Below are 72089 nucleotides of genomic sequence, written 5' to 3'. Positions count from 1 at the left end.
ATTGAATGGGATGGCTGAACTTCTGGCCAGGACAGTCAAATTGCTGATCACAAATTGTTCGGAATCCAGGCAAGATATCCAAGTTGTGTTATTACATCTTCACGCAACACCATTAGACTCCAGATTGCTATCACCTGCTGAGATTCTGTTTGGTTGACTGGTGAGAACTGCACTACCAAGTTATCATCTCACCAAGTCGTCCTTAATCACAGACTGGTTACATCAAAAACAAGATAAGATGAAAGACGCACATGACATGCACGTGGGTCCAGAATTACCATCACTATATGTTAGCCAGAGGTGAAGGTCCTACACCTGCAAGAACAGACCTGGATCTCAGCAGAGGTGTTCAAGAGGTGTAAAGAATCACATTAATATGAGGTGGCAACACCAAATGGTGTGGTACTGAGAAGGAATCGAGTTCACCTCAGGGGACCCTCTGCTAGCCAAGAGCAAGGCATCGCCTATGTGTACCCACATACGCTTTGTAGATGAAGAGACAACAAGCAACACACCGACAACTGAGGACAATCCTCCCAAACACAATCTTCAGGAAGAGAGGACGAACAGTTCGAGAACATAAGCACATGTCATGGTTACAAGGTCTGGTCGAGTCAGCCGATGACCGGTATGGTTCCAAAAGTAGACAGCACTTGAAGAGGAGTTTTCCAAATGTTCTTGTTACAGTTGAATGTTTTATGTAAATAGTGTTATAGTTGTCAAATTTCTTATATTTCAGATACATATTAATGTTATTCTATGTGGGGTTGTCATTTAGGGGAAGGGGATGTTGTGATAGTATATTTGTTTGTGTGTTAAATATAATCATTTTGTGCTAATATGTATGTCATCACAGGAAGTGTTGCAATATCACTTGATTCAGTTCTCTTGCACAGGCAGTTAGCATGTGTAAAGTGAACCAACAACTCCATTATAGCTCTGTGTTCAACCTTTATGCCTGCCCTTCAGCTTTGTTTGTATTAATCTAGAAAGAGATAATACAACAGGATTCACTTGAGTCAAAAGCCTTAATTGTGCATCAGGGTTTCAGAGTTATCAATCAGCATCTCTATACTACATTTAAACAGCAGGAGCAACTAGATAGTTATCAGGAATGATCATCTCCCTCTCCAATAATCCAAATCCATTAAAGCAAATTGTAACATTATGACTAGCATTGATCAGCTAATTCAGCATAAATCAGCAATCAAACCTGAATTTTCCCTGCACTGTATTGTTCACTGCAGCCAAGAGCTCAATTGGGGAAGCCAGTTATTTCAATATTATGATAAGATACAATGACACATTGAGTTATGTGGCCTGAAGTTGATATGATATCGAAACATATGAAAGAGCCTGTAGTAACATCAGATTATTTAAAATAATATTATTCGGGGAAATGTGTTTTCCTTTGTGTAAATTGATCCAACAAACTACACTTCAAGTTGTTGTGATGTATCTGTAATTTACACCTGTGGTATCAGGTACCCAGCGTTTGCCCTGATATGCAGCCAATGTTTTTTGTTTACTATCATCAGGTTCTTGTTATCCATGTAGGCGGGCCTGTACTATACTGGCCCCTAGCGTGATAAAGTCGAGGAAACAAATAATATTTATGTGTTAGGTAAAACTCCACAGGGAATAAAGTAATAGACATATGCAACACCATTGTGATTTAGTTCAGTAACTTTCCTAACTTGATATTTCAATTCTATTATTCGCTGTATTATTTTAAGCATCTTTCAGTTTAATTGGACCACATGTTAGATTATTGTATTCACGGTGCTTTTCGGAAGAGCACTTGTGATTCTGACTTCTATCAGGTAACACCAGGACACCTCGATGTCACCCTTATTGGTCCAATTATAAAAAAGCCCCAAGACATTTGGGGATGAATTACTGGCAGACAGGATACTATACTAGTGTGCGCTTATGGTGAAATTCAGTTCAGTACTGTACCTATGTCTGTAATTAATGACTAATCATCTGTTGCTTGATATGTAAAATACAGCTCCATTATTAGCTATAATAAAATCAAGAAATGTTGGAAATACTCAGCAGGTCTGGCAGCATCTGTAGAGAGAGAAGCAGAATTAATATTTCAGGTCAGTGACTCTTCTTCAGAACTAGCAGATATTAGAAATGTGAAAGGTTTTAAGCAAGTAAAGCGAGGGTGGGGCAAGAGATAACAAAGGAAAAGGTATAGATAGGACAAGGTCACAGAGAATAACTGACCAGAAGGTCATGGAGCAAAGGCAAACAATATGTTAATGGTGTGTTGTTATTATTAACTACCTGGTTTGAAGTAATTAGACCCTTTCAATGTTAGACAAATACAAGGCAGTGTTATATGCTAATGTTGCCTCACTGAAACCATTGACTGTGCAATAATCCTGGGCAGAGTAGATAATTCTGAAATGCATCAGGAGTATTCTATTTGGTGTTAATCAATATACTTCTACAGAAGCGGGAAGCTGTGGTGCCTTGTACCAGAATGTTGTCTTTCTTTTAACCTGTGGGTCTAAATTCATTCAGTTGAGACAGAGTCTGTTTTTTCAAGGCTTTTAGGAGTCCTAAAGGACAGTAGTCGAGGCAGTGCAGGATCTTTTACTAACACAGGCCTCCAGGTTCAGTAATTTCTTATTTCAAACTCAGTTTGCTGTTAGTTTAGCAGAGAAGAGTGGGGTATGTCAAAAGCAGTAAGAGAACTGAATACTTAAAGGTGAAGAAAACTCTTCAGGGAAGTTTATGTACAAAGTATTCCCTCAATGCCTAAACAAAAATACATTCTTTAACTATATATCTTCATTTAAAATATATTAATAACTATCATAAATTGATGCATAGAGTACAAAAGCAAAGAAGTTATGCTAAACCTTTATAAAAAAACTAGTTAGGCCCTATAGCTGGAGTATTATAACCAGTTCTGAGCACCACACTTTAGGAAGATTCTCAAGGCCTTGCAGAGACTGCAGAAGTGATTTGCTAGACTGGTACCAGGAAGGAAGGACTTAAGATGTGTAGAGAGACTGAAGAAGCTGGAATTGTTTTCCTTAGCGCAGAGAAGGTTAAGGGGAGTTTTAATAGGGGTGTTCAAAATCATGAAGCAGAGGGCACCGATTTATGGCGATTGGCAAAAGAGGAAAACTTTCTTATGCATCGAGTCATTAGGACCTGGAATGCACAGATTCAATTGGGGCTTTCAAGAGGCAATTGGATAAGCAACTGAAGAGAAAAAAAATTACAGGGCTATGGGGAAAGGGTGGGGGAGTGGCACTAGATGAGTTGCTTTTCCAGACAGCCGGCACAGATACGACAGATCGAATGGCCTCCTTTAGTTCTGTAGCTGTTCTATGCTTCTATGAAGGGCTTTGATAGGATAGACCGGGAGAAATTGTTTCCACTGGCAGGTGGGGTGATTACCAGAGGACACAGATTTAAGATAATTGATAATTGAGAAAAAAAAACAGGGAGAAGACAAGGAGAGTTCTTTTCATGCATCAAGTTATGATGTAGAGTGCACTGCTGAAAGGTTGGTGGAAGCAGATTCAATAGTAACTTTTAAAAAGGATATTGGATATATTTTTCCTTGAAAACGAAAAATTGTAAGCCTGTAGTGATAGAGCAGGGTGTTGGTCTAATTGGATAGCTCTTTGAGAGAGCAGCATGGGTGCAATGGGTCAAATGGCCTCATTCCATGTTATAAGGTTCTATAATTAAAATAAAATTTTGAATTTGTAATCCCAATGGAAACTCACGTCTTCAGGCTCTCTCACCTCCAAGTTGTTCCAATGAAATCGTTGAGAGAACAGTTCCACTCTCTTCAACAGGAGCTGGTGCATGGTTGCCTCACTGACCTCATTGGGTATGCTGCATAATTTGCGGGTAGCATCTCTTCCCAGGGTTGGGCAGCTCTAGGTTCATTCCAAATCTTAGATATTGGGAGAGTATTTCAGACAATTAACTGCTCAGATTTATTTGTAATTAGCTTGTGCTGTTTGCCAATTCTGAAGACTGGTTCTTGGGAATGAGGTGGGCCAAGTGGATCAAGTATCAGTAGCAGAGCATTTAGGGGACAGTGATCATTGTATCATGATGTTTAGGCTGACTATAGAAAAGGGCAAAGAATAATCCAGAGTAAGAATAATTAACTTGGGGAAAGCCAACTTCAATGGGGTAAGAATGGAGCTAGGCCGAATAAATTGGAGTCAAAAGTTGCCAGGAAACCTGGTAGCTGAACAATGGGCTATCTTCAAAGAAGAGATAGTTCCGACACAGATGAGGTATGTTCCCTTGAAGGGGAACAAATCCAGAGCTCCCCGGATGACAAAAGAGATAGAGACTAAGATAAAGAAGAAAAAGTGTCATTTAACACCCTCGCAGCACTAATGCTTTGTCTTTCACCACATCAGTAACACACCCTTTGCCTATGGTGAAAGACAAAGTGTTAGTGCATAGAGGATGTTAAATGACAGAATAATGCTCCATGACCTTCTGGTCAGTTATTTTCTGTGACCCTCTGTCCTATCAACACCTTCCCTTTTGTTATCTTTTGCTTCAGCCCTGCATTATTTGTTTAAAACCTATTATATTTCTAACCTTTGCCAGTTCTGATGAAAGGTTACTGACCTGAAACGTTAACTCTGCTTCTCTCTCCATAGATGCTGCCAGACCAGCTCAGTATTTCCAGCACATTTAATTTTTATTTTACATTATATAAAATAAAGGGTACAATTTTAAAGGGAATGCAAGAGCAGAGGGACCTAGGTGTATATATGCATAAGTCATTGAAGGTGGCAGGACAGGTTGAGAGAGCGGTTAATAAAGTGTACAGTATCCTGGGCTTTATTAATAGGGGTATAGGGTACAAGAGCAAGGAAGTTATGTTGAACTTGTATAAGACGTTAGTTCAGCCTCAGCTGGAATATCGCATCTAGTTCTGTGCGCCGCATTTTAGGAAAGACATGAGGGCATTTTAGAGAGTACAGAAAAGATTCACAAGAATGGTTCCAGGGATGAAGAATTTCAGTTATGAAGATAGATTGGAGAAGTTAGGACTGTTTTCCTTGGAGAAGAGAAGGCTGAGAGGTGATTTGACAGAGATATTCAAAATCATGAGGGGTCTGGACAGAGTAGGTAGAGAGAAACTGTTCCCCTTTTGAAACGAGCAAGAATGAGAGGGCACAGATTTAAAGTATTTGTTAAGAGAAGCAAAAGTGACATGAGGAAAAACATTTTCACACAGTGAGTGGTTAAGGTCTGGCATGCACTGCCTGAGAGTGTGGTGGCGACAGGTTCAACTGAAGCATTCAAAAGGGAATTAGGCTGTTATATGAAAAGGAAGAATGTGCAGGGCTACGGGGAGAAGGTGGGGGAATGGAACCTAGTGAATTGCTCTTTTGGAGAGCCAGTGTGGACACGATGGGCCAAATGGCCTCTTTCTGCACTGTAACAATTTTGTGATTCTGTGACTGCAGAAGACTGAGAATGTATCTTCTTAGAGTTTGGGTCAAGATATAGAGATTTTTGGCAAGTGTGTCTTCTAGAAACTCTGGGCATGCTTACTAAATTTTCTTGGTCGAAAAGCCAAAAGCAAAAACCTGACATGAAACTATATTCAGCACTAATTATCACCAAGGTAGGAAGTTATACAGAGATCTCAAGAGATGGTGCGTGTCGGAGGGAGAAATGTCAGACTGGTGCAGTTAGTCATTCTCTTCTGATGCTGGAGTTGGAGAACTTGGCCACACTAAGCTGAGGCAGTTCTGATTTGCACTTGAACTTGGCCATTCCTAATTTAGGAGTGCTTCATTTTAATACCAGGTGCAAGACCCCATAGTTACCATCTCTCACTTCTATAAACAAGAATATATAATGGATAAGTCAGACAGTAAATATTCTGTAGTTTTGTACACTGTTAAAACTGCCAACAAAGCTGAAAGATTTTCATTGCTGATCAGAGTGCATTTTGCAGGAGGTAAATCTGAAGCTTTCTGACCTTTTAATTAATATATCTGACTAACCTGTTCTGATAATAAAGATATCAAATATATTGAATCTATGCCCAATTAGTACTCTTTTATAACTAATTCTCATTATCCATCTCTACTAAAAGTCCAGTACATTGCTCACACAAGGATGAAAGCTACCCAATAAAATTACAGTTGTATCATTTTATTCCATTCACAGGTCACAATATTATACGGCAACTTCTAACTCCAAATTTACTTTTCTTGAGGAACTTTCAAGGAATTCTGGGAAATATAGTTCTCTCTCTCTCTCTCTCTCTCTCTCTCTCTCTCCTCCAGCTTCAAAATAAAATGGCAGCAGAAAAATCCAGTAAGGTCATTAGAAATGACTAAAGCTTCAGAATTCTGCATACCACTGAAGTATTGCATTGAAAGTACATTCCACTATTGTGGGAAAACAAATTCAAAATAACTGCAGAAAATGTTTATAGTTATTCAGAGATTTTTGCAGATTTTCTTTGAATTATTGTTAAAAATGATCTGGTATAGAATGAAAGAAGACAAAGAATTTGCATTTATATAGCATCTCAGCACACCCTCAGGACTTGCCAAGTGCTTCACAGACAACTAATTATTTTGAAGCATCGGAAGGAGTGGAAAGTGTATACATTATGAAAAACAAGGTGTTGCAATTGTGTAGAACAAGCTGGACAGACCAGAGTGTCTTTTCCTGTCCTTCGTTGTTTGTATGCTCATAATCAATTGCTGACATTACCAACAAAGCTCACATCCCATTAATGATTTTTTTTTTTAAAAAGCAGCAGCCAATTTGTACACCACAAACCATAAATGAAATGATTAACCAGTTATTCCATTTCAAGTGGTGGTTGTTACGAGAATAGAACATTGACCAGGGCACAAGGAGAACTTCCAATGGAGCATGCATTTCAACCGGCATTGGTTTAATTTCTTATCAGACTGTTTATCTGACATCCAGTACTGGATAAGCAGAAATTTGCTCCAATTAAATACTGGGAAGACTGAAGCCATTGCTTTTGGTCCCTGCTCCAAACTCCATTCTCTAGCTACCAAATCCATTCATCCCCCTGACAGCAGTCTGAGATTAAGGCAGTCTGTTCGCAACCTTGGTGTTACATTTGACCCTAAGGTGAGCTTATGACCTCACATTCGTGCCATCCATGACACCACCTATTTCCACCTCTGCAACCAGGCCTGACTTCGCCCCATCTCAGCTCAACTACTGCTGAAACCCTCTTTCATGCCTTCATTATATCTAGGCTTGACTATTACAATGTACTTCAGGCTGGTCTCCCACATTCTACCGTCTGCAAACTTGCGGTCATCCAAAACTCTGCTGCCCTTGTCTTAATTTGCACTAAGGCTCATTCCCCATCACCCATCTGCTTGCTGACATACATTGGCTCCCGGTCAAGCAACGTCTTGATTTTAAATTTCTCATCCTTGTTTTCAAATCCCTCCATAGCCTTGCCCCTCTCTAACTCTCTAATCTCCTCCAGTCCCACAGCCCTCCAAGATGTCTGCACTCCTCTAATTCTGGCTTCTTGTGCATTTCTGATTTTATTTGCGTCACCATTGGTGGCTGCACCCTCAGTTGCCTTGGCCCCAAACTTTGGAATACCCTCTCTACACCTCTCCGCCTCTCTACCTCAATTTCCTTCTTTAAGACATTTCTTAAAACCTACCTCTTTAACCAAGCTTTTGGTCACCTGTCTTAATATCTCCTTTTGTGGCTCTGCGTCATACTTTGTTTTATAGTGCTCCTGTAAAGTGCCTTGGGACGATTTATTATGTTAAAGGTGCTATATAAATATAAGTTGTTGTTGTTTTGGATTAAAGACGGGAATGTGGGACTAAGCATGACTGCTCGTTCAAAGAGCCAGCACAGACATGACGGGTTGAGTGGCCTCTTGCACTGCTGTACGTTTCCATGATATAGTGTTTAAACAACTTGTGTCTCTGAACCAAGTTAATTTTAAGGCTTTGTGTAGAACGTTGGAAACCATAGTACTATGATGCAGTTAACACGATAGAGCTAACACAGTTTCCTTTTTACAGCGAATAATATTTGACTACTGCCTGGTCTCATTGATTTTCCATTCACAATGTTGAACTTCTTCAAAAAACTGAGATGATTGAATTTCTTTTCATGCTTTCAGCCTCACAGACATTACCTCCCTGAATTAATTAACACATTTCAGCTTATAAAGAGTAAATCATCAGCCAAAATGCCTGGATGTCAGTGTTGTCTTCAGATAAGGAAAGAGTCCATTATGAATTATTTCTACTTCTGTTTTATTGCAACCATCTGCTCATTGATTTAGCTGCCCACTCTTTTATGTCAAATCTGCACAAAACTCAGTAGATAATACATTTAAAATCTCCAAAATTTAAATATATGTACAATTTATGACAGGAAATGTCTTATTGAGCCAAATTAATAGATATAAATAGCAGCAAATCAGTCTTGGGATGTTATAAAGTTATTAAGCTGGACTGAAATTGGCGTGGCAATTACTGAAATTGAGAATTATCCCTTTCCAGACTTATTTTGCTCTATTTAGACCTTGAATAAACACATTTTAGAAAGAATCAACAACTGCCACTGCATGCAAACTGCATGAAATTGGAGTCACCTAATCTTAAATCCACAACTTAAACTACCAGACTCAGCTGTGAACTATAGAAAAATCTGGATTCTATTATCTGCATTTCAGAGTAGAAATGCAAGGAAATGGAAAGACAAATCCCAATTTCAAACTGAAATGCCACTAAACCGGTACAGCAAGACCTGAAGACAAAAGCTATGCCTCTCTAAGCAGTTTGTTAATTAAACTTCGTCAGTGGTAAATCAAACAATGATTTTAATTGTTAGTTGGCCAAATGTATCAAAGGATCGGTGAGGAAGGATATGGGTAAAACCATCCAAGCAGCTTAGCCCGAGAGAGACTGGAATGAAGATAAACTGAAGTCATGCAGCTTTTCTCTGTTGGTGGTAGTCTTGATACTAACTATAATCATGTTATTAGAAACAATTATGATTGTCTGAGATTATAATTCCCAGTGAGTATTTTGTACACTAATAGATTTCACCATCTATCCAAGCTCTTATGGTATGAGAAAGGTTTTGGAAATGCAGGAGAGGCTTGTTTCCTCACTTTTTCTTGGACAATTGTCAAGTGATCACTTGAAATCCCATGCAAATAAATGGAATAGCATTAGAGAAAGCAATTACAGATGGACATTTCTGTGCCCCACAGCTTGGGCTGGATTTTAGGAGCTCGGCAGTGAGCTTGAAAGATGGTGGCCCACATGAACAGGCCGCATGCCAAAGAGCCCCCGCAATCTCCCACGCAGTGCCTCGTTTATATAGACGGGGCACCTCCTCCCAACCAAGTCACGTGGAGGGGGCGGGCTGTTCGTCGCTGGCAATGCCGTCAGCCGCCTGTGCGCAGGCGCCATTTTTAAAAGGCAGCCAGCCCTGCCGGCATATTTAAATTATTAAAGATACACCCCTTGAAAATGTATCAAATAAATTTCTACTGCCCCTTTCCCACCTCCCAAGCATAATGACATAGACTATTTTCCCTTTCCCCCCACCTCTGCCAAAACATTGACCTTTAAAATCTGACCTTCCTCCCACCAGATTGCACAAACACTCATTACATTTGTTTGACCCCATCCTACCCCACCCCCCCCACACTGAAAATCCTAACTCCTCCCCCCTCCCCCACCAGCGTCACACCGGCTTTCCCCAGATGGGGAATTGAAGGCATGGGAGTGCCGGCCAGTGTATTGAGGATTGCAGTGGGCCCAGAAGATTAAAGGTAAGTTTATTTAAATATATTCATCCCAGTCATTTAAATATTGTAATTCAGTTCCCGTCGCACAGTGGCGGGGATGGGGTGGAGGTGGGGGGGGGTGGGTGCCAGGCCCCTCCGGCACGACCTCTGTGGCGGGCCTCTGCCGGGACAATCTTCTGTGCACCCACCCTGGTAAAATCCACCCCATTAGCTTCTCTCTTATGCAATTAAATATCCAAATTCCTGTTGCGAGTGAGTTTTCCTCCTGTATCAGTTCCTTAAAGGTACTGTAAAATCTATTTTACACACGGGCCTGATTATATACTGCATTCTTATTCTACCTAATCTAATGTGGTGTCCCTAAGCAATTAGAATGCACCCTAAAGGAACTAGTTTTAGCAGCAGATACATGGGAGTACATACATTTACACAACGAGAGGATGTTCTAGGAATATCTGCGTATTTATAAAGTATGGTATGATTTTATAACCATGGATAATTTCAATAGAAGTGTCTTTCTAATGTGGAATTTTTGCTTCAAAAGAATATTGTTGGTGGAATACACTTGTAAGATCCTTGTAAATAGAGTTTACCTTGAAAAGTTTGAAACGTGCATGAAATTAACCTGCTTCATTTTAACTACAGTTTTGCAAAGTGTCCACCAGGATGGATGAGTTAAAATTCCTCCTTTATTATCTACCTGTATCTCAGAATAAGAATCTCAGAATACAAAAATTCTCATTTGACAGTTGTGTGAAACAATTTTAATCAAACTAGTCTTCCTTATGGTGTACATTTAACAAATTACGTGTCATCAAAAAAATGGCTGAATAGCCATTTTTTGTCCTCTATTTGTGCAGTTATCATTAAAAGTAAAGTATTGTTAGGATTCTGAAAGATTGGAACATGCTCTCTGATTCAAATAACAGAAGAAGTTGCTGGAATTGTATTCTAGTGGTTCATTGCATCTGTATCCCGAGGTTGCATCCCTGTTGTCTATTTTCCACGTAACACTGTTCCAAAGGAAAGACATTGATTAATTTCTCTCCCAACTAAACAACATGGCAACATACAAAAATTATCTAGGATTAAAGGAGCAATTCCATTTCTCTCCTTTAACATTTAAGAAACATTCAGTAGGGGAAAATGAAGATTCCTAAAAGCCATTAAACTTAAATGTGGTTTTCCTGTAATTTATCAAGTGGATCTAAATTGTGCATGTTTGGAGTAATCTCATTTTGGGTGTTTTTTTATGTGACAGAAGGCAGGGTGCAAGAGGCCAAGAGTGTCATACCTCTTTATACCTTAATGATGTACTTCCCTATGTTACTGGATCAAAAATCTTCAGACCACTTATTTATTTATATATAACTTTTAGCTACCTCTAGCCGCACATACAAATTCAACCATACAACTACAGAGACATTGGGGTGAATTTTACAGAACACCCGACATCGCGGGTTGTTGCAGGGGGAGGGCAGAAAATGCCTCCAGGAGATGCCCACCATGGGCCTCGATGCCAGGAAGGCCCGGCCTGATATTGCAGGCAGCAGGAGGAAAATTTGCATATATTAATTTATGAAAATTAATTAATTAATTACTTGCCTGCTCCCACCGTCTGTCCCGGAGTGATATTGGTGTCAGTGGCTGGCACTCCTGCGCCTTCAGAACCCTGCCCAGGGATCCGAGGTGGAACACTGGTGGGGAGGCGGGAGCAGGAAAGTTTTCAGTGTGGGGGCTGGGGGGAGTGGGATCAAACTTATCTAATTGGTGTAGGGAATGGTGGGAAAGGGTGAAAGTAAAAGTTTATGAACTTTTGTTGGGGAGTTCAGGTGGGCAGGGAAAGTGCTTTTGTGGGGGGAGAGAGCGAGCGATGCATTGCATGGTTATTGGGGAGGGTGGGAGAGGGGCAAATTAAATGTTGATAAAATCTTTCCTTACCTCATTCTTTATATATTTAGATTAAATGGAAGGGCTTGAAGCCCTTTAAAAATGGCATCAGCGCCTGCATAAATGCTGCTGATGCCATTGCTGGGGACCAACCGCCCGCCCCCTCCACATCATTGGCTGGGGAGGTCTGCCCCAGCCATTTAAATGAGCCGCCGCATTTAATATTGCGGCGGCTCCTCAACATGCGGTCTGGCAGGCAGATCAATATTGTTTACGTCTGCCGCTGATTTCGGCAGCGGACATGTAAAATGCAGCCCATTGATGCTGCAGAGACCAGAAGGATTGCTCAGAGCTTGTCCTTTAAATGTGAATTAACTTTCTGAGTAAGTTCAGAGAAAATTTTCAATGGGAATTGTCGCTCAATGGAAATATGGCACGGAGATAGAGATACAACACTGTAAAGATGATTCACTAAGCTGTGCTCATCTCAAGTAATGCAACTGCTGGGAATGCAACATCACAAATTAAACCCTTTTAAAATTTTTCTTCTGAGAAAGGCAGGCTTCCCTGAAACCTAGAATAACAGGTTGCATTTCCTAGGAAATCCAGGGAAACAGGGGCCATGGAAGGTCCTATATTAACTTCTGATCTCTGAAGAACAGTTCAAAGGAATTGTCATCTGGTGTTGGTAAAGGACTGGGGCCTAGAGTAGGCCGGCATGAACAGGGTGCAGGCAGTAATCCCTACACCTCCAATGAAAAGACTGTAGGCACAGGCAATATAGGATGGCATGCCTCATTTAAATGAGACCACTGAGCTGCAGTCACCAGGTGGTTGTCCCCAGTCAGCTCACGGGCAAAGAGACTATGAATTCTGTGCCACTGCATCGCTGGTAACTTCCTCAGTCAAGTTATTAAAGTGATTGGGGCTGGGGCAACCGGAGGTGATAATCAGGACATTGAAACAGGAGGTGGAGGCAACGAACAGGATGGTTGTCGAGTGATGGCCCACAGTTATAGGCCGGAATTTTACTCCTCCCCCCAGGAGTAGGGGAGGGGTCAAAAAATTGAGTGGGAAGTGGGGGGATGCAATTCCTGTTGCCTGCCTGCCCTTGCTGCAATTTTACGAGAGGCAGTGGCAATGAGAAATGGTCTGTCTGCCCCATGACAATTAAGGCCCTTAACTGGCCAATTAACTGCCACTTAAGGGCCTCTTTCCACTGCCGCTGGTATATTACCAGCGACGGACAGGTGTCTCAGGCCACCCAGGGGGCTGCCTAGTAAAATCTGGTGGCCTCCTTGCGGGCTAGGGGGGTCCTCCTGATTTGGCATTCTGTGCCCCCCCCCCCAACCGACACCCCTTGCCTCGCCGGGGTTCAGTTGATTGTCCCCGGCGAGGCCCCACAAACTTACCTTTTATCCGAGGCCGGCATCCCTCTTGCTGATCTCCTGGCTGCAGTCTCAGCAGTGGCCACCGCTCCCAGTGGCGCTGCTGAGACTGAGAGCTGCCAGCCCGCTGATTGGCCGGCAGCTCTTGGAGTCAGTACTTCCTGCCTCAGAAGGGCAGAAGTCCTGTCCAAGGCCATTTCAGGGCCTGGGCCATGTAAAATCATAGCATGGCTCCCAGGCCTGGTGGAGGCGGGCTCGCCCCCAACTTTATGGCCAGCGACCCGCCCAACGTAAAATTCCGGCCATAATATGGGATCGGGAGGAGCATTCTTGCATAGCAGCCAATTTGCACACAGCCACGTCCCACCAATAACAAATGAATGAATTTTGGTGTAAAGTACTCTATAGTGCATTAATACTAGCACTGGGGAACTAGTTAATTAACATCTGTGAATACTCAATGTAAATGAACTCTAATTGATACAGCTTTCAGCACCTTTACAAATATTAGTCTCAATATATTCTAATTATAATACTGCATCTTGCAGCAACAGAGTCTAATATCGACTGTGTAGATAAATAGCCTGCCAGGGACCAGCTTGAGAGAAAGCCAATGCAATGTCAAACAGAAAGGAAAAACATGTTTTAGAATCAAACTACAATAAGATCTTTCTAGAAGGAGACTGAAAGTAGAAAATGCTTGCAGGCTTTCCAACTTGTAATGGAATTTGAACATCTTGTAGATCTGTTGGAATTACATTTACATTTGCATGTATTCCTTTTCACCACAAGCTTTTAAAACAAGCCAGGTTCTTTTCTCAGTCATACGTTCCAAAAGTCTTACACCTAATTTTTTGAAGGATTTGTTAAATCTACCAAAGGTGTTGCTTTGGAATAAATATTCATGAAGCTTCCGCCTTTATGGTATTTAGACATTTTTTCTCCCAAAGGCAAATTCAAATGACAAATAAAGCTGTACTGTATGATCAAAATGTAGAAAGTGATAATTTAAAACCTTCTGTGAGAATACATTTGTTTTCCTGCCTACATGCCCAAGACCCAAATATTTAAATACATTTGTTTTCCTGCCTATACGCCCAAGACCGAAATATATAGTAAGTGGAAAAACCCTTTGATGCCAGCGCCTGAAATAGTCTTCATAATTTGAATCTGCGACTACATAAGGACAAGAACAGAAGAATTCGGAGCAGGAGTAGGCCATTAGACCCCTCGAGCCTACTCTGCCATTTGATAAGATCATGACTGATCTGATTGTGGCTTCAACTCCACTTTCCTGCCTGCCCCCTATAACCCTTGACTCCCTTGTCAATCAAAAATCTAACTAACACAGCCTTGAATATGATCAATGAACCAGCCTCCACTGCTTGCTGCAAAAGAGAATTCCACAGACTAATGACCCTCTGAGAGAAAAAAATTTCTCCTCATCCCAGTCTTAAATGGGAGAGCCCTTATTTTTAAAGCGTGTTCCCTAGTTCCAGACTCCCCCATAAGGGGAAACATCCTCTCAGCATCCACCCTTTCATGACCCCTGAGGATCTTATATGTTTCAATAAGATCATCTCTCATCCTTCTAAACTCCAAAGAATATAGGCCCAACTTGCACAACCTTTCCTCACAAGTTAACCCATTCATCCCAGGAAGCAGCTCAGTGAATCTTCTCCTTTATATCCTTCCTTAAGTAAGGAGACCAAAACTGTATACAGTACTCCAGATGTGGCCTTACTAAGGCTCTGTACAGCTGTAGCAACACTTCCCTACTGTTAAGGTCAGGTGAGGAGGAATCAAAGGGCTTCTCTCTCTTCCCTCTCTTTTTTTGAACCACAACAGGTTTAATTCCTTTTAAAGTGGATGTATTGGCCAATTCAGTAGGTGTTTGATTACTTACTTGCTATGATCATAACAAGAACCAATCGGACAGGTTTTTTTGAGTTTAACAAAGAAAGAGGTTAACTTTATTGTACTTAAACTGGACTAAGTAAAATAATAAACTATGTGCCAACTTTCACACACACACACACATGCACACACACACACTAGAGGTATACAGTCTGTGGAGTTTGGTGATTCAGCTGGCTTCTAGCTGAATTCAGTGGTCCCGATGCTTTTAGTTTGAAGAGATAGATGACTGATTCAGTGGGTCTCTTGGAGACAGCGATGCAGATGATTTCCTCCAGAGGGGTTTCTGATTGTAGCTGGAATGTGCAGAGATGTTCAGTCAGTAGGCAGAGTTCGAAGCTTGTAAGATGAAATAGAGAGATGAGAGAGGGATCTCCATTTGGGTCTGCGCATGTCAGAGTCAGAGTCCAGATGTTTCTCAACCTGTTGCAGAGAAACACCATTTTAAAATGACAGATGGGGGGGAGGGGAGGAGGGCTTGCCACGTGACAGGCACCCACCAATTCAAGCATGGTAGTTAGCAGTGTATTTCTTCTTGATAAAAAGAACAGGCAGTTCCCTAAACTTCCTGAGTCTTGCATCTTGCTGGGATGAGCAGAAATTTCGTCTTCACCTCACAGGCCTTGCAATGCAAGACACAGTGTTGCAAATTAGGTGGCCATCTTAAGCTGCTAGAAAAGGCAGCTTTTATCTGTTCCTTTTAAAATTTCTTTAAAATAATATAAATTCAGGTCTCCAGTTACTGGATTAAAGAAAATTATTATTCAACAACGCATGTTGGTGTGACACTACATTTATACTCGATTCCTCTTGCAATAAACACCAAAATTCCATTTGCCTTACTAATCACTTTCTGTATCTGCATAATAACCTTTTGTGATTCATGTACCAGGACACCCAGATCCCTGTGTAGCATACAGTTCCGAAGTCTCTCTCCATTCAAATAATATACTGATTTTCTCTTCTTCCTGTCAAAGTGGACAGGTTGACATTTTCCCACATGATATACTATCTGCCAAATATTTGCTGCTCACTTAACCTATCTATATCTCTTTGTAGACTCTTTATGTCCTTTTGACAACTTAGTTTCCTACCTATCTTTGTGTCACCAGCAAATTTAGCTACCATACATTTGGTCCCTTCATTCGAGTCATTGATATAGATTGTAAATAGTTGAGGCCACAAAACTGATCCCTATTGCACTCCACTAGGTACAAGTTGCCAACTGAAAATGACCCATTTATCCCTACTCTGTGTTTTCTGTTAGCAAACCAATCCTCTATCCATGTAAATATGTTAGCCCCTGCACCACGAGGTCTTATTTCGTGCAGTAAACTTTGATGTGGCACCTTATCAAATGCCTTTTGGAAATCCAAGTGCACCACATCTACAATGTTCCCCTCTATCCAGCTTGCTTGTTACTTCATAGAATAATTGAATTGTTACAGCACAGAAGGAGGCCCCATCTAGTCTGCACTGGCTCTCTGAATGAGCAATTCACTCAGAGCCCTTCCCTCAACCTCTCCCCATAACCCTGCACACTGTTCTTTATCTTTTTCCATAGTTAGCCCAAACCTTATGTCACACACACCAGAAGTGGGTTGATACAACAATCATGGACTAACTCAGAAGAGTTTTGAAAAAAGGACTTCACTTTTAAAAAGTGAACAATGGTCCAAAATGGCCACCAAAGAAAAAGGGATTGGCCTTTTGTGTATTCAAACTGTCTGACAATGACAAAGGTCAACTCTTCAAATCTAAGACATGTCAATTGAATCCATCCTACACCAATCCTAAAAAATTCCCGAATTGAATGCCTTCTTCTGAAACAAAGGAGGTGTGAATTAGCCACATCCTGGGACATTGTACGATCACCATGGGGAAGAAAACATGATGTCTCCTAACAGGAGGTGAGAGATCACAACTTTACCTTAAAAAAAGACAGCCAGAGAGAGAGACGAGGAGAGAGAAAAGCAACATCCGAACAGTTGGTTTTCCAGCAAAGCCAGAAAGCACGCCAGCCCTGCTGCAGAATCCTATATCTACATTATACAACAGTGAGATCTAGAAATAACCCATCGACTTCACCTGAACGTTCAATCAAGGGAGAAATCTTCAATCATCTCAGATCTGCATCCATTGAGAACTTGATTTCCAAGAGAATTCAACCGGTTCATCGTAACCTTCACCCCCCACCCCCCTGCAACAAACCTGCCCCCCACCACCACCACTGAAAGCTATCTTTTTACCTTCTCTATATGTTTCTTCTTGTGTGTGTGCAAGTGACTTTGTGTGTGGATGCAGTGGTGACAATTTTGGGATAAGGAGTAATGACCAATAAACAATTGATTTTCTGTTTTTTAAACCTACAAGAAAACCTGTCGCTATCTGTTTATTTGAAAAATAAAACACCAAGGGGCTAAACTCTAATACAAATGCACTTGCTGTGGTCAGGTGGGGAGTTGAACAGTGGGAACCACCAACGTCACACCACGTGGTCGTAACAGTTATGACACAATGATCATTGTCCCCTAAATGCTCTCGTATTGAAACTTGATCCACTTGGCCCACCTCATTCCCAAGAACCAGGTCCTTTCTCATTGGATTGGAAACATACTGCTGTAGAAAATTTTCCTGAACACACTCTAGGAAATCTTGTTCCTCTCTACCCTTTACACTACTACTATCCCAGTCTATATTTGGATAATAAAGTCCCCCATTATAACTACTGTAGAATTTTTGCACCTCTCTGTAATTCCCTTGCAAATGTGTTCTTCTAAGTTTTTCCCACTAGTTGGTGGCCTATATACCACACCGAGCAATGTAATGGCACCTTTTTTGTTCCTTAGCTCTAGCCAAATAGATTTTGTCCTTGACCCCTCTTGGACATCCTTGCTCTCCAGCACTGCAATGCTCTCCTTAATCAATAGCACCACCCTTCCCCCCTTTTTCCCTTTCCTATCTTTCCTGAACACCTTGTATCCAGAAACATTTAGTCCTCAGTGCTGCCCTTCTTTGAGCCATGTCTCTGTTATAGCCGCAACATCATATTTCCACATGGTAATCTGCGACTGTAACTCACCAATCCTATTTACCACACTCAGTGCATTCACATGTAACAGTAACCCTGATTCAGACTTTATTAATTTCTCCCTTACTCTGAGTGTACCTAATAACTTACTATTCCCTATTCTAGTGCTGTCTATCTCTCCCAATATTCTGTGCACTTTGGTATTCCTCTCTGATATTTCCTCCTGGTATCCACATCCCTGACAAAGTTAATTTAAACCCTCCCCAATAGCACTAGCAAATTACCCTGCAAGGAACTCAGTCCCATCTCTATTTAGGTGCAACCCATGCAGCCTATACAGGTCCCATCTCACCCAGAACCAGTCCCAATGTTTCAACAATCTAAAGCCCTCCCTCCTGCACCATCTTTTCAGCCACACATTCATCTGTTTTATCCTCTAACTTCTATACTCACTTGTGCGTGGTACTGGGAATAATCTGGAGATTACTACTTTTGAGGTCCTGCTTGCTAATTACCTACCTCGCTCTCTAAACTCTGACTGCAGGACCACATCTCTCTTTTTGCCTATGTCGTTCATACCGATGTGGACCACGACTGCTGGCTATTTACCCTTCCCCCTCAGGGTGCTCTGCAGCTATTCAGTGACATCCTTGACTCTGGCACCAGGGAGGCAACACACCATCCTGGATTCATGTCTACAGCTGCAGAAACACCTGTTTATTCTCCTAACTATCGAATCGCCCATCACTATTGTTCTTCCAATCTTCTTTGTGCTCCCCTGTATAGCTGAGCCAACGGTGGTCCCATGGACTTGGCTCTGGCTGCACTCCTCAGAGGAACCATCACTATCATCAGAACTGAATACTGGTTGGAGAGCAGGATTCACTCAGGGGATTCCTGCACTAGCTGCCTGTTTCTTCTTGGCTATCTGGCGGTCACCTATTCCCTCTCTCCATGCATACTCTTCAGCTGCAGGGTGACCACATCTATAAACATGTTATCCATGAAGCTGTCAACCTCACTGATGTACTGCAGTGTCACCAGCTGCTGCTCAAGTTCTGAAACTAGGAGCTCAAGCTGCTGCAACTGATGACACTTCCTGCACATATGGTTATACAGGACATGGGAAGCATCCTGGAGTCCCCACATAGCACAGGATGTGTACTTTAGAGTTCAAAGCAGCCCTGCCATTCCTCAATCTATTAGATAATAAACCTTGCTCCAGCAATAAACCTTACTCTGTTAAATGCTAATAAACCTTACTACTGCTAATAATAAACCTCACTACTATTAATAAAACTTATCAATACTAATAAACCTTGCCACTATTAATAAACCCTACCAATACTAATACGCCTTACTACTATTAATAAATCTTTCTAATAACAATGAACCTTACCAATAGTAATAAACCTTACCAATAGTAATAATATCCTTACCAATATTAATAAACCTTACTAATTACTAATAGTAATAAACATCTAGGGAACAGTGATCATTGTATCATAAGGTTTAGATTGGCTATGGAAAAGGACAAAGAACAATCCAGATAAAGAATAATTATCTGAGGGAAAGCAAACTTCAATAAGGTAAGACTGGATCTCGACCAGATAAATTGAAATCAAAGGATGGCAGGAAAAATTATACCTGAGCAATGGGCTACCTTCAAAGAAGAGATAGTTTGGGCACAGTCAAAGTATATTCCCATGAAAGGGAGAGGTAGGGCAAACAACTCCAGACCTCTCTGGATGATGAAAGAGGTAAAGATAAAGATAAAGAAGACAGAATGTGCTTGTGACAGATGTCAGGTGAATAATACAATGGAGAACCAGGCTGAATATAGAAGGTTCAGAGGGTAAGTGAAAAAGCAAATAAGAGAAGCAAAGAGAGAGTATGAAAAGAGACTGGCAGCTAACATAAAAGTGAATCCCAAAGTCTTTTACAGGCATATAAATGGTTAAAAATGTGGCAAAAGAAGGAGTGGTGCTGATTATGGACCAGAAAGTGGATTTATGCATGGAAACACGAGGCATAGCTGAGGTATTAAATGAATACTTTGCATCTCTATTTACCAAGGGAGAAGATGCTACCAAGGTCATAGTGAAAGAAGAGGTAATTAATACACTAGAAGGATTTAAAATTGATAAGGAGGAGGTATTGGATAGGCTGTTTGTACTTAAGGTTAATAGGGCACCAGGACCAGATGAGTCGCATCCAAGGCTACTGAGGGAAGTAGAGTGGAAATTGAGGAGGCACTGGCCATAATTTTCCAGTCTTCCTTAACTCAGGGGTGGTGCCAGAGAACTGGAGAATTCTAAATGTTACACCCTTGTTCAAAAAAGAGGGTAAAGATAAGCCAGCAACTACAGGCCAGTCAGTTTAACTTCAGTGGTGAGGAAACTGAACAAAATTAATAGTCACTTGGACAAATACGGATTTGTTAAGGGAAAATCATGATTAACTAATTTGCTGGATTTTGTTGAAGAGGTAACAGAGAGGATTGATGAGGGTAATGTTATTGATGTGGTGTACATGAACTTGCAGCAGGAATTTGATACAGTGCTTCACAATAGACTTGTGAGCAAAGTTATAACTCATGGAATAAAAGAGACAGTAGCAACATGGATACAAAATTGACTGAGTGACAGGAAACAGAGACTGGAGGAAAGTTTGTAGTGGAGTTCCCTAAGGATCAGTGTTGGGCCACTTGCTCTTCCTGATATATATTAATTAATTTGTGTAGAGGGCACAATTTCAAAATTTGCGGATGATACCAAACTTGGAAGCATTGTGAACTGTGAGGAGGATAGTGTCTAACTCCAAAAGGACGTGGACAAGTTGGTGGAATGGGCAGACAAGTGGCAGATGAGGTTCAATGCAGAGAAATGTGAAGTGATTCATTTTGATAGGAAGAATGCAGAGAGACAATATAAAATAAAGGGTACAATTCTAAAGGGAGTGCAGGAGTAGTGGGAGCTGGGTGTAAATGTGCATACGTCATTGAAAGTGGCAGGGCAAGTTGAGGGAGCGATTAATAAAGCTTACAGTATCCTCGGTTTATTAATAGGGGCATAGAGTACAAGAGCAAGGAGGTTATGTTGAACTTGTACACTGGTTCAGCCTCAACTGGGGTATTGTGTTCAGTTCTGGGTGCCACACTTTAAGAAAGATGTGAGGGCATTGGAGAAAGTGCAGAAAAGGTTCACAAGAATGGTTCCAGTGATGAGGAATTTTATATAAAAGGATAGATTGGAGAAGTTCGTACTGTTTTCCTTGGTGAAGAGAAGGCTGAGAGGAGATTTGTTAGTGATATTAAAAATCATGAGGAGTCTGGACAGAGTAGATAGAGAAAAAAAGTTGCCGCTCGTGAAAGGATCAAGCATGAGAGGACACAGATTTAAGGTAATTTGCAAAAGAAGCAGCGACGTAATGGGGAAAAACTTTTTCAAGCAGCGAGTGATTAGTATCTGGAATGCACTGCCATAGAATGTGATGGAGACAGGTTCAATTGAGGCATTCAAAATTGAATTAGATAGTTACCTGAAAAGGAAAAATGTGCATAGTTACGGAGAAAAGGTGGGGGAAAGGCTCTGAGTTAATTGCTCATTCAGAGAGCCACTGCAGACAGGATGGGCTGAATAGCCTCCTTCTATGCCATAACAATTCTGTGATTCTGTGATTTTGTGATTCTGTGATACTTAAGAATAAAAGATAAGATTCACCAGCTACTCAAAGAACTCTAATAAATTAGTCAAACACAATTTCCCTTTCACAAAATCATATTGACTCTGCCCGATTGCATTAGGATTTTCTAAATGTCCTGCTATTACTTCCCTAAATAATGGATGCTAGCATTTTTCCGATGACAGATGTTAGGCTAACGGGCCTAGAGTTTCTTGCTTTCTGCAGCAGTTCAAGAAGGAGGCTCTCCACCACCTTCTGAAGGACAATTAGGGATGGCCAATGAATGCTGTCCTAGCCAGCGATGCCCACATCCCATGAACAAATAAAAAAAATCATGTACCGCTCAATCAAATCTCCCCTCAATCTCCTTTGCTCCAATAAACTCAGCTTTTCCAACCTAACCTTGTAACTAAAATCCCCCATCTCTGGAACCATTCTGATAAATCTCCTCTGCACCCTCTCTAGGACCCTCCCATCTTTCCTAAAGTGTGGTGACCAGAACTGGATGCAATACTCCAGTTGGGGCCTAACCAGAGCTTTATACAGGTTCAGCTTATCTTCACTGCTTTTGTATTCAATGCCTCTATTTAAGAAGGCTAAGATCCCATGTGCTTTGCTAACCAATCTCTCAATGTGGCCTGCCACCTTCAAAGGTCAATGCACATGCACCCCCAGGTCCATCTGTTCCTGCACATTCTTTAGAACCGTGCTATTAAGTCATTTTCTTACAGTTCATTACAAGGATTTCCATATATTGAAAAAATATGCTCAATAAAGGATGAAATAATGATTAAATATTACTAAATAATAGTCAGCCACATCAGTGATTAATTATTAGTTTTTTTGGCTTTTGGAATTATGCTTTACCTTTTTTCTCTTTCACACACCACTTTAATTAAATTGTATTCCCTTTCTACCTTTTCCACGCATTTGGTTGTTTTACTAAAAATGACATGAACATGGTTTTAAGTGAAAATAAGGATTTTCATTTTCCTTTTAACATGAAGTTGCAGGAAATCTTCAAAGGCATTATGTCAGGGTGGATGAGTAATGCTAAAGGAGGGGAGGGGAAGTACTTTCATTCAAGACTCCAAATGGAGGATTTGTACTTTGCACCTTTTTGAAATTAATGGAGAGGAGGGAAGAGAGAAGGAAAATGACTTAAGATAAAATTCCAATCATGTGCATCCTTACGGAGACTGGTAATTATTTTTAGACTCCCAGCTATGTATCGATTACCATCTTTTAAGTGCACATTGTTAAGTATTTGGTTGGGTACAAGAATTGAGATCACAGAATCATAGAATTATAGAATAGTACAGCACAGAAGGAAGCCATTTTGGGCCATCGAGTCTGTGCCAGCTCTTTCAAAGAGCAATCCAGTTAGTCCCACACCCCTCCTCTTTCTCCATATCCCTGAAATGTTTCTGTCCTTCAAGTATTTATCCAATTCCCTACTATTGAATCTATATCAAATACCCTATCAGATAGTGAATTCCAAATCCTAACCTCAAGAACAGAAGAACTCCTGCAGCATTGGGTCTGAATCATCTCCAGGTAGTGCCATCTTTGGTGGTAGATCTTGTGGTGAGGGTATGGCTTCCATTGCCTTCCTGCCCCTTTTGTCTCTCCCCTGCCCTGCTGCTGCTTGGGGTTCGGCCCTTGCTGCGGAGGATGTTGCCTCTTATCGCCACTGGGCCCAAAATCTGCCAGTCATGCCCACAATGCCAGCTGCAGCCTTCCTTCTGGACTGGTGGCCACCCTATTGTGATTGGCAGCCTTGCCTCCTGCTCTGCTGTCCCAGTGATGCCAGGAGGGCGACGACGACGTTCAATGCCTGAGTGCTGAATGCCCAGTCTCCCCGTCACCTACGTGGCACCCAGGGCACCTCCTTTCCAAATATCAAGTCGCCCTATCCCCCACTGACCCTCTTATGGGGCCGGGTAATTCTCTAGGGCAGGAATGATTGGATCTCCAGTCCGTACCTGCCTTTCTTCAGCTGGTCAGCAACGGACAGCATGTGAAATCCGTGCACCTCCTTCAAAATTCAAACCTTTACCTCTAACAAGCTCTTAATGAACAGCTTAAGTACTTTAATTGGCCTTAATTGGGTGGCAGGCGGGATCGCTGTCCCACCCTTCCCCCCCCGGTGAACGTTGCCAGTGCCAGGAATGCTATCTCGAAATTAACACACTGGCCAGTGCGATATTTTCGCACACTCCACCGCACCCCCTCCCACCACCCCCCTGTCTCTTTCCGAACCTCAGGGGCCCCAAAAATCCAGCCCAAAATCCATGCTGCTCTGGTGCCAGCAATAGTTCTGGCACCTTCGTGTACAAGTATGATTGATCCATGAAGCTTTGCTCGGTGACTAAAGTGGTCCACCGGGATTCGCACAAGACTACAAAAGCATTTAAAGTCAGGAGATGTTGTTTAGCCAGAACTGGTCATGTGCATTTTCCTTTACTCTGACCAGGTCTACCAAGACCAGCCTACATGATTTTATTAGGACCTTGCAGGAAATGAGTGCTTCATATCGGAGAAAATGCTGGGAACCAGGAATATTTGGTATATATATTACCCACAGCAATAAACTACTGCTGACCTTTCACTATTAATGCTCAGCTCAAGTGATGGCTAAAATGATTAGCATGGCAGCTTTGGCCACCAGGCATTTTATCTGTCAGATAGGGACTTTTTTCTTTGACCTGAAGTGACGTTACAGTCCAAAATCCTAACCACAAATAAATTGATTGCTGCTTAGAATGATTCCCCCACACCCCCTCCCCCCCACCGCCCCAGAAACTTTGTACGAAAGGATGTTTAGAAAAATAACTTTTTTTTACATTTACAACATGTGCGGACTTTTAAATACATTCAAATCATTAAAAAGAGCATTGTAGCTCCCAAACGGCTTTTATATTGGAGTGGTGCAGATGATAGCAACTGCACAGCTATTATGCCATCTGTTACATCTTAAATAAATGACTACTTTTGTTATTTGATTTCAGGATGTGGGCAACATTGGCAAAGCCACATTTATTGTCCATCCCTCGTTGCTTCCATCCCTAGCTGCTTTGAGGTTGTGATGGGCCATCCTCTTGAAACACTTCAGTAAACTGAGAGCACTGCAGACTCACAAAAATGCTACCATATCAACAACATCTTGTTGTACAAGTTAACCATGGTGGCTGGTTGCTGTTTGGAACATGATGAGTCCTGAATTTCTGAGGCCAGGAAATGTCATGGCAAAGAAGACATCTGATTAAGGTTGCATTATGTTGTATGGAAAGTGCGACAATAGTCTGCGGTTTCACTTTCAGGCCAAGGAAAAACACTGGGAAGTATTTCCTCAGGAAACCCTCATAACATTTACAAAGTACTTGCATATGCACTTGAACTGCTGTAACCGACAAGGCTACAGCTAAGAGCTGGAAATTGGAATTGGTCTGGATGGGCTACTTGACAGCTGGGCCAACATGATGGACCAAATAGCCCACGTCCGTGCAGTAAATTTCTATGATTCTATTATTCTAGGAGATTTAGTGTGTCTGTAAGTGTGAATTGTTTGGAGAAACAGGTTCCTTGGTGCATTGAAACTAAACTATCAACATAAATACTGAGTTAGGAACCAACTCTAATTTTGGGGTAAGTAGTGTAAGATGCCTTGAAGTTGGTCGCCTCACACCATTTCAGTTTGACACACATGGAGTGTAAATCCAGTGTAGTATGCAACTTAGTTTACAGAGTGCTCAAGAAAACCCCATAGGCTCTTTTTAAATCTAACTATTGGCAGACAACTCTTCCCCTGTAGGTGTGTAGGCATGTGCAGAGCACTCGCCTAAATTGGACTGTTAAATGTCCAGACCAGCATATGCACAGTAAGCACGTTTGTGCCAGGCTAGAACCCAAACTGGGGATCTGCATTTGAAAGGACTACAGTCCAAAGTTAGAGCTACAACTCTTCGTGAGGGTGGCAACCACTGGGAATGTGGGATGGTGAGTTTATCCAATTTTTAACCATGTTAGATTTATGTAGATGAGATTTCAGGGCTGCGTTTAGCCAAATTGAACATACATACATAAACACAAAGTGGGACAAAGTACATAGGATTACATAGGATATATGACACAGAAACAGGCTATTCCTCCCAACCAGTCCATGTTGGCCTTTATGCTTCACTCGAGCCTCGTCCCATCTTAATCATCTAAATCTATCATTGTAACCCTCTATTCCCTTCTCCCTTATATGCTTGTGTAGCTTCCCCTTAAATGCATCTATACTATTCACTTTAACCGCTTTTTGTGGTAGCGGGTTCCACATTCTCACCACTCTTTGGGTAAAGAAGTTTCTTCTGAATTCCCTATTGGATTTCTTAGTGCCTAACCTATTTTGATGGCCTCTAGTTATGCTCTTTGCCACAAGTGGAAACATTCTCTTTGTATCCCCTCTATCAAAATCTTTGAAAATTTTAAAGACCTCTATTAGATTGACCCTCTGCCTTTTTTCAAGAGAAAAGAGACCCAGCCTGTTTATCCTTTCCTAATATGCCTTGATACCATGCATTTCTAGTATCAGCCTTGTAAATCTTCTCTGCACCCTCTCCAGTGCCTCTATGACATCCTTCCTATAATATGGCAACCAGAACTGCAAGCAAAACTCTGTGTGGTCTAACCAAGGTTCAATACAAATTTAGCATAACTTCCCTACCTTTTCAATTTTATCCTACTAGAAATAAAGCCTAGCGCTTGATTTGCTTGTGTGATTAACCCGTGGCGCAGCCTTTAGTGATTGGTGTAGTTGTACTATGAGATCCCTTATTTCCTCTATCCCATCTGGACTTGCACCTTCCTAGTAATAAGTGACCCCCCTATTCTTCCTACCAAAATGTACTACCTCCCACTTATCTGCGTTGAACTTGATTTACCAATTATTTGGCTATTCTGCAAGTTTATTAATGTATTCCTGTAATTTATTGCAATCCTCCTCGGTATTGACTATTGACCCCAATTTGCATAATATTATTATAGATTTCTGCCATCTCTATTGTTACCTGTGGTATTATCTTGTCTATTCCTTAATGGTACTAATCCCATACCAGCCTTCCTTTTTTATTGTTATGCCTGTAAAATATTTTACTATTTTGTATTATGGTCCTTGATAATTTAATTTCATAGTTCCTCTTTGCCTTCCTAATTGTATTTTTTTACTTCTTTCCTAGTCTCTTTGTGTACTCTCCTATCCTGCAGTCCTCTGCTGTCTACGTACTTAATGCATGCTTTTTTTCTCACCCTCAATTGTTCCCTTATGTCTTTATTCATCCATGGAGTTTCACTAGTGTTTAGTTTGTTCTTTCCTTTTAGTGGAATATATTTTTCCTGCACATTGTTGAACACATCGTTGTTTACCAATTAGATTAGATTAGAGATACAGCACTGAAAGAGGCCCTTCGGCCCACCGAGTCTGTGCCGAACATCAACCACCCATTTATACTAATCCTACACTAATCCCATATTCCTACCAAACATCCCCACCTGTCCCTATATTTCCCTACCACCTACCTATACTAGTGACAATTTATAATGGCCAATTTACCTATCAACCTGCAAGTCTTTTGGCTTGTGGGAGGAAACTGGAGCACCCGGAGAAAACCCACGCAGACACAGGGAGAACTTGCAAACTCCACACAGGCAGTACCCGGAATCGAACCCGGGTCCCTGAAGCTGTGAGGCTGCGGTGCTAACCACTGCGCCACTGTGCCGCCCATTTTATTTTCCCAAGTTCTATTCTCAACACCTCAAAACCAGCTTTTCTTCAATCTATTAATCTGTTTGTTTATCATACTTATGTCTTTATTATCATCTTAAAGTGTATTATGTTATGGTCACTATTGCCTAGATGTGTCCCTACTTTTAACTTCTCTTATCTGCTCTGGTTCATTCCCCATTACTAAATCCAATAGCTTTTTGGGCTTTTTACATTAATATAAAAATAAAATACTGCAGATGCTGGAGATATAAACAGATGAAAAGTCATCAACCTGAAACAATAACTTTTGTTTCTCTCTCCACAGATGCTGCTAGACTTGCTGATTATAACCAGCATTTTCTATTTGGATCTGAGCTTTTAACATACTGGATTTGAAAGGAATCCTGTACACATTGTAGGAACTCCATTTCCTTATCCTCTTTACCTACCTCTTCTCTGTCCAATTAATATCAGGGTGATTGAAGTCCTCCATTATCATTATCTATGTGTTTCCTCAATTCCCTATTTTGTCTGCATATTTCTTCCTCCACCTCCCTTCCACTATGAAGTGGTCTGCAGGCTACACCTATTAGTGTGATTGATCCTTTATCATCTTTTATCTCTATCCATATGGACTCCATTCTTGTTTTGCTGATAGCTGTGTCCCCTTTTTCTATCACCATTATGCCATCCCTAATAAGTACGGCTCCTCCATCTCCCCTTTTCCCCTCTCTATCTTTTCTAAATATGTTATATACTGCAATGTTTAATTCGCAATCCTGATTTTTCAGTAGCCATGTCACAGTAATCCCTACTTTGTCTGGTTCTTCCCATCACATGATTGCCTCCAGCTCCCCTGTTTTATGACATACACTGCATTGCTGTGCAGACATTTTAATTAATTTCCAACAGGTTTTCTCTCACTTTATGTTGAATAATCTTTATAGACTCCTGTTCTATCACTCTATTTATTCCCTTGCCACCAATGTCCTCCCTTACTTTATTCTTTCCCATGCTTTCCTTCCCTGTTTTGTTTACATTTAGGCTGCTTACATTTCATAAAGATCCCTCCCCTCAATCTTACTAGTTTAAAGCCTTTGCCACCTCCCTCTTTGCCCTTTCCGCTAGGACATGGGTGCCATTCGGTTCAGGTGGAGACAATCCCACTGATACAATTCCTTTTTGAGGGAGGGGATGGACTTGTTCTTTTCAGTTTGGCCCTTCATGTTTTACTTGATAGAAAATCAAAGTCCAAATTAATCTGAATGATCAATGGTTGAAAGGGAGAAATACAAAACAGCTACTAAGATTCTACATTTGGATAAGGCGGACTTCAATGTGATGAAGCAGCGACTGTCCACAGTAAACTGGGCAAGCCTGTTAATAGGTATAACGATAAAAGATCAATGAAAGGTGTTGAAAAAAATATGACACAAGAGCAGTTTATACCCCTAAGAGGCGAAAGCCCTACTTTCCCCCCAAAAAACTTAGCCATAAGTGACTAAAGAGGTAAGAGACGACTAAAAGCTAAAAGAAAAAGCATGCGAAAATGCAAAAAAGCACAGATCCTGGCAAATGGAAAAGATACAAAGAACAACAAAGAAGCAGAAGGGATTGTTATATTTTTCCAACCTTCCCTCGAAATGGGGGAGGTGCCAGGGAATTGGAGAATGGCAAATGTGACACCCTTATTCAAGAAGGGGTGTAATGTCAGTCCTAGTAACTACAGGCAGGCCAGTTTAATATCAGTGGTGGGCAAGGTTTTAAAAACAATAATTGTAGTGTCGTAGACTTTTGAAATTGCAATTGCATTGCGCATTGTGTACTCTAGAAGTTTCTGTCGAACATACATGCTAGCAAAGAGAAAGTGAAACTATGGGCTGGATTTTGTTCTTCCCCCGGCGATGGGGTCCATGGTGGAGGTAGGGTGGGTGGGGGCGGTGCTTGAAGATGGCTCCAGATGAGGCTCGCCACAGACCTTGATGCCATGAGGGCCCGGCCCGATTCTCCTACTGGCAGCGAGTCTCTGTGGCAGCACCCCCGCTGCTGGGCAACGGGACCTCAATTAAAATATTCAAATCAATAAAATGAATACATTTGAATAGACTTACCTGTGCTCTTGAGGGCGCACCGCGATCTTTGGCACAGCGGCCGGCAATCCCGTGCCTTCAAATTCCCGACCAGGGAAATGCTACACCAGACTGGTGGGGAGAGGGGAGGAGATAAGATTTTCAGTACGGTGGGTGGGTGTTGAGGGGGGGTGGGGAACAGTGTCAAATAAATGTAATGGGTGTAGGGAATAGTGGGAAGTGTTGACCTTTAAACTTTGTGCAGTTTGGGACGGGGGGAAGATCAGATATAAAAGCTTAAGTGTTTTGGGGGAAAGGGCAAATACTTACTGTAATTGTTATTGGGGGGGCGGTAGGAAAGGGGCATTATAAATTTATTTCTTTAATTTTCGGGGGTTTTCTTCTTTAAAAATTTAAATGGCGCACAGGCAGCTGATGCCATTGCCAGTGACAGAAAGCCCGCCCCCTCCATGTGATTGGGTGGAGGGGAGCGGTTGCAAGCTGCTCCAGCCACTTAAACGAGCCACCACACGGGAGATTGTGCCAGCTCTTTGGCTTGCAGGCCACCATTTTTTGAGCTTGCTGCCGCTATCAACGGCGAGCTCTTAAAATCCAGCCCTAAACTAAAATGAAGGAAAAGCCTTTATGTTCAGTCTTTTTCTTTCAGTCTTGCCTCACATATCTTACACCAACCTTGGCTAAACCTTCCAGTCCCAAGGACATCACAATGGTGACATGGTAAACATAAATAAATGAAAAAGAAATGGAAAGTTTGCTTTCAGGTAAGAAACTTTTTCGCCTATTTTCACAGATAGCATTTTAACTTGGGTGCAATTAGAGTGACACACAGGAAGCTTATACTATGTATACTCACACACTGATCTCTCCAAAATAACCATCCAATCAAAAAATATATATATAATCTTGGATCACTGCAGAGAAGTTTCCTCTGAAACAAATGTGATCCCGGACCCTTTATCACTGTGTTACTGTGTTACTGATCAATATGGCATTGTCTATGCCCAACCTACTACCTTCTGATGTGCATTCAGAGCCATTAGCCGTATCGCCATGTTGGCAAAAGTGGTTACGACGCTGCAAAGGCTCAATGGCCGGTTTTGCAATCACAGATGACACAAGGATAAAGGCTTTGCTTTAGCACTATGGAGCTGAAGAATTAGAAGATATCATTGAGACACTTACGCCTGAGCAAAATGACTACGATCAGCAAAATTGCACAACGACCTATTTTACGCCCAACAAAAACACCATATACGAAACCAATGTTTTCCGACGCACTAAGCAAGAAGCAAATGAGACCAATATTGCACATGTTGAGGCAACAAGCAACCAAATGGGACTTCGATGATGCTGAACATGTCAAATAGGAAATCAAAACACAAATAGCCGAAGACCAAAAACCACTCAAGAAAGACAGAAAGCTGTCAGAGCTGTTGGAATTAGCAAGGTCACTATCGCTCTCAAAGTCAGAGCTATTAAAGTTGAGGATGCAAACGGTAACTATCACCTCCAAGTTCAACTCCTGTGAACACTATTCATCACTCAAGCACTGGGAAACCACCTGCAAAGCAACAACAGCCATCACACAAATAAAATTGCAACTTCTCCAAAGAATATTTCCACTGTGGTAGTACTTACCCACACCAGACAGAGTGTCCTGCTACTGGTAAATGGTGCAAAGCCTGTGGAAAATCCAAGCACTTTGCTTATGTTTGTTACTCATCAGCAAAATCAACAACTAAGAATAATACCAACAGAAGGGTGTCATGTATGTGTACCATTGCAAAAGGGCGAGAGAATGTAGCTAATGTAGACACATACTTGTGTCCTCTCTCTCAGACACACAAAACAGCCACGTGTGACAGTGAACACTGGCTGCTCGGACGTAGATGCTCTCATAGACACAGGTGCATTTGTCAATGTCATGGGAAACAAAACATTCAACAAGCTTTAGGATTGCCCCATTCTCTGCAAACCAGAAAACACAATACAACAGTGACAAACCACTGAAAATCCTCGGAACTTTTGAAACACCAGTCTCACTCAAAGACATGAGAACGAAAGCTCTATTCTATGTCATATCAGGAGAATGTGACACTCATCAGTTTCCACACAGTAACAGAAACATAATTTCAGTTACATATGCGATTCCTTTGCTTAAGAAATACATTCTTGAACTGTATGCTGATCACTGCACTGGTATCGGTAAACTGAAAGGTGTTACATGCAAGCTGTATGTAGATCCTAATTTTTTTTTTATTCGATCATGGGATGTGGGCATCGCTGGCTTGGCCAGCATTTATTGCCCATCCCTAATTGCCCTTGAGAAGATGGTGGTGAGCCACCTTCGTGAACTGCTGCAGTCCATGTGGTGTGGGTACACCCACAGTGCTGGTTAGGGAGGGAGTTCCAGGATTTTGACCCAGCAACAGTGAAGGAACGGTGAGTTAGTTGCAAGTCAGGATGCTGTGTGGCTTGGAGGGGAACTTGCAGGCGGTGGTGTTGCCATGCATCTGCTGCCCTTGTCCTAGGTGGTAGAGGTCACGGGTTTGGAAGGTGCTGTTGAAGGAGCCTTAGTGAATTGCTGCAGTGCATATTGCAGATGGTACACACTGCTTCCACTGTGCATTGGTGGTAGAGGGAGTGAATGTTGAAGGTGGTGGATGGGCTGCCAATCAAGAGGGTTGCTTTGTCCTAGATAGTGTCGAGCTTCTTGAGTGTTGTTGGAGCTACACCCATCCAGGCAAGTGCAGAGTACGCCATCACACTCCTGACTTGTGCTTTATAGATGGTGGACAAGTGCTAGGGAGACAGGAGGTGAGTTATTCACTGCAGAATTCTCAGCCTCTGACCTGCTTTTGTAGCCACAGCATTTATGTGGCTGCTCCAGTTCAGTTTCTGGTCAATGATAACCCCCAGGATGTTGATAGTACCCCCAGTTATGCATAAACAGCAACAAATACCAATTCATGTCAGGAAAGAGAGAGAGCAGGAACTTCCACACTTATTTGATCTTGACATTTTTGAGAAAGTTGGGGATGAGCCTATCCCTTGGGTTTCACCCATACAAGAAACCCAAGAGTGAGAACCAGATTAGAATCTGTGTTGCTATGTGATCAAAAACCAAGCCATACAATGAGAAAGACACTTGACACTGACAATTGATGACATCATAGAGAAAGTGAATGGTGCTAAACACTTCGCTAAACTTGACCTCAATGCAGGCTACCATCAAATCGAGCTTGCAGAAGAATCGAGATATCTTACTATATTCTCTACTCACATCGACCTTTTCCGTTCCAAGAGGCTCAACTTTGGAGTCAGCTCAGCAGCTGAGGTATTTCAGCATTTGATTCAGTCTGTACTTGAAGGCACGCTGAACATCAGTGATGACATTCTCATCTATGGTCGCACTGAAAGGGAAATCCAAACACACCTACATGCATGCCTACGGCGTCTGAGAGAATGTAACCTCACCTTGAACAAAGACAAGTTCTTGTTTGATGGAAGCAGAATTGAATTCTTTGATCATGTGTTCAGTGGTGGAAGGAGTATCACCAGATCCATGGAAAGTTGAAACACTGTAGATCCTACAAAAGTGCAGGAAGTCCGGAGTCTGCTAGGACTCATCACGTACTGCAGTCACTTCATTCCTGACCTTGCTATGCTATCTGCCCCTTTAAGTGATTTGACAAAAGAGACCACCAAGTGGGAATGGACTAAAACACACAAACAGGCGATACCCCAGAGCAAAAGACTTTTGTCATCAAGTTGCACAAATATCTATTTCGACCCTGAGAAAACCACCCAGCTAGTCATGGATGCAAGCTTAGTTTGCTTAGGTGTAGCTGTCATAAAGAAAGACAAGACAGGTAACCCATCAATTATTGCGATGGCAAGGTAGATTGTTAATGCCTGTAGAACAATGTTATTCACAAGCAGAGAGACAAGCACTCTCAATCACATGGGGTATCTTACACTTTCATCTTTACTTATATGGAAGTGAATTGAAAGTAATAACTGATCATAGACCACTAGTGAGTTGTTCAACAATCCACAAAGCAAACAACCTACTTGAATAGAACATTGGATACTGAAACTTCAAGAGTACGAGTTCCAAGTTGAGTATCAGCCAGGCAAGCTCAATCCAGCGGATTATCTTACATGACATCTGTTGCTGAGTTGTGAGGAAAAGGTTTCTGAACAACATCTTAACTACGTAAGCCTAAATGTGGTGCCAAAGTCGCTAAAACTAGCTTTTTTAATGTTTATATTGTTATACTATCTGTAAAGTGTTAGGAACTAATTAGCTAGGAACTAGTTGTTATGTGTAAGTGTTTCAGTGGGGGCCTCATTCACGGCTGCACTGGGGAGTCGTGTTGCATGGAACACAAGAACCAGTTCAACCAGGTTCTACAACACAAAGCATGGTGCTAAAATAAACAAGACTGACTCCAGCCTTTTCCAAGTTTAAAGTGTGATTCTTTCCAATATGTGGGAACCAGAAACAACATAAAGATGAAACACTAGCCAACATCAAAGCAGCAACAAACAAGATGAGGCTTTGTAATTATGTATGATGGCTATGGAATCACAAAACTGGAAAGACATAGTCGAGAAAATGTCTACAAATTAAATTGCTCACACACTACAAGGTCTTCACAATGCTCGAAATGAGCTCACCATTACTACCACATCTGAACTTGTATTATGCAACAACTGGATTGTCATTCCACTCTCATTGAGGGAATATGTTGTCGGTATAGCACATGAAAGACACCAGGGAATGGTCAAGACCAAACAACTCCTTAGGGTAAAGGTATGGTTCCCATGAATTGATTGTATGGTAGAGCACAAAATCAATCAGTGTTTGCCATGTCAAGCAACTATAATGTCAAATTTTCATGATCCCCTCAAAATGTCCGAACTACCTCCAGGACCGTGGATTCAAGTTAGTGTTGACTTCACAGATTTGCCCACTGGTGAACATCTGCTTGTTGTCACCGATAGTAGATTCTCAATCATGGCATAAGTTATGTCAACTTCAAAAAATGCGATCATCCCAAAGCTTGACAAGATCTTTGACTTGTTTGGAATCCCTCAAACGGTAAAAACAGACAATGGACCCCCAGTCAAAAGAAATAAGTTCAGCAAATTTGCAAACTACCCCTAGTGTTCACTCAAAGGAAAATCACACCCCATTGGGCAAGAGCTAATGATGAAGTTGAGAGATTTATAGTGATACGTACAGCTACAGCTGAGAACAAGTCATGGAAGAAAGAGTTATATCACTTTCTTCATAATGACAGAGCGACACCTCACTGGAATACTGGAAAGCCTCCAGCTACACTCATCTTTCCACATTCTATTTGCACAGGTCTATCAGAACTAACCTGTGCAGCTAATGATCAACATGCACGCGAATACGATCAAGAACAGAAGGATCGAATGAAAGTACATACAGTGCGAAACATGAAATTTGGAGCTACACCGCTTAAGCCAGGAGATAAAGTACTTGTGAAGCGTGAAGGTCATATTGGAAAGCAAACAACCCCATATGAGATCCAAACATTTGTTGTGACCAATACAAGAGGATCAAAGATCACTGCTAAGCTCGATTCATAAATCATCACAAGAAAAGCGTCATTCTGCAAAACACTGAAAACATCACTTGCAGGCATTACATCCAATTCTGACATCGACATCTCAGGTGAGGAATGTGAGTCAAATGAGACTAGATTTGATGTCAGATTAGAATTAATTAGAACATTACAGCGCAGTACAGGCCCTTCGGCCCTCGATGTTGCGCCGACCTGTGAAACCATCTGACCTACACTATTCCATTTTCATCCATATATCTATCCAATGACCACTTAAATGCCCTTAAAGTTGGCGAGTCTACTACTGTTGCAGGCAGGGTGTTCCACGCCCCTACTACTCTCTGAGTAAAGAAACTACCTCCGACATCTGTCCTATATCTATCACCCCTCAACTTAAAGCTATGCCCCCTCGTGTTTGCCATCACCATCCGAGGAAAAAGACTCTCACTATCCACCCTATCTAACCCTCTGATTATCTTATATGTCTCTATTAAGTCACCTCTCCTCCTCCTTCTCTCCAACAAAAACAACCTCAAGTCCCTCAGCCTTTCCTCATAAGACCTTCCCTCCATACCAGGCAACATCCTAGTAAATCTCCTCTGCACCCTTTCCAAAGCTTCCACATCCTTCCTATAATGCGGTGACCAGAACTGCACGCAATACTCCAGGTGCGGTCTCACCAGAGTTTTGTACAGCTGCAGCATGACCTCGTGGCTCCGAAACTCGATCCCCCTACTAATAAAAGCTAACACACCATATGCCTTCTTAACAGCCCTATTAACCTGGGTAGCAACTTTCAGGGATTTATGCACCTGGACACCAAGATCTCTCTGTTCATCTACACTACCAAGAATCTTCCCATTAGCCCAGTACCCCGCATTCCTGTTACTCCTTCCAAAGTGAATCACCTCGCACTTTTCCACATTAAACTCCATTTGCCATCTCTCAGCCCAGCTCTGCAGCCTATCTATGCCCCTCTGAACCCTACAACATCCTTCGGCACTATCCACAACTCCACCGACCTTAGTGTCATCCGCAAATTTACTAACCCACCCTTCTACACCCTCTTCCAGGTCATTTATAAAAATGACAAACAGCAGTGGCCCCAAAACAGATCCTTGCGGTACACCACTAGTAACTAAACTCCAGGATGAACATTTGCCATCAACCACCACCCTCTGTCTTCTTTCAGCTAGCCAATTTCTGATCCAAAGCTCTAAATCACCTTCAACCCCATACTTCCGTATTTTCTGCAATAGCCTACCATGGGGAGCCTTATCAAACGCCTTACTGAAATCCATATACACCACATCCACTGCTTTACCCTCATCCACCTGTTTGGTCACCTTCTCGAAAAACTCAATAAGGTTTGTGAGGCACGACCTACCCGTCACAAACCCGTGCTGACTATCGCTAATGAACTTATTCTTTTCAAGATGATTATAAATCCTGTCTCTTATAACCTTTTCCAACATTTTACCCACAACCGAAGTAAGGCTCACAGGTCTATAATTACCAGGGCTGTCTCTACTCCCCTTCTTGAACAAGGGGACAACATTTGCTATCCTCCAGTCTTCCGGCACTATTCCTGTCGACAATGACGACATAAAGATCAAGGACAAAGGCTCTGCAATCTCCTCCCTAGCTTCCCAGAGAATCCTAGGATAAATCCCATCTGGCCCAGGGGACTTATCTATTTTCACACTTTCCAAAATTGATAACACCTCCTCCTTGTGAACCTCAATCCCATCTAGCCTAGTAGCCTGAATCTCAGTATTCTCCTCGACAACATTTTCTTTCTCTACTGTAAATACTGACGCAAAATATTCATTTAACACTTCCCCTACCTCCTCTGATTCCACACACAACTTCCCACTACTATCCTTGGTTGGCCCTAATCTAACTCTAGTCATTCTTTTATTCCTGATATACCTATAGAAAGCCTTAGGGTTTTCCCTGATCCTATTCGCCAATGACTTCTCGTGTCCTCTCCTTGCTCTTCTTAGCTCTCCCTTTAGATCCTTCCTGGCTAGCTTGTAACTCTCAAGCGCCCTAACTGAGCCTTCACGTCTCATCCTAACATAAGCCTTCTTCTTCCTCTTGACAAGCGCTTCAACTTCTTTAGTAAACCACGGCTCCCTCGCTCGACAACTTCCTCCCTGTTTCACAGGTACATACTTATCAAGGACACGCAGTAGCTGCTCCTTGAATAAGCTCCACATTTCGATTGTTCCCATCCCCTGCAGTTTCGTTCCCCATTCTACGCATCCTAAATCTTGCCTAATCGCATCATAATTTCCTTTCCCCCAGCTATAATTTTTGCCCTGCGGTATATACCTGTCCCTGCCCATCGCTAAGGTAAACCTAACCGAATTGTGATCACTATCACCAAAGTGCTCACCTACATCTAAATCTAACACCTGGCCGGGTTCATTACCCAGTACCAAATCCAATGTGGCATCGCCCCTGGTTGGCCTGTCTACATACTGTGTCAGAAAACCCTCCTGCACACACTGGACAAAAACTGACCCATCTAAAGTACTCGAACTGTAGTATTTCCAGTCGATATTTGGAAAGTTAAAGTCCCCCATAACAACTACCCTGTTACTCTCGCCCCTGTCGAGAATCATCTTCGCTATCCTTTCCTCTACATCTCTGGAACTATTTGTAGGTCTATAAAAGACTCCCAACAGGGTGACCTCACCTCTCCTGTTTCTAACCTCCTACTTGTGAAAGAAAACATCCAACATATTTAAGTGACTGTTATGAGATGAATTATTTCTGTTTAACATTTACAGTTTTTGAAACAAACCATTGAAACATACTATGTCTCCCATTTACTAAGAAGAGGAGGGATGTAGTGTTGCAGTGTTTTCAGACACTTCCATCACCATCCCTGGGTATGTCCTATCCCAACGGCAGGACAGACCCAACAGAGGTGGTGGCACAGTGGTATATAGTCAGGAGGGAGTTGCCTTGGGAGTCCTCAACATCGACTCCAGATCCCATGAAGTCTCATGGCATCAGGTCAAACATGGGCAAGGAAACCTCCTGCTGATTACCACCTACCGCCCTCCCTCAGCTGATGAGTCAGTTCTCCCTCATTTTGAACACCACTTGGAGGAAGCACTGAGGGTGGCAAGGGGGCAGAATGCACTCTGGGTGGGGGACTTCAATGTCCATCACCAAGAGTGGCTCGGTAGCACCACGACTGACTGAGTCCGAAATGACATAGCTGTTAGATTGGACATGTGACAGGTGGTGAGGGAACCAATAAAAGGGAAAAACATACTTGCCCTCATCCTCACCAATCTGCCTGCCGCAGATGTATCTGTCCATGACAATATTGGTAGGAATGACCACCGTACAGTCCATGTGGAAACGAAGTCTGTTCTACACATTGAGGATACCCTTCATTGTGTTGTGTGGCACTACCACTGTTCTAAATGGGATAGATTTCGAACAGATCTAGCAATGCAAAACTGGGCATCCATGAGGCACTGTGAGCCATTAGCAGCAGCAGAATTGTACTCAACCTCAATCTGTAACCTCAAGACCCGGCATATCCCACACTCTACCATTACCATCAAACCAGGAGACCAACCCTGGTTCAATGACGAGTGCAGGAGGGCATGACAGGAGCAGCACTAGGCATACCTCAAAATGAGGTGTCAACCTGGTGAAGCTATAACATAGGACTACTTGCCTGCCAAACTGCATAAGCAGCATGCGATAGACAGAGCTAAGTGATCCCATAACCAACAGATCACTGCTGCCACATCCAGCTGTGAATGCTGGTGGACAATTAAACAACTAACTGGAGGAGGTGGCTCCACAAATATCCCCATCCTTAATGATGGGGGAGCCCAGCACATCAGTGCAAAAGATAAGGCTGAAGCATTTGCAACAATCTTCAACCAGAAGTGCCAAGTTGATGATCCACTTCAGCTTCCTCCTGAAATCCCCAGCATCACAGATGCCAGACTTCATCCAATTCGATTCACTCCGCATGACATCAAGGAACTGGATACTGCAAGGGCTATGCACCCTGACAATATTCCAGCAATAGTACTGAAGACCTGTGCTCCAGAACTTGCCGCGCCCCTAACCAAGCAGCTCCAGTACAGCTACAAAACTGGCATCTATCCGGCAATATGGAAAATTGTCCAGGTATGTCCTGTACACAAAAAGCAGGACAAATCCAACCCGGCCAATTACCGCCCCATCAGTCTAAACTCAACCATCAGTAAAGTGATGGAAGGTGTCATCAACAGTGCCATCAATCGGCACTTGCTTAGCAATAACCTGCTCAGTGACGCTCAATTTGGGTTCTGCCAGGGCCACTCAGCTCCTAACCTCATTACAGCCTTGGTTCAAACATGGACAAAAGAGCCGAACTGAAGAGGTGAGGTGAGAGTGACAGCCCTTAACATCAAGGCAGCATTTGACCGAGTATGGCATCAAGGAGCCCTAGCAATGGGAATCAGGGGGAAAACTCTCCACTGGTTGGAGTCATACCAAGCACAAAGGAAGACGGCTGTCATTGTTGGAGGTCAATCTTCTGAGCTCCAGGACATGAATGCAGGAGTTCCTCAGGGTAGTGTCCTAGGCCCAACCATCTTCAACTGCTTCATTAATGAACTTCCCTTCATCATAAGGTCAGAAGTGGGGATGTTCGCTGATGATTTCATAAAATTCAGCACCATTCACAGCTCGTCAGATACAGAAGCATTCCGTGTCCGTATACAGCAAGACCTGGACAACAGTCAGGCTTGGGCTGATAAGTGGCAAGTAAAATTTGTGCCACACAAGTGCCAGGCAACGACCATCTCAAACAAGAGAGAATCTAACCATCTCCCCTTGATGTTCAATGGCATTACCATCGCTGAATCCCCCACTATCGACATCCTGGTGGTTACCATTGACCAGATACTGAACTGGAGCAGCCATATAAGTAGACAGGCTAAAAGAGCAGGTCAGAGGCTGTGAATTCTGCAGCGGGTAACTCATCTTCTGACTCCCCAAAGCCTGTCCACAATCTACAAGGCACAAGTCATGAGTGTGATGGAATACTGTCCACTTGCCTGGATGCGTGCAGCTCCAACAACACACAGGAAGCTCAGCACCATCCAGGTCAAAACAGCTTGCTTGATTGGCACCCCATCCACCATCTTCAACATTCACTCCTTCCACCACTGATGCACGGTGACAGTAATTAAAAAAATAATGGCACTAAAGAGTGACATATCACCACGATCAAATGGTTTCCATTCCAAGGGTTTAGAGGAAATAGATTTCCTTAACAATAATCTTCCAAAGTTCTCTTGATTTGGGAGCTGTTCTTTAAGATTGGAAATTGTGTATGTAACTCTGCTATTTAAGAAAGGTGAAAGAGGAAAACAAGGGAATTATAGACTGGTTAGCCTAACATTTGTTGTTTAGGAAATTAATAGAGTCTATAGTTAAAGATAAGGTGACTGAACACCTTAAAAATTTTCAGCTGGTCAGAGAGATCATGATGGACCCGATTGAATTTTTTGAAGAAGTGACCAAAGTAGTGGACAGGGGAATATCTATAGATGTTATTAATATGTGCTTCCAGAAGGTATTTGATAGCATTGTTCATAAGAAACTGTTAGCTAAAGCTGAAGCTCATGAAATTGAAGGGAAATTATTGACCTGGTTCGGAAACTGCTGAGCAGCAGGAGACAGAAAGTAGGGATAATGGGCAGGTACTCTAACTGGCAGGATGTGAGTAATGGTGTCCTGCAAGGATTGTTGAGGCCTCAAATATTCAACGAATTTATTAATGACTCTGGGGAGGACACAAAGAGGCTGCAAAGAAATATAGACAGGTTAAGTGAATGCGCTACAAGGTGGAAGATTGAGTAGAATGTGAGAAATGTGAGAAATGTGAGAAATGTGAGGTTATTCACTTTGGTAGTAAGAATAAAGAAGAAGGCATATTTTTATAAGGCATGAAACTTGTAAATGCTGATGCTCGGAGAAACACAGTATAATCGTACAAGGAACACAGAAAGATAACATGCAAATACAGCAAGCAATTAGGAAGGTGAATGACATGTTGGCCTTTATTGCAAGGGGATTGGAGTAAAAGAATTAGGAAGTCTTACTGCAATTGTATAGGGCTTCGGGGAGACCACACTTGTAGTACTACGGGCAGTTTTGGTCTCCATATCTAAGGAAGGATATACTCAAATTGGAGGCAATACAGTGAGGGTTCACTAGATTGGTTCATGGGATGAGTGGGTTGTTCTATGATGAAAGACTGAGTAAATTGGGCCTATACTGTCCGAAGTTCAGAAGAATGAGAGGTGATCTCAAAGAACAAACAAAGAACAAACAAAGAACAGTACAGCACAGGAACAGGCCATTCGGCCCTCCAAGCCTGCGCCGATCTTGATGCCTGCCTAAACTTAAAACCTTCTGCACTTCCGGGGTCCATATCCTTCTATTCCCATCCTATTCATGTATTTGTCAAGATGCCTCTTAAACGTCTCTATGGTACCTGCTTCCACCACCTCCCCCAGCAACAAGTTCCAGGCGCTCACCACCCTCTGTGTAAAGAACTTGCCTCGCACATCCCCTCTAAACTTTGCCCCTCTCACCTTAAACCTATGTCCCCTAGTAACTGACTCTTCCACCCTGGGAAAAAGCTTCTGACTATCCACTCTGTCCATGCCGCTCATAACTTTGTAAACCTCTATCATGTCACCCCTCCACCTCCGTCGTTGCAGTGAAAACAATCCGAGTTTATCCAACCTCTCCTCATAGCTAATGCCCTCCAGACCAGACAACATCCTGGTAAACCTCTTCTGTACCCTCTCCAAAGCCTCCACATCCTTCTGGTAGTGTGGCGACCAGAATTGCACGCAATATTCTAAGTGTGGCCTAACTCAAGTTCTGTACAGCTGCAGCATCACTTGCCTATTTTTATATTCTATGCCCCGACCGATCAAGGCAAGCATGCCGTATGCCTTCTTGACTACCTTATCCACCTGCGTTGCCACTTTCAGTGACCTGTGGACCTGTACGCCCAGATCTCTTTGCCTGTCAATACTCCTAAGGGTTCTGCCATTTACTGTATACTTCCCACCTGCATTAGACCTTCCAAAATGCATTACCTCTCATTTGTCCGAATTAAACTCCATCTGCCATTTCTCCGCCCAAGTCTCCAACCGATCTATATCCTGCTGTATCCTCTGACAATCATCATCACTGTCCGTAACTCCACCAACCTTTGTGTCGTCCGCATTGAGACTTACAAGATTCTGAAGGGGCTTGACTGAGAGGTTGTTTCCGCTGGCTGGGGAATCTAAAACATGGGGGCACAGTCTCAGGATAAGTGGTTGATCATTTCTGACTGAGATGAGGAGAAATTTCTTCACTCAGAGGGTTGTGAATCTCTACTCCAGAGGGTTGTGGATGCTCCATCACTGAATATATTTAAGGTCAGGGTAGACAGACTTTTGGTCTCTCAGGGAATCAAGGACTATGGGGAGCAGGCAGAAACGTGGATTCTTTCTTATTCAATGTGAGCATTGCTGACAAGGCCATCATTTATCACCCACGCCTAAATGCCCTTGCTGAGTGGCTTGCTAGGACAGTTAAGAGTCAACCACATTACTATGGGTCTGGAATCACATGTAGGCCAGTCCGGGTAAAGACAGCAGATTTCCTTTTCTGAAAGGCATCAGTGAACCAAATGGGCTTTTTGGACAATCCAGCAATTGCATGATCATTACTGAGACTGGCATTTTATTCCAGATTAATTTATTAATTAAATTTAAATTCCCCCATCCACTATGGTGGGATTTGATCTCGTGTCTCTGGAGCATTAGTCCAGGCCTCTGGATGACTAGTCCAGTAACATTACACTATGCAGATTAGCCATGATCGTATTGAATGGTGGAACAGGCTCGAGACGCCATATTGTCTACTCCTGCTCCTATTTCTTACGTTCTATGTTCTTATGATGGAACGCCACATAAGCAAATTATGCCAATGACATAGAGACAGGCTGCATTGTAAGCAGTGTAGATGGAAGCATAAAATTACAGTGATATTGATAGATTAAGTGAATGGGCAAAACTGTGGCAAATAGATTTCAATGTTGGCTAATCTGACATCATCCACTTTGGGGAACGGATTTTGTTCGCATCCCGACAGCGAGTTTCGTGGCGGGAGGGAGGGGCCAGCAAATTGGGGCAAAATCGCCCCATGGCAATGCCTCTACCAATCAAAGTTCACTTGTCAAGCAATCAGCACTCTCTTCTCATACAGTATAAATTCGTTGTTTTCCCTTACATTGGTATTCTTGCGGATTGTCCAACTGCATGCAAGACGAAAAGCTTTGACATAATGTCTCTATTTTCAGCAATACTCGAGTTCTGTACGATCAAATGACTAAGAGTAGACTAATAGGGCAATAATTGGCTGGGTTGCATTAGTCCTGCTTTTTATGGACAGGACTTACCTGAGCAATTTTTCACATTGTTGGATAGATGCCAGTGTTGTAGCTGTAGTGGAACAGCTTGGCTAGGGGCACGGCTAGTTCTGGAGCACAGGTCTTCAGTACTATTGCCACAATGTTGCCAAGGCTCATAACCTTTGCAGTATCTAGTGCCTTCAGCCATTTCTTGATGTCACGTGGAGTGAATCGGATTGGCTGAAGACATAGATCTGTTATGCTGGAGACCTCAGGAGGAAGCAGAGATGGATCATCCATTCAGCAATTCTGGCTAAAGATGGATGTAAATGCTTCAGCCTTGCCTTTTGCACTGATGTGCTGGGCTCTCCCATCATTGAGGATGGGGATATTTGCGGAGTCTCCTCCTCCTGTCAGTTGTTTAATTGTCCACCACCATGCACGACTGGATGTGGCAGGACTGCAGAGCTTAGGCTGCAGATCTGTTGGTTGTGGGATCATTTGGGCCTGTCTATCACATGGTGCTTCCGCTGTTAGACATGCAAGTAGTCCTGTGTTGTTGCTTCACCAGGCTGATACCTCATTTTGAAATATGCCTGGTGCTGCTCCTGTCGTGCCTCCTGCACTCTTCATTGAACCAGGGTTGGTCCCTTGGCTTGATGGTAATAGTAAAGTTAGGGAAATGCCAGGCCATGAGGTTACAGATTGCTGTTGAATACAATTCTGCTGCTGCTGATGGCCCACAGTACCTCATGGATGCCCAGTTTTGATTTTCTAAATCTGTTCAAAATCTATCCCATTTAGCATGGTGGTAGTGCCACACAACATGTTGGTGGTGATCCTCAATGTGAAGACGGGAATTCATCTCCACAAGGACTGTGCGGTGGTCACTCCTGCCAATACTGTCATGGATAGATGCATCTATGCAAGTTGTTGAGGATGAGGTCAAGTATGTTTCTTCCTCTTGTTGGTTCCCTCGCCAACTGCCGCAGTCCCAGTCTAGCAGCTATGTCCTTTAGGACTCGGCCAGCTTGGTCAGTGGTGGTGCTACTGAGCCACTCTTGGTGATGATCATTGCAGTCCCCCACCCTGAGTATATTTTGTGCCCTTGCTACCCTCAGTGCTTCTTCTAATTGGTGTTCAACATGGAGAAGCACTGATTTATCAGCTGAGGTGGGGCGGTAGGTGGTAATCAGCAGGAGGTTTCCTTGTCTATGTTTGACCTGATGCCATGAGATTTCATGGGATCCGGAGTCAATGTTGAGGACTCCCAGAGGAACTCCCTCCCGACTGTATACCACTGTGCCGCCACCTCTGCTGGGTCTGTCCTGCCAGTGGGACAGGACATACCCAGGGATTGTGATGGTGATGCAAGATAGGAGAGATTAAATGACATAAGAGATGATAGTGCAAGGCAATATGAGATGGTAATGGGACAAGTAAAGAAACAAAAGATTTGTGTGGATGAGATGTTAAAGGGAATAGCAGAATCATCACCAACACCTGCTGTCTGAAAGAAAATCAGGGTAAGGGTTATGATTTGAAATTGTTGAAATCAGTGTTGAGTCCAGAAGGCTATAAAGTGCCTAATTGAACGATGAAGTGCTATTTCTCAAGCTTACATTGAGATTCATTGGAACTATATAGGAGGCTGAGAGCAACGTGGTCAGAATGGGAGTGGGGCAGAACATTAAAATGTCAAGCAACTGGAAGCTCTGGGTCAGTTTTGCATACTGAATGCAGGTGTTTGGCAAAGCAGTCACCCATTCTGTATTTAGTCTCTCCAGCGTAGAGGAGACTGTATTGTGAACAGTGAATACAGTATATTAAATTCAAAGACGTATAAGAAAATCACTGTTTCACCTGCAAGGAGAGCTTGGGGCCCTGGACAGTGGAAAGGGAGGAAGTAAAAGAGCAGGTGTTGCATCTCCTACGCATAGATGGGAAGATGCTGTGGGAAGGGGAGGGAGTGTTGAGGGTGTCTGAGGAGTTAACTATCATATTACAGAGGGAATGGTTCCTTTGGAAGTTAAAAGGAGAGAGAAGGGAAGAGATAAAAGCAAAATACTGCAGATGCTGGAAATCTGAAATAAAAACAAGAAATACTGGAACCACTCAGCAGGTCTGGCAGCATCTGTGGAAAGAGAAGCAGAGTTAACGTTTTGGGTCAGTGACCCTTCTTCGGAACCACAGAGAAGGGAAGAGATGTTTGGTGGTGGCATCACGCTGCAGGTTGCTGAAATGACGGAGGAAGACCCATTGAATGTGAAGGATAGTGAGGTGGAAGGTGAGGACCAGGGGCACCTCTACAATGATTCCAGAAGGGAGGGGAAGGGGGTGAGAGTAGAAGTACATGAAATGGAAGCCACCCACAAATGTATCATACAGGTCACTGATGCATTATTTGTCACGATCAGTTGATGTATTTCCTTCCCAACTAGTGGCAACAGTCAGACAGAGTCCATTGGGGCTTGCAGCTCCAGATGGCTTTCCATAAGTGCAGAATGCCATAGACTGCACACATCTAATGGTCAGGGCACCCCTTGTCCAGCCAGTAGCCTGTGTTAACTGCAATAGCTTCTCCTCCATCAATGTTCAAGTCATGCACAACCACACAAAGAGCTTCCTGCCGCTATGTGCTTGATACGCATGGAGCTGCCATGATGACTTTGTCTTACATTAACCTAATATTCCCACCATGTTTTGCCCAGCAGAAATATTAGAGGATGGTTGATTAGGAACCTTTCTACCATGACTGATATCACCTCTTGAGAATGTCAACACTCCATATCAAAATAGCTACAACAGCAGTCACATCATCACAAGGTGTTTATAGAGAGGTGATTTAGATGCTTAAGTTGAGGTTCAGTTGCCTTGACAGCTCTGGAGGTTACCCCCATAACTCACCAGCCAGAGACTCCAGAATAATTGTGGCATGCTGCGTTCTCCATAACATCACTCAACAAAGAGGACTGGAGGTGCAGGAGGAAGAATGTATTCAGGACTCATCAGCTGATGAGGAAAAGGATGATGACAAAGAAGATGGAGGGCATGCAGATAGTCACTGTGGCCTGAAATGCTCTCGTAGCTCGGATCTTCAGCGAGAGATCTTTTATTCCTTCCAGTCTTATGTGACCAGACCCCTATGCACCAACAGCCCTGAAACCTTCACTCAATTGCTTTGTAATCCTCCAACTTGTCACCTTGAAAATACTGAATGGACTTTCACACCAATGAAATAACACTGATTCCAAAACTGCTTTGAAAGCAGAGAGTATATGAACGTGATAGAAGTGAAAAAGTATTTACTGTGCAGCAAAAATCAAATAGAGTCATAACTGCACAGAAGGAACCCATTCAGCCTATCGAGTCCATGCTAGCTCTCTGTAGAGAAATCTAGTCAGTCCCATTTGCACTGCTCCATCCCTGTGGCCCTCTAAGTTTATTTCCCTCAAGTGCATATCCAGTTTCCTTTTGAAATCATTGATTGTCTCCACTTCCACCACTCTTGTAGACAGCGAGTTCCAGCTCATCACCATTTGCTGTGTAAAAAAGTTCTTCCTCCCACTCACCACTCACCAGGCACAACCAACCCCCTCCCCCTGCAACCCTGCTGCATCTCTTTCCCAAAATCTTAAATCCCACTAGTCCTTGTACCATCAACTGATGGTACAAGCTTTTCTTTGTCTGAATTTAAAAAGTATGAAATACTAATAAATCAATTAGCGAAACTTAAGTGCTCCTTTTAGTTCACCATTTCTCATTTCTACCACTTCTATAAGGTGCTACCATAGTGGCTTGAGCAGAGATCATCGTAGGCTTCTTCCTCAGACTTCCAGATGTCTCCAGGTCCTTGAACCTGAGGGCCCTGCTACTGATTGTTCCTCCTGGATTTCTGCCAAGGTAGTTTGGGGCATCTAGAATTTTGGCAGCATACCAGGAGCAGCACCAGGCATACCTAAAAATGAGGTGCCAACCTGGTGAAGCTACAACACAGGACTCCATGCATGCAGAAGCAGCGTGTAATAGACAGAGATAAGCAATTTCACAACCAACAGATCAGATGAAAGTTCTGCAGTTCTGCCACATCAAGTAATGAATGATGGTGGACAATTAAACAGCTTACCGGATGAGAAGTCTCTGCAAACATCCCTATCTTCAATGATGGGGGAGCCCAGCCTGTTCGTGCAAAAGACAGGGCTGAAGCATTTTTTGCAACCAGCTTCAGAAAGAAGTGTTGAGTGGATATCCATTTTGGCCTCCTCCTGAGGCACCCCCTCCCCCCATCATAGATACCAGTCTACAGACGATTTGATTCCCTCCACGTGATATCATGAAATGGCTGAAAACACTGGATCATAGGATCATAGGAAATAGGAGCAGGAGTAGGCCATCTGGCCCATTGAGCCTGCGCTGTCATTCAAACAGATCATGGCTGATCATCAACCTCTATGCCATTTTTCCCCACTATCCCCATATCCCTTGATATCATTAGTATCTAGAAATCTATCGATTTCTGTCTTGAACATGCTCAATGATTGAGTTTCCACAGCCCTCTGGGGTAGAGAATTCCACAGATTCACCACCCTCTCAGTCAAGAAATTCCTCCTCATCTCAGTTTTATGTTTTCTATGTTTCTATGCAGGAACAGGTTACTGAGTTGGACGCCCTGTAAGAATTTTGTAAGTTTCAATGAGATCACCCTTCATTCTACGAAACTCGAACAAATACAGGAATAGTTTCTGCACTCTCTCCTCATAAGACAATTCCGCCATCCCATAGATCAGTCTGGTGAACCTCCGTGGCACTTCCTCTGTAGCAAATATATCCTTCCATAGATAAGGAGAGCAAAACTGTACACAATACTCCACTTTCACTAATGTCCTCAAGGGAAGGAAATCTGCTGTCCTAACCTGGTCTGGCTGACATGTGACTCCAGACCCACAGCAATATGGTTAACTCTTACATGCCCTCTGAAATGGCCTAGCAAGCCACTCAGTTATACATAACCGCTATGACGTCAATAAAAAGGAATGAATGAAACTGGACGGACCACCTGGCATCGACCTAGGTACCAGAAACGACAATGGCAAACCCAGCCCTGTCAACCCTGCAAAGTCCTCCTTACTAACAGCTGGGGGCTTGTGCCAAAGTTGGGAGAGCTGTCCCACAGACTAGTCAAGCAACAGCCTGACATAGTCATACTCACGGAATCATACCTTACAGACAATGTCCCAGACACTGCAATCACTATCCCTGAGTATGTCCTGTCCCACCGGCAGGACAGACCCAGCAGAGGTGGCGGGACAGTGGTCTACAGTAGGGAGGGAGTTGCTCTGGGAGTCCTCAACATCGACTCTGGACCCCATGAAGTCTCATGGCATCAGGTCAAACATGGGCAAGGAATCCTCCTACTGATTACCACCTACTGCCCTCCCTCAGCTGATGAGTCAGTACTCCTCCATGTTGAACACCACTTGGAGGAAGCACTGAGGGTGACAAGGGCACAAAATGTACTCTGGGTGGGGGACTTCAATGTCCATCACGAAGAGTGGCTCGGAAGCACCAGAACTGACCGAGCTGGCAAGGTAGTAAAGGACATAGCTGCTAGACTGGGTCTGCGGCAGGTGGTGGAGGAACCAACATGAAGGGAAAACATACTTGACCTTGTCTTCACCAATCTGCCTGCTGCAGATGCTTCTGTCCATGACTGAATTGGTAGGAGTGACCAGCGCACAGTCCTTGTGGAGACGAAGTCACGCCTTCACATTGAGGATACCCTCCATCATGTTGTGTGGCACTATCACCGTGCTAAATGGGATAGATTTCGAACAGATCTAGCACTGTAAAACTGGGCATCCATGAGGCGCTGTGGACCATTAGCAGCAGCATAATTGTACTCAACCACAATTTGCAACCTCATGGCCCGGCATATCCCCTGCTCTACCATTACCATCAAGCCAGGAGACCAACCCTGGTTCAATGAAGAGTGCAGGAGGGCATGCCAGGAGCAGCACCAGGCATGCCTCAAAATGAGGTCTCAACCTGGTGAAACTACAATCCAGGACTACTTGCATGCCCAACTGCATAAGCAGCATGCAATAGACAGAGCTAAGCGATCCCATAGCCAATGGATCAGATCTAAGCTCTGCAGTCCTGCCATATCTAGTCGTGAATGGTGGTGAACAAATAAACAACTAACTGGAGGAGGTGGCTCCACAAATAACCCCATCCTCAATGATGGGGGAGCCCAGCACATCAGTGCGAAAGGTAAGGCAGAAGCATTTGCAACAATCTTCAGCCAGAAGCGCCAAGTTGATGATCCATCTCGGCCTCCTCCTGAAGTCCCCAGCATTACAGATGCCAGACTTCAGCCAATTCGATTCATTCCACGTGATATCAAGAAACGACTGAAGGCATTGGATACTGCAAAGGCTATGGGTCCTGACAATATTCCGGCAATAATACTGAAGACCTGTGCTCCAGAACTTGCCGTGTCCCTAGCCAAGCTGCTCCAGTATAGCTGCAACACTGGCATCTACCCGGCAATGTGGAAAATTGCCCAGATATGTCCTGTACACAAAAAGCAGGACAAGTCCAAGCTGGCCAATTACTGCCCCATCAGTCGACTCTCGATCATCAGTAAAGTGATGGAAGGTGTCATCAACAGTGTCATCAAGCAGCACTTGCTTAGCAATAACCTGCTCAGTGATGCTCAGTTTGGGTTCCACCAGGGCCACTCAGCTCCTGACCTCATTACAGCCTTGGTTCAAACATGGACAAAAGAGCTGAACTCAAGAGGTGAGGTGAGAGTGACTGCCCTTGACATCAAGGCAGCATTTTACCGAGTATGGCATCAAGGAGCCCGAGCAAAACTGAAGTCAATGGGAATCAGGGGGAAAACCCTCCGCTGATTGGAGTCATACCTAGCACAAAGGAAGATGGTTGTGGTTGTTGTAGGTCAATCTTCTGAGCTCCAGGACATGACTGCAGGAGTTCCTCAGGGTAGTGTCCTAGGCCCAACCATCTACAGCTGCTTCATCAATAACCTTCCTTCAATCATAAGGTCAGAAGTGGGGATGTTCGCTGATGATTGCATAATGTTCAGCACCATTCGTGACTCCTCATCTACTGAAACAGTCCGTGTAGAAATGCAGCAAGACCTGGACAATATCCAGGCTTGGGCTGATAAGTGGTAAGTAACATTTGCGCCACACAAGTGCCAGGCAATGACCATCTCCAACAAGAGAGAATCTAACCATCTCCTCTTGACATTCAATGGTACTACCATCACTGAATCCCCCACTATCAACATGCTGGGGGCTATCATTGACCTGAAACTGAACTGAAGTAGCCATATAAATATCGTGGCGACAAGAGCAGTCAGAGGCTAGGAATCCTGCGGCTCCCCAAAGCCTGTCCACCATCTACAAGTCACAAGTCAGGAGTGTCGTGGAATACTCTACACTTACCTCGATGGGTGCAGCTCCAACAACACTCAAGAAGTTCGACACCATCCAGAACAAAGCAGCCCTTTGATTGGCACACCATCCACAAACGTTAACTGCCTCCACCACAGACGCACAGTGACAGCAGTGTGTACCATCTAGAAGATGCACTGCAGCAACGCACCAAGGCTCCATAGACAGCACCTTCCAAACCCGTGACCTCTACCACCTCAAAGGACAAGAGCAGCAGATGCATGGGAACATCACCATCTGCAAGTTCCCGTCCATGTCACACAGTATCCTGACTTGGAACTATATCGCCGTTCCTTCACTGTTGCTTGGTCAAAATCCTGGAACTCCCTTACTAACAGCACTGTGGGTGTACCTACCTCACATGGACTGCAGCAGTTCAAGAAGGCAGCTCACCACCACCTTCTCAAGGGCAATTAGGGATGGGCAATAAATGCTGGCCTACCCACTGCGCCCACATCCCATGAATAAATTTAAAAAAATAAAGAAACCAGTCCTTAACATGTTGTGTATACCTGTTAGATCAGGCAGGATTGTCCAACCTTTTTGGGCAGAGGGCTGCATTGTGATTTTTATCAGCTCAGGGGGACAGTGAGAAAATTGTGAAAGATAAAGGAATTAAAAATTTATCTTACTATTAAAAGCAACAGCAAATTTGCATTTTTGTGAAGAACTTTTGAATGAGAAGACTAATTTATTGACTTACTTTCTTGTCACTATATTGAAAACTGATTTAGTGACATAATTAGTATGTTTTTGCTTTAATAAGTAGTAAGTCTTTCCCTGCACGCTTGATGTCGCGATGCAGAGTTTTCTGGATAGATGTCCACATTTCAGGAGAGACCTTGGTCTCTCTTCCACCTCTCCGTGCGCTCTGTGTACGTGTGTCTCATTCTCTCTTCCCTACCCTCTCCCATCTTGGACTCGGGGACACAAACTGAAAGTTTTGTGCAAAAGATGCCGGGGGAAGATGAGGAAGCACTTTTTTATTCAGCGAGTGTTAATGACCTGCAATTTGCTGCCTACAAGGGTGGTGGAAGTGGAGACGATCAATGACTTCAAGAGGAAGTTGGATGACCACTTGAGAGAAATAGACTTGTGGGGCTATGGTGATTGAGCCAGGGAGTGGGACTGACTGCATAACTCCATGGAGAGCTGGCATGGACTCGATTGACAGAATGGCCTCCTTCTGTGCCATAAGTAAATGACTCTTTGACTCTCTCTCCCCCCTGTCTCTCTCCCTCTCTCTCTCTCTCTGTTCCCCCTTCTCTCTCTCTCTCTGTTCCCCCCCTCCCTGTTCTCTCCCCCCTCTCTCTGTCTCTCCCTTTCTCTCTCTCCCACTCTCTGTCACACAGTTGCAGAGAGAGAGGAACACTCCTCTAAAGTTCTTTTAAAAATCAATTCTTTTTTAAAAAAAGATTGTTGTCAGTTTCACGGGTGACAGTCGCTGACATCGGGAACAGCCATTTCCCAACAAAAATCAGAACCCGCCGAAAAAACCCAAGTTTTAAATTAAATTAATTAAAGGAACTTAAAAACAGCATTCCTCTCTCTGCAACTGTTTGAGAACCAGCAGCTATCACCTGTGAAACTGACAGCACAATAGTTTAAAAGCCTGTCTGACAAAGGGAGATTTCTCATCTCCTGTCACAGTGGGGATGAGGAATGGCCCCGGGAACAGTTTACATCCACGGGCCAAGTGGAAACGTTTGGCAGGCGGATCCTGGCTTGCGGGCCATATGTCGGACAACTCTGTGTGCGATAATAGTAAAGAAAGATACAGCTCAAAGGGATTTTCTATGTACCAAAATATGTAATATAAAGAACATGTATTTGGCAGGTGCGTTAAAGATAGCAATTCCACTGAACTTTTTGATAATGTTGATATGAGCATTTAATTTGTTCTTGCAGTTTTTTGCATAAAATAAGCCATTTGATTTAATAATTACTACCTTACATCTCACTATCACTCATAGAGCTTAAATCTAATGTTCAAGGTAAGACATGTTGAGCAATTCTACAATTTGTACAAGATGTGTGGGTGTTTTGAAAACTGTACAGGAAATGTATTAATAAAAGCAAAATACTGCAGATGCTGGAGATCTGTAATAAAAGCAGAAAGTGCTGGAAATACACAGCAGGTATGGCAGCATCTGTGGAGAGAGAGATAATGTTTCAGGTCTGTTATTGCCTGGAAGCACATCTATCGGCAACTCCACAACAATGGTCAAACTATTATTTTAACTGCAGTGATGATGGATAAACAAAAATTGTACTTAACTTCTCCACAGAAAATTGTGTCAGGCTCCTGGAATATGTTAAAAATAATTGGTGATAGTTCTGCGCTCAATGGAAATGGATACATGTGCAAGGACAAATGGAATAGCCTTTTCATTCGTAGTGGGCCAACATTTGTTTCCTTCTTGAAATGTGACCTGAGGTATGAAATGACACTAAATGAACAAAATGTGCCCACAGTGTCTTACTAGATCAAAACATCATTTTTTTCTGACCTTGGGTTTCTTAGCAATACTATATTGGTGTCAGTGCAGAGTAAAAGTACACTGGCATCTTATAAAGGTTAGCGTGGCTCCAAGCATGGCTGGAAGGAAAAATATCCTATTATCTTTTTGGTCCAGGATCTACTTGTCTCTAAGAACAAATGAATGAAAGACTTGCATTAGTACAGCACCTTATAGGACCTCAGGAAAGCACAAAGCTCTTTACAGCCAATGACATACTTGCGAAGTGTAGTCACTGTTGCAATGTAGGAAACATGACAGCCAATTTATGCCCAGCAAGATCCCACAAACAAAAATGTTAGAAATGACCAGATGATCTGTTTTGATGAAGTCATTTGAGGGATAAATATTGCCAGGCCACCAAGAGAATTGCACTGTCTTCTTTGAATCATGCCATGGGATCTTTTGCAGTCACCTGTGGGGGCCGTAGGGACCTTGGTTTAACATCGTGTCCAAAAGACAGCACGAATGACCGTGCAGAATTCTCTCACTACTACACTGCAGTGACAATCTAGATTATGTGCTTAAGTTCATATTTAATATATACTGAGTTTGACTTTACAATTCAATGGTCCCAGCACCAAGTTACCAATGATGGGAGTACTCATCAGAATATCTCACATGGAGATTCGTGCACCCAATTAGCTGCTTGCCAAAGTTTGCATCCATTAAAATTGATTGGATCAGGCAACCAATAAATTGTGCCTCCACACACAATGGGCGGAGTTTTGTGCCGACGGCAGGGCAGCCGACGCCAAGCAGAAAAGGCAGGGGGATCCCCACCTTGGTGATTTGGGCCCCCCCCCCCCCCCACCCCGGCACAATTGTATGACACGAGGCAAATTAACAGCCCGGCATCAGGATCCCTGTCCCTTTAAAGGAGGGGATCATGCCTCCAAGGGCTGCTGGCAAATGACAGGGTTAGCAGCTCAGCAGTATCAGCAGCACCACCGGGAACAGTGGCCACTGCTGCTACTGCAAGAGGCCTTGGTGCCATGCCCAGTGCTGGAGCCCAAACCCAAGGTGAGTGCAGCAAGGCCAGTAAGGCCAGACCGGCAGCCCTGGTGAGGGAGGGGGAGGGTAGGCATTTAGTGCAGGGTGAGGGTAGTTCAGGGAGGTGCAGGTTTTCCCAGCGGGGGGGGGGGGGCCTCCATGGGTCACATTGTCCACAGAGGAGGTCCCAGCACCCCCAAGCCCGCAGGGATGTCACCTTGCTTTACAGGGTGACGCCCCTGCATGGTGGAGGTCAACCTCCCCCTCCCCAGCTGCTGGTTAAATCCCAGCATCAGGGTAAAGAGGCCCTGAAGTGTCTGTTAATAGGCCTCTTAAGGGCCTCAATTGGCCTCTGGGTGTGAAGGACGTCTTTGGCCAATCACGCTCCTAACAGAATTGCATTGCAATAGGGAGGTGACGGGCTCTCTGCCCCCAACCGCCACCACGGGTCTTTTTCCAGGTGGCAGGCAGTGACTAGTGGGGTACCGCAGGGTTGAGTGCTTGGGCCCCAGCTATTCACAATATATACTAATGACTTGGGTGAGGAAGCGAAATGTAACATTTCCAAGTTTTCAGACAACACAAAACTGGGGAGAAATGTGAGCTGTGAGGAGGAAGCAAAGAGGCTCCAATGTGATTTGACAAGTTGGGTGAGTGGGCAAATGCATGGCAGATGTAGTGGATAATGTGAGGTTATCCACTTTGGTTGTAAAAACAGAAAGGTAGATTATTATCTGAATGGTGATAGATTGGGAAAGGGGGAGGTTCAACGAGACCTGGATGTCCTAGTACAGCAGTCACTGAAAGCAAGCATTCAGGTGCAGCAAGCAGTTAGGAAGGTGAATGGTATGTTGGCCTTCATTGCAAGGTGATTTGAGTACGGGAGCAAGGATGTCTTATTGCAGTTATACAGGGCCTTGGTGAGACCACATCTGGAGTATTGTGTGCAGTTTTGGTCTCCTTATCTGAGGGAGATGTTCTTGCCATGGAGGGAGTGCAAAGAAGATTTACTAGGCTGATTCTTGGGATGGCGGGATTGACGTATGAGGAGAGATTGGGTCGACTAGGCCTATATTCACTAGAGTTTAGAAGAATGAGAGGTGATCTCATAGAAACCTATAAGATTCTAACAAGTCTAGACAGGCTAGATGCAGGGAGGATGTTCCCGGTGGCTGGAGAGTCCAGGACCAGGGGTCACAGTCTCAGGATAAGGGGTATGCCATTTAGAACTTAGATGAGAAACTTCCTCACTCAGAGGGTGGTGAACCTGTGGAATTCTCTACCACAGAAAGCAGTGGAGGCCAAGTTATTAAATATATTCAAGGAGATAGATATATTTCTTAATGCCAAGGGGATCAAGGGTTATGGGGAGAAAGCGGGAACAGGATATTGAATTAGATGATCAGACATGATCCTTTTTGAATAGCATAGCATGCCCGAAGGGCCAAATGGCCTACTCCAGCTCCTATTTTCTATTTTCTATGCTACTACCCCCCCACCAGCTCCACCACCACCCCCCCGCCCCCACCACCAACTGTCATAATTCTATGGGTCACCCCGACTCCGAACTTCCAGAAGGAGCATGGTTTATTTTTAAGGGGACTATTTCATAGAATCATAGAAAGTTTAAGGCACAGAAAGAGGTCACTTGGCCTAGCGTGTCTGTGCTGGCCGAAAAACGATCCACCTTTTCTCATCCCACCTTCCAGCATTTGGTCCGTAGCCCTGCAGTTTACGGCACTTTCCTTTTTTAATTTAACTTTTGTTAGTTGCTTGTGCGTACTGCTGTGCCAGCTGTCCCCACCTCCCTCCAGGTGAGCTGAGGGGACATTTTGAAATAATGAGGCAATCACATTTGTCAGTCTTGCATAGACAGCCTGTGAGATGGAATCCGGGGGTACAAGTAGGCAGGAGTGTACAGCTACAGTCCATTCAGCCCATTTGCTTAATATGGTGGGTTCTAGAAAGCGTAAAACACCAGCAGAAATTAAAAAAAACTAATCATCAGATAGTCTGCGGTTAAAATCAACACACTCAATTATATTGAGGACAATATCGAAGTAGCAGGTCCTTTAAATGTTGATGATAGGACATTGTATAGGACTTTGGTTCGGCCACATTTGGAATACTGCGTGCAGTTCTGGTCGCCACATTACCAAAAGGATGTGGATGCTTTGGAGAGGGTGCAGAGGAGGTTCACCAGGATGTTGCCTGGTATGGAGGGTGCTAGCTATGAAGAGAGGTTGAGTAGATTAGGATTATTTTCGTTAGAAAGACGGAGGTTGAGGGGGGACCTGATTGAGGTGTACAAAATCATGAGAGGTATAGACAGGTTGGATAGCAAGAAGCTTTTTCCCAGAGCGGGGGATTCAATTATTAGGGGTCACGAGTTCAAAGTGAAAGGGGAAAAGTTTAGGGGGGATATGCGTGGAAAGTTCTTTACGCAGAGGGTGGTGGGTGCCTGGAACGCGTTGCCTGCGGAGGTGGTAGACGCGGGCACGATAGCGTCTTTTAAGATGTATCTAGACAGATACATGAATGGGCAGGAAGTAAAGAGATACAGACCCTTAGAAAATAGGCGTCATGTTTAGATAGAGGATCTGGATCGGCGCAGGCTTGGAGGGCCGAAGGGCCTATTCCTGTGCTGTAATTTTCTTTGTTCTTTGATACATGAACTCTTGAAAATCACTACTTAATCCATATGATGCCCAAATATAAGGGAACTTCATAGTAAGGGGATAGATGGGTTGTATGAATTTGTAGCTTTTATGAATGCCTTGTATTGAGGGGCAAGAACTACCTTCATGACACCAGTGCTACTGGCACCATCAATATAGATTAGATTAGATTAGAGATACAGCACTGAAACAGGCCCTTCGGCCCACCGAGTCTGTGCCGAACATCAACCACCCATTTATACTAATCCTACACTAATCCCATATTCCTACCAAACATCCCCACCTGCCCCTATATTTCCCTACCACCTACCTATACTAGTGACAATTTATAATGGCCAATTTACCTATCAACCTGCAAGTCTTTTTTGGCTTGTGGGAGGAAACCGGAGCACCCGGAGAAAACCCACGCAGACACAGGGAGAACTTGCAAACTCCACACAGGTAGTACCCGGAATCGAACCCGGGTCCCTGCAGCTGTGAGGCTGCAGTGCTAACCACTGCGCCACTGTGCCGCCCAAATATGCTATAGTCCTGCTTGATTGATGTTCATATTAACACCTCAAAGTGATCCCAACCACTGACTGCATAAATGAAAACTTTCCCCATTTTACCTCTGGTTCTTTTGCCATTCACTTTAAATCTGTGCCCCCCCCCCCCCTGGTTATCAACCCTTCAGAAGCAGTTTTGACAGAATTGATAGTTCTGATGAGAGGTCACAGACCAGAAACGTTAACTCTGTTTCTCTCTCCACTGGTGCTGCCTGATCCACTGAGTATTTCTAGCATTTTCTGTTTTTATTACTTATTGGTTTCAGATGTGAGATAGCTTTGGTTTCAGATGTGAGATAGCTTTGCCAATTTGTTAACGAGACCCAGGAGTTAAAATGGTTTGGGTTTCAAATTCAAATCCCCACAGGATTCCCAAACATCCCACAATTTATCCATCTTGAATGTGTCCTGATTTAAAATCTGGCCATGATAGATGAGGAGTTTCCTTGCAGTGCAGCCCTGGTGAATCTCCAAGATCACTGGTGTCTACTGTAACATCCTAACTTTGCAATACAGGAAGCCTAACGATGGAGGAGGAAATCCCAGCTAGGATTTAAGGGCAAAGGAGGAGGCAGACACCAATTAAAAGGATTGAACTCTAGAAACACTAGAAAGACTGATACAATTCCTCACGTAGTACATGTCTTAAGCAAGCAACACTATACTTCTTCCATTTCTATCTCTAGACATTGGTAGATGTGCTGCTGTTTTATTCTCCACAACCAGACAAAAACTCTCTGGACAAAGTTCAAATACAGTGCAACCAACCTATTATTCTACTTTATGTCATGTGTAAGTATAATTAGTGTCTTTTCCCACTGTGCTTTCCCAAGTCAATTATTTTTAATTACTCTCCCTTGCTCTAAGCAATAGGCGTATTACAATGAAAATACTGACAATGTTCTCCAATATAAAAAGGTTGGAATGATTGAGATCATGGTACCATTTGCATATTACCATATGGCAAAAGCTCAGTTCCTTCATTCACTCAGCAATAAAGGAAAATGGTCACAATGTAGTTTATTTTGTTTCGATATTATGTGCAGTTCTAGCACTTAATCTGTACCTTCTTTTTGGTTCCCTGGAGTTGGCTGATTGTAGGGTTTCACCAGGAGCCAACTGGGACTCTGGTGATCCAGTACTACCTTGTGCCCTGCAACTGCTATGATGGCTGCTCTATCAACTTGCTTTCTGGCAAATCTTACGCAGCAAAAGGGGACGATGGTCGCATAGTGGTATTGTCGCTGGACTAGTAATCCAGGGGTCCAGGCTAATGCACTGGGGACATGGGTTCAAATCCCACTATAGCAGCTGGTATAATTTAAAATCAGTTGATTAAGGAAAATTCAATTTATTAAAACAAAATCTGGAACTGAAAGCTAGTCTCAGTAATGGTGCCATGAAACTATCATCGATTGTCGTAAAAACCCATCTGATTTACTAATGTCCTTTAGGGAAGGGAATCTGTCCTTACCTGGTCTGGCCTACATGTGACTTCAGACCTACAGCAATGTGATTGACTCTTAACTGCCCTCTGAAATGACCGAGCAAGCCACTCAGTTCAAGGGCAGTTAGGGATGCCAGTGATGCCCACATCCCATGAAGGAATAAAAAAAAGTGACAAGCTGAAAGCCCAACAAAAGCAGATCCAGTTGTAAGATAACAAATAACTCCAAATCGCCCCTAAATATGATAGTTAGATTGAAAGCACAGTCAAATGCCATTTTATCTGAATTTAGAATGCAGGCATACCCCACATTCCAACATTTAGCGGAATCACTTTTGCTAAAATTAAGATTTTTTTCTTCTTTCTTGCAGAGAAATTGTGGGATATTGTGGCTATGTATTGGTAAAAGGTCATCAACATGAAACGTTAACTCTGTTGCTCTCCCCACAGATGCTGCCAGACCTGCTGAGTATTTTCGGAGTTTTCTGTTTTTATTTCAGATTTCCAGCATCTGCAGTATTTTGCTTTTGTATTGGCACTCTGTGTTTGATGGTTAATCTGTTTATCTGGCTGTCACAGTGACACTGGAACTTCCCTCCATCCTATTCCCACAGGTACTCTCCTTCTCTCCACCAAAGTTCAGGCTGATAGCTTCCTCCACCTCCTCTCAGCTCATGCTGGCACTCTGCTCTGCTACCCCTTTTAATTCAATCTGGATCTCTTTAACCCTCATTATCCAAATTCAATCTGGCTTTCAGATCCACCCTCTTAAATTATTATTTTTTTATTCATTCATGGGATGTGGGCGTTGCTGGCCAGGCCAGGATTTATTGCCCATCCCTAATTGCCCTTGAGAAGGTGGTGGTGAGCTGCCTTCTTGAACCGCTGCAGTCCATGTGAGGTAGGTTCACCCACAGTGCTGTTAGGAAGGGAGTTGCAGGATTTTGACCCAGCGACAGTGAAGGAACGGCGATATAGTTCCAAGTCAGGATGGTGTGTGACTTGGAGGGGCAGCATTTGCTGTCCTTATCCTTCCAGTTGGTAGAGGTCGTGGGTTTGGAAGGTGCTGTCTAAGGAGTCTTGGTGCATTGCTGCAGTGCATCTTGTAGATGGTACACACTGCTGCCACTGTGCGTCGGTGGTGGAGTGAGTGAAGGTTTGTAGATGGGGTGCCAATCAAGCGGGATGCTTTGTCCTGGATGCTGTCAAGCTTCTTGAGTGTTGTTGGGGCTGTACCTATTCCAGGCAAGTGGAGAGTATTGCATCACACTCCTGACTTGTGCCTCGTAGATGGTGGACAGGCTTTGGGGAATCAGGAGATGAGTTAATCGCCGCAGGATTCCTAGCCTCTGACCTGCTCTTGTAGCCAAGGTATTTATATGGCTACTCCAGTTCAGTTTCTGGTCAATGGTAGCCCCTAGGATGTTGATAGTGGGGGATTCAGCGATGGTAATGTCAAGGGGAGATGGTTAGATTCTCTCTTGTTGGAGATAGTCATTGCCTGGCACTTGTGTAGCGCGAATGTTACTTGCCATTTATCAGCCCAAGCCTGGATATTGTCCAGGTCTTGATGCATTTCTACACAGACGGCTTCAGTATCTGAGGAGTCACGAATGGTGCTGAACATTGTGCAATCATCAGCGAACATCCCCACTTCTGACCTAATGATTGAAAGAAGGTCATTGATGAAGCAGCTGAAGATGGTTGGGCCTTGGACACGACCCTGAGGAACTCCTGCAGTCATGTCCTAAGCTGAGATGATTGACCTCCAACAATAGTGGTAACCTTCTTCCCTCCCCTTCCCCCTCCCCCACCCCCAATTGATACTGGCTCTGTTCTCCCCTCTCCGCATGCCAGTATTCAGCTTCTCTGCCCTCAGTTCATATTGTTGATGTCCTCACCTCCTTCTCTAGTGCAGCAACATTCTATGAATTGGAGAAGCAGAGACAGAAGGTAGAAGCTGGGTGCAGCACTGACTTCCACCCATGAATTAGTGCAAGTGGCCACTATCTTGAAAACTCTGACTATCCATGAGATGCGTGGATAGTTTGCATGTATGCTTGTTTAGGAATGCTGCATTGGCCCAATGTAACTTTATCTTGAGAGAAAGCGTCACCCATGCTCATTTCAGCCACGCCCTTGTTCCTGCATACCCTCTTAGCTCGTCTCCTGCATGGAAAGAAGCTAGCGGTCTGAAGTCTGTGGAATCTTTCCTCAATGTTCCTTCAATCTGATCCTATGGCATACTGAAAGTACAAAAGAGAACCTCTTGGATAGTGAAGTCTGAAGCCTCTTTAACAGCAGTCTGATCATTTGCGTAGGCTTAAGTTTGCACCTGTACTCCTAAAGAATATGTCAGATGTCTCTGGAGTTGCCATGCATTTCATGGCAGATTGCAGAGTAGTGAACTATTTTTCCATGGTCAAAGTGTGGTGGTATCTACTAGAAACAGCTATGGGACTCCAACACATTCCTAACCAGCCAGCAGAGGCTATTTTGGACAGTCTCAAATGACTTGAAAAGCTATCTCTCTTTATAAGGTGGCACAGTGAGTTTATAATCCTTTGGCATTGTGGCTGAAGAATCAACTGAGCTGTCTCCAGGCAGCAGGTATCTGCTCCGTACCTGCAACTAGTACTTTCTCATCCACACACTATAACTCAGTTAAAGCTACCATTGGCAACTTACATTTATATAGCACCTTCAATGTAATAAGATATCCCAGCGCAAATCACAGGAGCATATTCAGACAAAGATTGACACTAATCCAAAGAAGGCGATGTTAGGATGGGTGTCTAAAAGCTTGGTGAAAATGGTAGGTTTTAAGGAGGCTCCTGGAGCAGGAAGCAGGTGAAAAGATTATTTCAATACTACAATCAAGAGAGGAGGTGAGAATATGAAAACATGCAAAAAGGCTTGAAACTGAAGATGAGCACAAAATTGTATATATTCTGAATGAATGCTTCCTCATGAGGGAAGATGTGATAAAAATGCCCTTTAAAAAAAAAGTATTCCCTGGATCTCCTGATTATTTTCGTCAAACCAGTCTTGATGTTTCCTGGTCGAGAAACCAAGAGTATCTTCGCCAGTGCTGAACATGGTAACTCTGAGGGCAGACCAGGCATTGTGGACATTTTGTGGTTCCTGTTAATTGAGCATTGGTAAGTTGCTTGTAAGATGCTGCCTGAGTAGAACTTTCTTCGCAGAGTCCTTGATATCATCGACGCTGACTTTTCTGCGGCAGTGCTTCTGCTGCCGCTGCCGTTTTTGGACTGGGTTTATGGAGATAGTAGCTCAGATTAGGTGATGGTCGGTCCAGCAGTCATCGGTTCTACTCCGAGCTCTATCATGGCAAGAGGTTATCAGGAAGGCAGAGGAAACGATTCAAGGATGTCCTTAAAGCTTCCATGAAAAAATGTGACATCTCCACTGATTCATGGGAATCGCTTGCCTGAGACCACCCAAAATGGAGAAGAAGCATCAGTGAAGATACCAGCCAGTTCGAACAACGTCGACATGCCCAGGCAACGACCAAGTACAAACAGCAGAAGGAGCGTTCAGAAATTCGACCATCACATCCACTCATCTCACCAAACACCACCTGTGGCAGAGTGTGCGGATCCAGAATTGGACTATTCAGTCACCTAAGGACCCATAACCCTGGAGTGGAAGAAAGTCATCCTTGTTCCTGAGGGACTGCCTAAGATGAAGAAGAAAAATGTACCAAAGCAAAATTTGACATAAAAGTCCTGGACAAGCTGCAAGGGCTTAAAAGATAAAAAAGAAAATCCCTCTGGGCAGCTGATCCAGAGAGACAAGGAAAAGATTTGTGAGGCAGTGGCACTGGGGAGCTACCAGTTCATTGCAAACTTGCAAATGAGGTGCCCTTATTCCAAAAGGGTTGCAGAACAGATACAGGCAACTACATGGCCATTAGTCTTACTTTGATTATGCATAAAATATTAGAATCTGTAAGCAGGAGAATGCTTGAAATCTGTGCATCTAAAGCCTAGTAAATAGCAATAAACACAGCTTTGGATCAACATCCTGGAGTTACCATTGATCAGAAACTTAACTGGAACAGCAGCACAAATGCCTACAAGAGCAGGTCAGAGGCTGGGAATCCTGTGGCGAGTGATTCACCTCCTGATCCCCTAAAGGGGGATATTAAAACATCATACGTGCAGAGTCATTTAAACAAAGAAGTTATCAGTAGAATTGATAACAATGAGTAGTATGGGCGGAGCCCAAGTGTATATGCCTTGGCTCGATTGGAGAAGTTGAAAACCACTGTGTATGTGCTTTTAAATGAGATTGGATAAGTTTGAAATGATGCATCATGATGTAATGCGAGGTATAAATATTGCACGGTTCTTTGTCTCAGTGGAAAAGCCTCATGTCTTGACTAGCGGAGGTTATCTCCCCACCGGTGTGAAAAATAAAGACAGCTTGGTGATTGAACTACAGACCTCAGGTGTCGAGTGATTATTTCAGTCATTCCACTGACATTGACATAGTCGGCAGGATACAGACGGACGGGGGATACGGATCGGAGAAAGCTGAGTCACCATGTGAGTACATTAAATTACCACACTAAATTAGGATGAGGTAGAAACCGTTCTGTGTCCGTCACCCGAGTGTCCGAATCTGCAGGTCTGGTCAAGCGCCAACCAGTTAAAGGTATTAGGGGAATCATTCACGGTTGTATAGGGTAATAGTATATAACACATGTCTGGTATTAGTTGCAAGTAACAGTCCCGCCCCAGGAGGGAGCGTAAAAGGGACATACCGCTGATAATGACTAACCCAATAGGTTTAAGGATGGCCGCGGGTAAGAAGGAAAACCTAGAGCTCAATTGGGAACCGCAGGGGTCCCTAGTAAAGTACCTAGGTGATAAAAAACAGACAGTAATTGCAAAAATGATTAGACAAGATTAGAAGCCAAACGATCCACCAACAGAGCAAAAAGCATGGTGGAACGCAGGAAAGAAACAAAAAGAAGAAAAAGCATTCACTTAGTTTATGGCAGAGCAACATAAAAAGACTATGTTTTAGTGAAATTTCAAGTGAGTAAAAACAAGTTACTGTGTCTTTAGATTTGAATGTGTGAATGTTGGAAGCCTCCACAGTGGCGCAGTGGTTAGCACTGCAGCCTCACAGCTCCAGGGACCTGGGTTCGATTCTGGGCACTGCCTGTGTGGAGTTTGCAAGTTCTCCCTGTGTCTGTGTGGGTTTTCTCCGGGTGCTCCGGTTTCCTCCCACAAGCCAAAAGACTTGCAGGTTGGTAGGTAAATTGGCCATTATAAATTGTCACTAGTATAGGTAGGTGGTAGGGAAATATAGGGACAGATGGGGATGTTTGGTAGGAATGTAGGATTAGTATAAATGGGTGGTTGATGGTCGGCACAGACTCGGTGGGCCGAAGGGCCTGTTTCAGTGCTGTATCTCTAATCTAATCTAATCTAAATGAAATGAATGTCCTTGGGATGTGCAGCTTGTGTTCAGTAGAACTGGCAGTCGTTAACTCTTTGTTGTTTGGCTTTAATATTGAAAGCATGAGTTCTATTTTTAAAATTGAATGAGTGGGGTAGGGATTGTTGAGTGTGTTCATTTCAATTTAGGATTGTACACTCAAGAATGGGATATAAACAATTGAATTATAGCTTAAATTAAAATTTTTATTTTTATTTTAAAGGTTGGTTTTACAACTGTGAAAAGGTAATAAACAATTTTCTAAAAGATAAGCTTCAGCCTTGAAGGTCTGAAGAGGTCTGGCAGAAATCCAATTTGAAGTTTAAAACACCGCTGTGGGAAAGTTCGTGTAAGAAGCTGGTGTTAAATCTTATGTTGTAAGAATGTTATATAACTTTACCTTTCCTTTAAAAAAAGCTCATGCTATTTTGTGTGTAGTTAATAAGTATAAGTTAATAAGTCTGGGCATAAGAAATTGGAATCGATAAACAAAATTAAATTGATATGAGTGGTTATTTAAAGCACACAAAGGGGAATTTATTTGACATTTAAGGGGACAATCAAATTTTTAGGGAACTGAAAAAAAAACAGTCTAGGTGTTTCCATGGTATAAAAAACAAAGTTTCTTTTGGGGAGATCTTAAGTGGAACATTAATAAAACCCACTGTTATTTGAATTTGGAATAATTTGAGATGTCGAAAATCCAGTGTAATTTAGCAAGTTACTTTTAAGAAATTAAAATGTCATCTAAGATAGAGAAAAAAAACAAACAAAATATGATAATGCCTGGAATCAAATGGGAATGTTTGATTTCTGTTTTAAAGAATTATGACTGTATAGTTTCTCCAGGGCTCATGAATGAAATAGAATTATAATTAATGGGAATTGGCAATTTGATCGGGTTGATGCAACAGCTAATAAAGGAATTCTGTGGATAAACAATGGTGAAATTAGAATTCAAACAGTAAAATTAATGTAGTGTGGAATTTCCAAGAAGCCTAGAACTTTCCAGTGAAAGTCAAGAAAGTGTAGATAAAACTGGCAATTGATAGTTTTCTGTTGGAGATTTGAGCTTTAAGAGAGCTACATTTGAAAGTCTGGCCATGACCTGAGACAGCAGGACCCTACAGGGGGAGGCAACTGAAACATCTCAGACAGACACCCCCAGCTTCCCCTGACATTTTGATCTTTTGATAAGATCACCTGAGAATTGAGAATGATATTGTGATACTGGTGTAAGTGTGCAGATGTGATTTGTTACATGTAGAACAACTGAACTAATGACAGGAAGGGTGATGTGACTGCCAAGGAATATTGACAGGTAGTGAAGAACTAGGGCCAATACGAGTATTCGGAACTATGCGCGACTGTTAGACAATCAGTTACGGGAGCCACGACAAGAGGTAAAGGAACAGCAAACCATAAGGGATCAGGAAGCTCAGAATAAGGGATCAGTAGAGCCGATCCCAAAGGGTGGGGAGCGCGTGTTCATCCAGGTGGCGCCAACACGGACAGGTTTTTCCCCACGATGGATCGGACCTTACGAGGTGATCATGACAAGTGATACGGGCGCATGTGTAGACATGAAGGATAAAGGCAGGTGGAAAGACTGGTCTCAGTTGAAGAAATATATTGAAAAGTCATAATCTTAGGATAATGGGCCTCGAGCCTAGTATCCCAAATAATATGGTTCAGAAATAACACTAACCTATGAACTAACCCTAACAAAGTCTTACCCTGACTCCTCGGAGCTAGCAAAGGAATCGGTAAGAGGAGAACATTGAACTAAACTAACCGCTGGTGATGACCAGCAATGTGCTTTATCCTGATGATATAGGTAATGGAATGAGACTTTGGCATCTATTGCTCGTGACGACTGCTGCGGCTGTGACCATCAATGTGTTGAAGGAGGATGACAGACCATATAATAAGATAGAGAGGGACAGCGCCTAATACAGTCTATGAGAGTAATCGGGCAAGAAGCACCAACTGCCACGGTTACCCTCACATCTGAACTATCAGCTCAGCAGTCACAAGTGACTGATCTCCCTTGCTCTGCCTTAACTGCAGGACCAGAAAATGGACTAGTATTATTTACGGAAGGTGAACAATTGTATGATAATTTAAGACATGAAATTGTACCAGTCATAGTTAACCTTACTATGTTACGGTTGCCCGAATATTGTAAGACCTTTACGCATTTAGTACGGTTGTACAGTAACCTGTTATGATAAAACAAGCAGTTGATGCAACTGATGCCACGCGCTTCAGAGGACCTGTAGCGTTCCATCACAATAAGAGAGGCATAGTCAATGATATAATAACTGGGTTAAACACAGGGACTTCCCTGAAAAATACCCTCAATATACAGATGTTACAATCAGAGATGGAACCATTAAAGGGGGTATTACAGGGACTGATGCGAAGAAGTAACCAGGCTGCTCATGAAGGGACTATAGTAGGACAGCAGGCAGCTACAAGTTTGCTCCAGGGAATACGGGTTATAGAAAGCCATGCGCATGCAATTAATCAATTAAACTATAGGGAATACCAAGACGCTAAGGGCGGGGTCAAATGGGAATTGTGCCACGCCTATGGTCAATGGGTGACGGGTCAATTTCAGCACAGGTTGACACAAATACAGCAAGGAGAGGTACTGGACTGGGTTAACAGCTCACACCTCCATAAATTAGCCTGAAGTCTGGGTTTAATAGGTACCTGTACCCTCAAAGGAATAACCAGGGTCTACCCAATGGTCCAAGAGTGCATGGTGGAGGTCACGCAGATGGTGGGGATGGTACTTACGATCCCGGTCGTTACGCAAAATGCGCACCCATATCCCCAGTATCAGGTCCGAAACATTGGCCTGATCTGAGGCGAAAAATATCTCAGATATTACCCCATTGACGGGTTTGCTCTCCGGAAGAATGGAACGGTAAGGGGAGAATTGTTGAGTGAGTGCTGCCGAAAGGGGAGTATCACCACATGTCCACATCCCGTGGGTACAGGTACAAAGGGCGAATGTGGCTACAATAAAACCGAAGGCTGCATGCTAGAAATATCACATCTAGACCACCACTACACCCGTTCAGTATATCGGGGTCAAGGAGAGTATTGTGTCACCACCACCGATGTCGAGTACCAATATGCAGGCCTCACCTGTAACATCACCATGCCAAACTTTTGCTTTAAACCACGGGTCCCTCTCACCATTGGCTATGCCCGAATGGTAGATGTAAAACCAAGAGATCAGGTTACCATCAATGTCACAGACTAGCTTGGGGAAGGCCTAAGCCTGTACGAGGAACCCATTGGAGCACCAATTCTTCACTTAACCGAAAGCTTGCAGAACCTCAGGCAAGACATACAAAGGGTAATAAAACAATATCACATAATAAGTCAAGAGCTCACAGATATAGGATCCAATATAGAAACTAACTTGCAAGCACAAACATGGTATGAGCAACTACGGAACTGGGGAATGAACGTTAACATCCACCCATGGATTCAGATAATATCCCATGTATTAGTCATGATACAGCATATTCTAGCATTAGCATGGGCAACTACCATATGTAGAACGTATAAAAGATGAGCAAAGAAGCGAAAGGCAAGGATTATGTTACAAAAGCAGCAGAGGTTACTATCTGGGAACTTAGTGATTATGTGAAGGGCAGCGCCGAGTCCCCCAAACCAAGTGATTGATCACCACAGTGGGGCAGGGGACATGGGGCGAGCAGATGTAGGACAGGGGGAAAATGTAGAGTCGAGTGTTAAGAATTGGTTAACTTGGGCTGATGCCAAGTATCAAAAGGGGGGACTGAAGGGGATATTTAAACATCATAAGTTCAGAGTTGTTTAAACAAAGAAGTTAGCAGTAGAGTTGATAACAATCAGTAGTGTGGGTGGAGCCCACAGTAGTATGGGCGGAGCCCAATTGTATGTGCCTTGGCTGTGATTGGAGAAGTTGAAAACCACAGTGAATGTGTTTTTAAATGTGATTGGATAGGCTTGAAATGATATCGCATGCTTCTTTGTCTTGGTGGAAAAGCCTCATGTCTTGACTAGCAGAGGTTATCTCCCCACTAGTGTAAAAAATAAAGACTGCTTAGCGATTTAACTACAGACCTCAGGTGTTGAGTGATTATTTCAGTCATTCCACCCAACACCCCCAAAGCCTGTCTACCAGCTACAGGCACAAGTCAAGAGCATGATGGAATGCTCTCCATTTGCATAGATGAGTGCAACACTCAAGAAGCTTGACATCATTCAGGGCATCCCACCCACCACCTTGAACATTCACTCCCTCCACCACTGGTGCACAGTAGTAGCAGTATGTACCATCCACAAGTTGCATCCACTTCCCAAGACTCCTTTGACAGCACCTTCCAAACCCACAACCTCTACCACTAGAAGATCAAGGGCAGAAGACACATGGGAACACCTCCTCCAAGGTTCCCCTCTAAGCCACACACCATCCTGACTTGGAACTATATCAGTGTTCCTTCACTGTTACTGGTCAAAAACCTGGAACTCCCTTTCAAAAGCACCACTGGTGTACATATACTACATGGGCTGCTGTGGTTCAAGAAGGCGGCTCAACACCACTTTCTCAAGGGCAATTAGGGATCAGCAACAAATGCTGGCCTTTCCAGTGATGCTCACATCCCAGGAATGAATAAAAAAATTAATGATGGAGGTCTTGTTTGGCCTGACCAACCTCCTTAATTTCTTTGAGGAAGTGATAACCCAAGTAGACTGCGATGAGCTCTGCATTGTATACTAAGGCTTTCCAAAATCATAAAGGATTATAAGAGGGTGTAAGGATGGATTGGAAGAGATTATGAAAGAATTAAAATATGAGACCATATGCAACTGAAGTTTGGGAGTGTGTGAATACAATAAATTCTATTTTTTCATAATAATGCCAAAAGGTTGTTCCAGATTGCACCATTTTACATGAAAATTTTGGAATTTTCTAGGTATGATGTCATCTCCATTGCTGGCAGAAATAGGTTTGGCTCTTGCATTAAGGAATTCAATGAATTGATAGTCACTGCACAAGCCTGTTCCAGAGTCCAATATTCTCTGGGAAAAGAACCACCTTCTGACATCCAACCTAAATCTGGCTTTATATGGTTTAAAATTGTGACCCCCCCCCCCCCCCCACCCCACCCCCAGTTCTCCATAGCATAGTCAGGACAAACCTTAATCAAATCACCTCTAAGTCTACAATTCTCAAAAGTGTTGAGCCCCAGCTCTTTTAGCCTATCTTGAAAACGAAGTTGCTTCATACTTGGAATCAATCTAGTGTGGCCTTTCTCTGTATTCTTTCCAAAGCCTCAATATCACCCACGATGTGACAAGAATAAAACTGGACACAGTATTCTAACAGAGACCTGACAAAAGTCTTGTATAAAGATAAAATAATATGCTTTGTCCTGTAGTCAATTGTCCTGTAAATGCACTGCAACACTCTATTCACTCCAGCGATTGCTTCATGGCATTATTCATGAGCTTTGAAAGAACTAAACACTAGAAGGGGCAGATCTCTTTCTTTCTCCACCTGCTTGAACATTTTTTTTCTGAAAGATATATTTATGTTCAGCATTTACCCTGCCCACATGCATAGTACTGCACTTTTCTAAGCTAAACATCATTTCCAGTCACGAGCCCAATCTCCCAATGCGTCAAGATCTGCCCGAACCTGTTGAGCATTGTCTAAAGAAAGAAAGACTTGCATTTATAGAACACCCTTCATGACATCAGGAGCTCCCAAAGCACTTTACAGCCAATGAAGTACTTTTGAAGTGTAGGCACTGTTATAATGTAGGAAACATTGTGGCCAATTTGCACACAGCAATTTCCCACAAACAGCAATGTGATAATGACCAGGTAATCTGTTCTGGTGGTGTGCGTTGAGGGATAAATGTTGGCCAGGTCACCAGGGAGAACTTCCCTACTCTTCTACCAAATAATGCCACAGGATCTTTTACATCCCCTGAGAGGCAGACCTGGCCTCGGTTTAACATCTCATTCAAAAGACGGCACTTCTGCCAGTATGACATTCCCTCATTGCCACAGTGGAGTGTCAATCTTAATTTTGTGCTCAAGTCTTTGAAGTTGGCTTGAGTTTTCTGACTCAATAGAGAAAATGACCAATTGAGCCACGGCTGGCACTGCCTTGACACTTGCACAAATATTAGTTACCCCTACCAACTTGCAGATCATGCCTACAACAGTTACATCAAGATCATTAATACAAATAGTAAATGTCTTGATTGATGTACCAGAAGAGCGTTTCCTATGTGTTCTCAATATAAGCTATGAGATGAAAACAACAATAAATTGCATTTGTATGTAAAAAATGCATTTACAATGTAGTAAATGTCCCAGGAGCTTCACAGGAGGAATTATCAAACAAAATTTCACACCAAGCCACAAAAAGAGACATTAGGATAGGTGACCAAAAACTTGGTCAATGAGGTAGGTTTTAAGGAGAATCTTAAAGAATAAGAAAAAAGTAGGAAAGAGGATGGGCTTAGGAAGGGAATTCCAGAACTTAGGGTCTTGGCAGCTGAAGGCATGATCACCAATGGTGGAGTGAAGAAAATCAGAGATATGCATAAGGCCAGAATTGGAGGAGTGCAGAGATTTCAGACAGTTGTAGGGCTGGAGGAGATTACAGAGATAGGGAGGGGCGAGGCCATGGAGGGATTTGAAAACAAGGATGAGAATTTTAAATTCAAGGCATTGGCAGGCCAGAAGCCACTGTAGATCAGCTAGCACAGGGGTAATGGTTGAATTGGACTTGGTGAGAGCTAGGATACATGCAGCAGGGTTTTGGATGTGCTCCTGATGGATTCAAGGTGGGAGGTCAGCCAGGAGTGCATTGCTATAGTCGAGTCTAGAGGTAACAAAGGCATAGATGGAGGTTTCAGTAGCAGATAAGCAGAGGCAGGGGCAGAGACTGGTGATGTTACAAAGGTGGAAGGTTCCGAAGAAGGGTCACTGACCCGAAACGTTAACTCTGCTTCTCTTTCCACAGATGCTGCCAGACCTGCTGAGTGAATCCAGCATTTCTTGTTTTTGTTTCAGATTTCCAGCATCCGCAGTATTTTGCTTTTATTTTAGTGGAAGTAGGCAATCTTGGTGATTGAGAGGATGTGGGATTGGAAGCTAAGCTCAGGGTCAAAGAGGACACCAAGGTTGCAAACAGTCTGGTTCAGCTTCAGACTGTCAGTTTCTGATCAGCAATGTGAATTACATTCCTTTATAGGAGATTTGATTGGCATGTGTCAAAATGTCAATACGGCTTAATATTATGACGAACTGTTCAAAC

This window comes from Heterodontus francisci, chromosome 4 (assembly GCF_036365525.1).
Source record: "Heterodontus francisci isolate sHetFra1 chromosome 4, sHetFra1.hap1, whole genome shotgun sequence".
NCBI classification, from domain to species: Eukaryota; Metazoa; Chordata; class Chondrichthyes; order Heterodontiformes; family Heterodontidae; genus Heterodontus; species Heterodontus francisci.
The sequence above is the reverse complement of the archived record's forward strand: the minus strand, read 5'-3'. Positions refer to the sequence as shown.